General features: G+C 42.1%; 2 protein-coding genes across 2 annotated transcripts; both read left to right on the top strand.

Annotated features, from left to right (window-relative positions):
* Positions 1–6,259: 6,259 nt before the first annotated feature.
* On the top strand, positions 6,260–17,234 carry pxdc1b (PX domain containing 1b). The gene is made up of 5 exons (XM_071915058.2): positions 6,260–6,807; positions 12,561–12,652; positions 12,830–12,947; positions 13,079–13,190; positions 13,774–17,234. The coding sequence occupies exons 1-5, from the start codon at positions 6,552–6,554 to the stop codon at positions 13,895–13,897; spliced, it is 702 nt and encodes a 233-aa protein (XP_071771159.1). The 5' UTR covers positions 6,260–6,551; the 3' UTR covers positions 13,898–17,234.
* A 510-nt stretch (positions 17,235–17,744) lies between these two features.
* Positions 17,745–44,440, top strand: tmx3b (thioredoxin related transmembrane protein 3b). Its single transcript, XM_071915053.2, has 16 exons — positions 17,745–17,824; positions 18,087–18,144; positions 18,839–18,878; positions 19,491–19,614; positions 20,732–20,777; positions 23,469–23,549; positions 24,065–24,164; positions 24,570–24,647; positions 25,079–25,145; positions 29,858–29,956; positions 32,085–32,142; positions 32,361–32,414; positions 34,841–34,897; positions 37,785–37,914; positions 39,296–39,364; positions 42,145–44,440. Exons 1-16 carry the CDS (start codon positions 17,791–17,793, stop codon positions 42,418–42,420), a joined length of 1,371 nt encoding a protein of 456 aa, XP_071771154.1. The 5' UTR covers positions 17,745–17,790; the 3' UTR covers positions 42,421–44,440.
* The last annotated feature ends 20,423 nt before the right edge of the window (positions 44,441–64,863 follow it).

Here is a 64,863-nt window from a genome sequence, read left to right as displayed (position 1 = left end):
GTACAACTAAAGGCAATGAATCAAATGCAAGAGTTTGAACTTGATAGTTTTTCTACTACTCAAGTCTTAATCCTCAAGTCAGCACATTTGCAGTAATTAGCCTATCTTAAAATGATTCTGCTTCTGCCTGGAGATGACACATACCACAGGAACATTAGCTCCTTCTCTCATGCTTGGTCTTGCAGCAGCAGCCAACACAACCTTCAAATTAGCACGTCTTCATTTCACCTGGCTTCGGTGCAGTTTGTGCAGTAAAAGCTGTGATAGTGTTACTGATGGATTTAGAAGAGCAGTATTCACAGAACCATTAAGTCGCATCGTTTGATGGCCCAACAGCCACAGATCTGATTTGTGCCTTATGAAGTTGGATGGCCATAGAGAGGAAATAAAGCAGGCAGACGTTAGGTCTGCCTTGACTCCTGGGGCCTTTATTCTCCGAGCTTCACTGGCAACACAATAAGGATAGGGCCGTAAAACACAAGGTCCAACAGATGCTCAGTGAAGACAACCACAGTCCATTATAGGGCCCGTTAAAAACACTCAAGCATTTTGCTAGCCCACCGTCACCCCGGCCCCTGCACTCTTCATTGGGTTTTGTGTGTCGGTGCGGACGAGGCCAGAGTTGTGGCTCTGGATGACTTCCTCCCGGTGCGGGGCTTAGGTGGAAATGGCCTCAGCCCACAATGCTGCTCATTGAGCTTGGGGAACGCCTGTCCCCATCCACGCAGATGTTCTTTGTTCCCTGACAGATGCACCCATCTTTTTTGTTTTTCTCTCTTTTCTGCTCCCTTCTTGCCAGTTTTGTTTTATGGGCCTCTGATGTTTGGTTTTCTGAGAGAATAGGGGCTGGCATAGGATTTACAAGGGTAAGGAAGCACGTTTGGGCGCACGCCCTAAGCATATGGCCTTGTCGGATGCTGAGATTTATGTTTGCTTCTAGGGAAGAGATGAGAAAGCAGATTTAGATTCTCATGCCCTCTCTGTGTGCTGTGGAGTGTGGGCAACCTGAAGGGAATGACTTTGAAACCGGAGGTCATTTATCTATGGTTATAGCAGGTGATTTAAATGTAGAAATCTGCAGTAATCTTGCAATTTGGGCAGGCTGGGACATCAGTTGGTGCTTCTACCATCGCTTCTACTACCTCATGTCACACACACACACACACACACACACACACACACACACACACACACACACACACACGCACACACAAACAACAAATCCTAGTGGCATTTTAACACTGACAGATCTGGCCAGCATACAGAGACATTTAAAACTGCAATCATCTCGCAACTGAGGAGCACTAGTCTCATAAGTTGGCAGCAAAAATTCAAAAGTATTTAGGTTGCACACATTCAGATTGAAGCTCTGTGCGTACAATCCATGTTTTACTGGAGACATCTGTGTCCTCACCATCCCTGTTCCAGCTGCTGGCTCCAGGGTGTGGCAGTTTAAAAGGCTGGCAGTGAGTGACCGATTAGAGAACAGGAGCTGTAGATGTCTTCATTTTCTCCTTTTAACTGCGTAAATACATGGGTCTGGAGTTTTACGGGAGTCATAAACAAGGCCCCACATGTCAGCCACCTCCCAAAGTGAACATTCACCTTAAACTAGAATTCATGTAATTCCTACACAGCAAAATCATCAATGTTAGTTTAACTCTGAGAGTGTAAAAATCAACGCTATGCCAGTGTTTTTAAAAGTCCACACCCATCAGAGTTAATTTATCACTTTTAGATGGTTGTGAATGGCCAACACTTATTAACACTGGACAATTTTCTGTGTATAGTGTTGTATAGTTTAGTCGAGATCTGTGAACATCAAAAAAAGTCTTTTTCAAAGCTGGAAGCAAGACTGATGTCATCAAAGACACTAAGCTGCTCCATTAGCAACGAGTTAGAGGTTGGTATTCTGGGTGTATGAGCACATTCTCCACCAAACTCAATATGTCCACACAACAGTGCCTGCCATTCATTGACAATCAAGGATACAGAGGAAATCAATATGTTTGGATGCACATCTATATTACATTATGAGTCAGGAAACTCCAAGTATTCCATTTGTGAGATGCCGCTAACATCATACTCTATTTTCCATAAGATAGATAAACTCTTATGCCAATGATGAGAAACAGGATTATGCCTTACACTGACTCACATTAAAAGGCTAGTCACTGGGTTGACAACATTAATTCCCTAACCCTTAACCCTAACCAAAACCTCATTTTACTTTTAATGTTAACCCTACACCCAAGACCTATAGGGCCAGCTGCATAAAAATAGTTTAAGACTAGTCTAAGCCTTAGACTGGACTTAGATTCTCAGGTTGGACTAGACTAATTAAGACTGTCTGTTACTTAAATATTACGACTGACCTATCTTGAGTTAAGAACGTTGTTGTTATGGCAACAAGTCGGCCTAACTGCCAGAGTGGGAGGTTTAAATACTGAAGCTATTTCATAAAAGATGGCAAATCTCTGATTTTTGGAAAGAGCCTGAAGAAGAGAGAGAGTCTTTAGAGACAGAAACAACCCATTAGAGATTTACAACAATCAAGAAGTACTAACTAACTAACCATAGCCTTAACTCTAATTCTAATACTAATCTTAACCCTAAACGCAAGTCTTAATCGTAAATTAGTCCTTTAAAGAAGTGAGGAGCGGCAATATGTCCTCATTTTGGAAAACTTTACCCATCTTTCTATCCTTGTGAGGACATTTGAGGATACAAACACACACACACGCACACACCGCACACACACAAAATTCTCCCTCTATCTGGTGGCAGGACAATCTTTCATCTAACACACCAACCCTGAACCAATTCTCTCGCTCTCATCCACTTTCCCCTACAAAGGTTTGGCATCGGGTTTGTTGTAATGAGAGACAAATGTGTTTAGAATACTGCATGAGAATTGCTTTAAGGATGAGTGGGCAAAAGACTTTTTTCTTTCCACTTGAAGTTTTCTTTTTCAAAGGAATTACACCAGAATGAGGTAGTAGTGAGGCAGAATGTGCTGACTCTGTAAATGTGGCCAAGCCACAGAATGAAGCCTTGCTCAAAACAGACAGATCCTATTATTACATAGGGGGAGACGGGGTTTTCTGATAATACTGGGGCACATTCCGTATGTAATACAATCAGTCTATAATAATTCAGACTTAAAGTGAAATGTGCAGCATTACAGAATCTGTACTCTTGGTGTACTCCCATGGTGTCAGTTTTTAAAAATCAGTCAATGTGTCAGTGAAATAGATACGACTTCACTATCAGACATTTCTTCATTGTGGTCTTTCTGTCCCTCTAGCAGTCTACAGTTTGGGATGTGCATTTTTTTTATTGTTTCTTTTTTTTTTTTTTTAGCTTTTCAAGATGGTAAACATTTCTCGGAGTCTCTAGAAATAATCTCATTGGTGGAGTTAAAGAACCACAGTTTTTCAGAGCGGAAGTTAGCTGACTAGCGAACTTGAATGGCAAAGAAGGAAGTCTGATCAAGATATAAATAAAAAATGGAAATGACCTGGTCATTTTTTTAATTCATTCATGACCAGGGCATTCATGACCTTGCAAAGTCAGCAGGCGAGCTAACTAGCTACCATGACAGCTATAGGCTAGTGGCTAGTTTGAACTTGGAAGGTCAAATGCAGTAACATAGATAAATAAGTAACATAGATAATTTACAGCTAGATTGCATTTTTTAGTAGCTTCATAACTCCTCTCTTAGCCTTTGCCTTTTTCACTTGGCTACAGTTTAATGTTACTTCCCCAGAAAAACTGTGGTTCTTTGGCTCCGCCCATTGAGGTTTAACTCAACCATTAAGATGATTTCTGCCTCCAGAGCAGCTTTGACTCTGAGAAAAGTTTGTCTAAAACTCCAGTGTGCGGAGGTGTCCTGGTGACTCAGTGGTTTAGGGAACATGCCATGTGACCGCAACGTCCTGTGTTTGAATCCGGCCCAGGACCTTTGTCACCTATCTTTGTCACTCCCAGCTTTTCCTGTCTCTCTCCACTTTCAACTGTCCAATAAAAAAAAAAATGCCAAAAAAAACAACAAGCCCTGTCTGCGTCTTGCACCACACACATAATTCAACATGCTGGCCTATACACTACTTTATTATTACAGTAAATCCCAGTTATTTTCTACCCACTGTATAATTCCTACTAATATAGTGTTACAGATTGGCTGGTATAGAGTGAACAGCAAAATCTGAAGGAGCTTTAATAAGATTCAGTTCTTGCGCGACACAACAGGAGTGATCCCTTCATTTTGCGTTCATGCGGTGCTCTATACCATTCTTAATGTTTCACTTTAGCATCACATTTTCTGCTCAGGAAGTCTGAAGGGGATTCAAGTACTAAAAAACGACTTAATGTTGCACCCAAGTGAAATATCACTCACCTCACTCCCATTGCCACTGTAATATACATGAAAAAAGCTAGTGTTATGTGGTTTACAGAAAGAAAACTTGTGAATGAAACGATAAAGCAGGAATACATTTGTGTCACATTTACATCAGGGCAATAACATGAAGATGTCAAGCGCAGAATGAAATTTTATCTGTGGTTGGCAATGTGGAACACTATCATTCACTGAGTCCATAACTTCAGAGCATTTCCTATTTTATAGCAGTTGATATTTCCTATTCAGACAGTTAATATGACAGCATCACCGTTTACGAAGAGAGAACGACAGCAAGACACTCTGAAACATATAAAACTGTCACATGCTAAAGAGACCTCTTTGGGTAGTTTAAATGTGGCAAAATGAAACTGACTATATTCACCTGACTGGCCACACTTCCTAGTTCTGTGCCTCCATTTGCCATGGAAACACTCACAAAGGTGCAACTGAGAGCTCAAAAGGAGGACGTGAGCGTGCAATGGCAGACTTTTGCCTCCATCTGCTCTCTCTCATAAAATACAATGTGCACATTAGAGTGGGATTGCTTTCTCTATTCTCAATGGTGCACTTTTCTATTTTTCTACATGGATTTGCTATGTTCATAACCGTTCCTGTTCACAGCCTAGTAAAATGTGCTGAGCTTCACCAGCGTGTGTCTGTACAGTAAAGATTGTGTTTTACAGCTTGTTTTTACTTGCAATTAACATGCTATTTCCTGGAGTGTATTGTTATGAATAGCGTTTACCAGCAGCACTGCCTGCAGACAGTCCTCTTCAATACAGTAGTTAATTACAGCTGAATCGTCATTACTTGAGCTGGCTATGGTTTCCTGTAAAGCTCTTAAACTGGTCTCAGCCTCTCCTAGAGCACTCAGTGGAACATTATTGTGCCGCTTAATGGGGCAAAGCAGAGAAGATCTACTCCTTTTTTGGTCTGTCTGTGAAGAGATGAATAATAGCTAAGTCTTTTTAGTTTGGCTAAATATTGGCTGAAAATTATTGGTATTTTGTGAACACAAGAGTGAGGCCACAAGTAAAGGTACAGAAGCCCAGAATCCCATATAATGTTAATGATCCTCAGCTGGCAAAAGACCTGATAATTTGAGCTGTTGGACTCCATGACATTATTTCAGCAGTCTCTTTTCTGAACCCATGGTTATTTTTTCCTGTGCTTCTCTCCAAGTGCATTCCATCTTTTTATTTTTTGGAAGATTGAAGAGTCAAAGTTGTGTGTGTCTACTGATTTAAAGGATGACTCGTATACTCCATGGCATCAAATCCAGAATCCAGGGTCACTGCCTATTTGAATACAGTTGCATTTGTAAAACCTTTGAGGAAAACAGGAGAGAGGGAGGGAGAGAGAGAGAGAGAGAGAGAGAGAGAGAGAGAGAGAGAGAGAGAGAGAGTCTACATTTATCTTACTTTTTTCACAATAAATCACATTTGTCTCTCTGTGGCCCTTTGCATTCTTTGCATAATAATACCCTTACTGTTGTCAAGGAGGGAGGAAGGAAGGAGGGAGGAATGAGAGAGGGAGGGAGGGAGGAAGGAAGGAAGGAGGGGAAGAAACTGTTGAAAGAGAGGCAACTGCATTCTATCAGTGTGAAGTGAAATGCTGTGGAGTTAGGAAACTATCAGCAGACTATTTGCAGACAGAGACTATAGGGAGCAGCAGCCTAACATTTTAGTCTCATTTGAGATTTAAATATTTTTGGAATGTCTTACCGAGGATGACGGAGATCTCAAGAAAATCTTATAATCAATAGCCTTTTTTTGACCGCTAAAGCAAAAATATATATATATATATATTTATTTTTGAGGGGGGGTGGCGTCATCTTTGACTCTAACGACAGAGTTGTATAATGTTTTCTTGTCAAATCATGCCACGTTTGAGATTACGCCTGTGATGGGTTGAGCAAACGAAACGAACATCCTCCTCCTGATGACACACACATTGCATTGCTGCTAAATCGCCGAGAGAGGACTGACCAAAAAAAAAAAAAAGTTGTCGAAGTTGCCTTTTCATGTGGAACCCAATGATTTCTGTGGAGCGGGATCAGATTTAGTTTGTAGCCCTCCAGCGCTGCTGTCCCCCGGCCTGTCCCGTCCCGTCCCGTCCCGCCCCAGCATGCTGGACTGACGACCGAGGAATGGCATCGGCTGTGTTTGAAGGGACGTCGCTGGTCAACATGTTTGTCAAGGACTGCTGGGTTAACGGGATCCGGAGACTCATCATCAGCCAGCGGGGAGAGGAAGAGGAGTTTTTCGAGATCAGGACTGAATGGTCCGACAGGAACATTTTATACTTGCACCGGAGTTATTCGGATTTGGGGAGGTTGTTTAAAAGACTGGCTGAATCCTTTCCTGAGGACAGAAGGGAGCTCTCCAAGTCTCCACTGATAGAAGGTTGGTAGGTGGGAAAATGACAGGAGCTGACAGAGGCAGCAACTTATGCCAATGCAATACATGCAGCAATACAGTAATAAAGTATCAGGAATGCTGCTATAACCAGGGGTGTGTTGGTGAGTTTTCCCCACCTTTTCAGGCTAAAATATATCTTTATGGGGTTAATTCGTAGTTATGGCTCATAGTCAGGGGCGTAGCTATGGGCCCTATATGCACAGGAGGTGACCCTGGACCCCCTCCAAAATTGATGTTTTGGGTTTCGGGCACTATCCTCATTACCATACTTTCACCAGCACTCCCTTGTTCAAAATCTGTCTAGGGAGCACAATTTTGTTTTAGTCCACACAGGAAAAAACCTAGCCAAGTTTGAATTCCTGCTCGTTCCAGTTTGTCTCGCATAATAGGCTACAACAGTTGCTGTATCGTAGTTTTGAGAAAGCTTTATTTGTTTGCAGTTTTTGGGATTTCAACCAAACCCTGTTTCAAAACCAGAGCAATGTGAAATACAAGTAGCTATAAAACATTTATAAATATTCACTAGAAGGCATAGAAGGCATTTTAGTCTAGATAATTTAGGGGTCCTGTCTCATAATAATGCTTTTCCGAAAATACAATCCATCTTTATGTATATTGATAGTTGTTTGCCTTATGGTGATCACTGAGTGGGGTTCATAGTTCACCCACCTTTTTATTTACCACTACATCACTGATTTATACTAATATCACTGTAACTTTCAGAATGGCACGACTGGCCTTTCTTGCAGCACATCCGCAACAGAGATAATTACAATCTGCATAATGGGTGAATGAAGGGGATTTGGCTTTATTTGACGGAAACAGCTTCATGACCTAGATTTATATCATCTTGTTTAGACAGTTTAATAATTAACAAAGTCCACTGTAGGATGTCACATTACCTGACCTATCGCATAGCTGTCCTTTGGACCACAGGACCAACACGTTGAGAGTGTGTTTGTCTTTGTTGTCAGTATTTCTATTAGAGCTGTAGTATCTCTAAAGTCTGCTTTCACCTATATCTTGTTTAAAGGTTTGATTCATCATTTCAGTCCCCGGTCCTTCTGTGATGTGTTTTCCCCAGAAAAACATCTAAGGATTTGGCCTTTTTCAAATATTAGGTTACAATGGCTGTTTTTTTTTTTTTCAAGCATTAGTTTCTATTTTATTCTGAGCAGATGACCCATGCATGATCATAAATCACCCATGAAAAATAGCTTTATTTTGTTGACTATTAGTACTTCAGAGGCTTTTCCAGCCTGACAAGGATATACTGTAATTCTGCGGAAAATACAGAATGCTTGTCAGTTTTTGGCATAAAAATGGTCACGTTTAAAGGCATTGAATATTGGCACAAAATATCGGCAACCAGCGGCTTTGATACAAAACTATTGGTATTGTTTACGGCCTTCAAAAACTTATTTTGGCCGAACCCTATGTCACTGTGCCTGAAAACATGTATCACAAGTATAAGGTTATGACAAAACATCACAATAAACCTCTATAAGCCTCAGTGATTTGTCACAGTGACAGAGTATACTGCTACTTTGCTATGAAAGGGACTTCATAAATCACCCATGAAAAATAGCTTTATTTTGTTGGCTATTAATGCAGTTACATTCCCAAAAGGTCACAGTCATTAGGGAAAAGGTGCTATCACCTCTTCTGCTCTGTCTAAAGTTCCATCTGGTTCATTTCTACAGCGATGAGGGCTTTTTAGAGGACAATTTTTTGCCGCCAGTGGCCCAAACCTGTGGCCCGAGGGGTTTGGATCTCTGACACTGTGGTGGCCTGGCATTGGCAGTGGCATTGCCGATGGGTTTGGCAGAACTCCCAGCTTGTGCTGTGTGTATGATCGTCCCGCACAGTCTCTTGGGCACTTCTCTTTTGTCTGTGCCCACTGAGCCTATAAGAATGTTTTGAAAACATCCCTTTAGTGGCGACTGGAAGGCTTCGCTTCCTTTCTGCGCACTGAAATAGCTGTCAGAGTTGTTGACGTTGTGCTCCTTTGCCGCTGCCAGTGCAGTGTGCAGTGCATTTTGGGAAGAGACATGTCAGATCTCATGACTCACTTTGCACTTTTTTTTTTCATGTCTGTCATCCTTCATATCCTGATTGCAACTGAGAGATAAAGGAAGCTGTGAGACCAGCATTGAAGTGGACAGTGTTACTTTAGAAGTGATTCATGTGGGTTTGATAATGCCATCGATGGATCGCAAGCCACAGGTTAATCCCATTCCCCTGATGTGCTTTCTTTAATTCCCACCTCTGTTCAATATTTCATTTACATCTCTTCTAATTGCCACTCAGATTGAAAGTCCTGGTAAGAAAAGAGTAGCTCTGGCCTTCCTCAGTCCACTTTGCTCCAGTTTCTGGCTCTGCTCATGTTTTCCTGTTTCTGTGCTGTACCTAGGCAACAAGGAAGGCGTGCAGCGCTTTCAGACTGATGTCATGATGAGAGAGAGGGTGACTGGGATAGGAGTGGACCTCCCTTATTAAGGCCCTGTCGTCTGTGTATGTGTGTGTGTGTGTGAAGCCCTCATAACACCTCACACGTGACCCTAGACCGGACGCAGACGGGAAGCGATTGCTCAGATTCCATGTTAGCCAGATTCCTTGCAGGAATCTCGACACAGACTGTTACAAGCACACAGGGAGTCAGACAAGCAGATGGGTTTAATGGCAAAGCCTGGCCTTCTGTGGAGTTTAATGCTATCTGGAGCCTCTCTGCCTGTTGACTGAGGGCACCAGACAGAGCGTGTTGATGAAACTGGGGAGAGTTAGCGGTGAGACGATAACACAATGTTGTGCTGCTGACATGTGCTTATCTGATCTGCTGCAGAAGGTAGCTGTGAAATAGCTGCTGATTATAATGTCTGATGACTGTTTAGATAATGTGTTGGAGGATGACTTTGACACAGTCTAGTTCCTGTTGTATACTTACTTCTGCTCTGTTATTTTAGCTAATAGCTGATGTTGCTTCTTTATTCTATGTTGTCAACATGACCTGTCGTTTGAAAAAATAGCAGATGGGTAACTTAAGTGTGCAATTATTTCAAGGAATTATGAACTGGGCAGCCACCCTAAATGCCATATTGTTACTATCTAATTACCGTTATAGTTGGTGCATTTGGTCATCTTGTTGCAAAAGGTAAATACTTAACTTTTGCTTCAGCTGATGTGCCAAAGTGTGCAGAGTAAAGTGTGGAGACTGCCAGCAAACTCCCAAAGCAAGTTACCTGCTAAAGCAGTTTTAGCTGCAGGCAATCCTTTCTGAACACAAGGGAAGAGGTGGTGATAGAGGATAATTTGACCACCCGGGGGTTATATGAATAATCCCACTCAGACAGAAGACAGAGCATGTTGGCATAATTACTCACTGCATGAGGACCAGTGTGGCCAGGATGTCCATGCAGGAAATGGACTCTTTCATAGGAAATTTGAGGAAATACACTTAGGGAGCCTGGTAGGAAAATAAATCCTTTTATGACATTTTTTCAGAGAACAATCATCTCTATAATTTTAGGGCTAAACATCCAAATATAGAAAATAAGAGAAGGAAACACACCCTGAATATCTGGTTGCTTTTTGTTTCTAAAGCCTCTCTGTGATATTCTGTGGCAGAGCTGCTTGTATAGGAATCCTGAACAGTGGACAGACTTCACTAATCTGTTTACAGGGGCAACAACTAGCTAGACTGGGTGGGGGTGAGTTTAGTCTCTGAAGACGAGTTATCTTCATGGCTTTGTTTCCGTTTGAGATGTTATCTGCCGTGTGCGACACTGACTTGCAGCTCCTCGAGGCTCTATCCTTTCTACCGAGTCTCTGAATTGATCATGAGGCCTCCATAACATTGAAGAGTCAAAGACATGGGCTGGTACATTAGGGTTAGAACAGTATATCAGTTTTCTGATATATTGGGCCGATATTGGCATTTTATTGATGATCAAATTGACCACTCATGTTGTCCGCCGCCGATATGATGGAGCTTCCTCCCTGATCACAGCTACAGTCTGTAAAACCTGACCATTATATTTTCTATCCACATTATGTTTATTCATTTAATTGATCAACAATATTTTTGTAAATGAATTCTTCATTTAAAGGCAGTAATGTATCCTAGAGTTTCCCCCCATCATTCAATAGGTGGGGTGGGTCATCCTGACTTAAAGAGCTGCTGCTAACCCTAAAATAATTTCCTTAGTCTGGGTTTCAGTGGAGAGTTTTAGGGCCCCATGGTCTAAATGCAGTTTCTGAGGCTTTTCCACCCTGACAAGAATAAACTGTCATTCTGGGGAAAATACAGAATGCTTGTCAGCTTTTGGTATAAAAATGGTCAAGTTTAAAGATATTTTATATTGGCACAAATATCAGCAACCGGCAGCTTCGATATAAAAATATTGCTATTGTTACCGGCCTTCAAAAACTCAGTCATTTTGGTCTAACCCTATATGTCACACTGCCTGAAAACATGTATCACAAGTGTAAGGTTATGACAGAACATCACAATAAACCTCTATAAGCCTCAATGATTTGTCACAGCGACAGAGGATAGTGCCACTTTGCTCTGAGAGGGACGTCATATCTCCCAAACAGAAGAACATGATCCTGAGGCAGTATGAGGTGCGGCCTGGGTGGGAGTCTCACTGTGTTCCTAGTGATGATTTCATTGCCCAATCACTCTTCACAACCCCGTGGGAATGATGTCATCACTGTGGGCCATTATAAATGGATGAGACTGTGACTTTGCATAGCGTTGCTTCAGGGCCCTCACAGTGCTTCAATGTAATAGCAGCTGCTGCGTGACTACCTTAGTCCGCACCACTTGCATCAGAAAAAACCCCATCAGTGTGGTTTTACAGTCTTCATCATCCTCCTCCTCACCACATCCCTTTGTCAGCATGACACTAAATGATGCTTTGCTGACTACTAGGTCACATGGGCAGCCCTGCATTGTTAAATATGCTGTTTTTACACTCCCACTAACTCTTAAATTGCATTCCCAGTTTTATCCGGGCTTTACTGGTTATCACAAATATTGTTTCTGTGGTTTTCCTCTCTGCAGCTGTTATTACTTTTCTCTGTTATTACCGCTATTATAGAAACTTTTGCAGTGACGCTGGTAATGTTAGTGATTCAGTTTATACTGTGCACTTGTGTGCTTGTTCTTAAGACAATGATAAGTAGTCTATTTTAATCTTCCTGCTACTTGGGGCATATCAGGAGGCATTGTTAATAAAAAGGTTATTGCATTCAACTGACTGCCACCTTTTCACTTGCATTTGCAGCAACCTTTTTTGAGAGCAGGGATTAATTCAACCATGTCTAGCTTTTTGTGTCCTGGCCTATGGATAGATAACACTCTGGTGATTGCAAAGGTCATAGCAGCTGCTCTTTGTTATGGTCCATGCACAGATATAGTTACACTTGTATTCTGCTTGTGAGAAACTTTCTTTGCACGGCTGACTGTAAAGTTCACTGTTATATTTTAGATATGGGTATTCTATCTGCTATTGTATATGTATATGTATTGTATATAAGTCAACACCATTCCTATTTACTAGGAGAATTATTTACATGCAAACATGATTTTTTTAAAGGCCCAGTCCTAAATCCATTGGAGACATGCTTTTCATTTTGAAATTGATTGACAGTAAAATAGATCTATATTTTGAAAAGGTATTTCTGATATCCATCATACTGGAGTTGGTGCTTTAAGGTGTTCATCTTTGTTTCAGGGCTGGTAAAAATCAAAGAGGCAAATGACATTGAGATGAAGCTGAATGAGGTGGAGAGGCTACTGAAGAATGCCATCAACATGCCTGTTAAGGTTGGTCATTTAAAACAAACAATATCTTATATCAACATGTTATCAACATGTTCACTGTGCGTTGAAAGACCTCTTGCCCAGGAGGATCTCTCTTTGTTTGGCTGGTAGATGTTGGGCTTCTTGTGTGGGAAACTCATGGCTTTATAGACTAAATTACTCAAAAACCTCACTCCACAGTATTCCAGGTCAGAGGTGATGTTAACTTTCTTTGAGCGGTCACCACTGGACCAGGTGCTAAGGAATGACAAAGTCCATAGAATCCAGCCATGCTTCCAGAGTCCAATCAAGATATCAGGTAGGTCTATAACACTCTTGTGAAACACAAAAAATGGATCCACCCAGTAATCAATATTAAAGTTCAACAATCACTATTGACCTCCCTTGTGTTACCGTGATTTACGTGATATTACGCTCTGTATCTTTTAGAAATCATGCGGTCAAATGGTTTCTGTCTGGCCAACACAGAGACCATCGTATTTGATGAGAATCTCCCCCAGGAAAAAGAGAGACCTTCATCCACTGACTCTGGGGAACACACGTGAGTATCAGGACGACACGTTCAATCTTATTTTTAACCTGTTGGCTATTATAACTCTCCCCACTATTTCCATCTCTAGCCGCCCCGTTCTAGCCATTATCAAATTGACCTTTTGATATGCATTTTTTTTCCACAAATGTAAGGGTCTCTCTGTTAGCCCTTGAATGTGAGTGCTTTAGTGTGTGAGAAATTCCTTGAATGTGAACCAACCCCAGGACCCTCCACTCCCACATGCACCGCAGGAAGTGTGTCTGTGCACCTCTTCCTTCCCTGGGTGTGTGTAGGAGGCAAAAGAGGAACAAACTGCTCTTGGTATTTTACACAAAAAAAGGCTTTCCAGCACTCTTACATGGAAAAAATTCTGCACTATACCACTTTGTATGGAAGGTTTCTAATAAAATGTTCTTACCCTCTTGTAGCAAATAAAGCCTCCATCAGATTAAACAGAGGTTGAATTAGACATTAGTCCAATTAACACAGGGTCTTTGTATTCAAATCAAATGCATTAAACTTTTGATGACTTGGTTAGACCACACAGATCCGCCCTGTCCGTTGAGTAATATGTCTTTCATTCCTCTGCCAGGTATGAGGATGGAACAGAGTTCTTGCCAATGGAACCAGACTTGTGTGATGAGGACACAGAAGCGTATGTCACCAACCTGTCCTACTACCATCTGGTCCCATTTGAAACTGACATTCTGGAGTGAGGAACGTAGCAGGATACATGCTGGTGAATGGACATTTCATGCTGTCGTTGACGAACACATGCCATTAAATGGAACCATAGCTATGCAATGCTGTGTCGAGTCGTGAAGGGATCGTGCCGCACATAGCTGCTCCAGTGTAATGGTGCTGCTGCTTATTCAAGCTTTTCTCTCGGCCCGTTTTGGATTTGGGTGGATGTGCAGTAGCTACACCAAAAGACTCTGGCAGAAATGCAACAACAGTGGTTTCCTTTGTCTCTTGCCACTTTATGTGATGTCACCAGTGTGCCTCATCCTTAGCCTTACTTCAGTGTCTCAAGTCAAAACAACATGGGATTGTCTTGAGACTGACTATAGAGGGCTTTCAGGTGACGTAACAAACCCGCTGGCGGCCATAGTGGAGGTCCTCAGTTGTTGGGCAATAGCGGCTGAGAACAGCTGGTTGCGTTTCTCAGAAGAATTGCTGCTTTTGACAGGGAAGTGATCATTTCCCCACTTATACATCTGATCGATTTTGGGTTTAATGTCAGCTTGTTAGCTAGCAGCTACCCACTGTCTTAACACATCTGATTTTCACACTAGCTGACGTATCTAGTAGAAGCAATATGTTAGCGTTACTAGTGGCCAGTAGGCACATGTTAACATTAACATTGTTTGCATTGCTTAATTAGCCTGCTGGCTAGTTAGCTAGCTAACAAAGCCAAAACCAACTGTTTGCTTAGGTTAATTGAGCTGAATCTTCTCAAGCTACAACTCAGAGTGTTTTGGACTAGAGACTAGAACCAGAGGGGCAAAGGTTAAAGACAAGAGTTTCCTGTGTCACAGCAAAATAAATTTGGAAACAATCTACCTTATCAGACCATTCACTTTTACTGAATTGACCTATACCCACAGCACAATAATCTTTTTCAGGAATCTCTCTTTTTATAGCCAGGTGTTATATATTTAGCAATTATTTGCGCACAGCCAGTTCTCCACTGGACCTCCATGATGGCACCAGATGTGGTTGCTAGGAGATTTGTGACGCAGCTGCAAGCCTCTATTGTCCCTAAAGAGTCCACACAGTGTTACCACTCTGATGTTTTTTCCTGTGGGAATGCAGTGTCATGAAGCTTTGTGTATGATCATGGTTTATGGTGCAGTTTTAACCAGCATGTTGGAATGTTTGTGTCTGTTATACCAGCCTTAAACTTAAAGGATAATTTCCTGTTTTGTTGCTGTGATATTGAGTTATTTCTTTGATCTGAGAGTATTCTAAGATCCAGGTCAAACTGGAATGCATGGTTTGAGTCTCTGGCAATAGACATGCAAGCATCAGCTAAATTAATGGAATTGAAGCAACTACAACATGCTTCAAATTTTGTCCAAAATCATCCTCATTAGGATAAAGCAAATTGCTGTTAATTTAAGATGATGGGGAGTTAACCTAGAATTAAGAAGCTTTTACACTTATGGACTCCCATTTGTTTAGCATCAGCAGTAGATTAATTTTTGATGGTCAAATGATAATAACCAGTGAACCAAAACCATGTATTTATGTTTCACTTAACTCTTGGACTACTGCCAAATTAAAGAATATCCACATTGAAAAAGAAATGTCCTTTAAGTGTGATTATTATGTTGTTATGAGAGATTATTTTTCCAAAGTGAGGACTTGATGCTGCCTATTTGGGATTTGATGAGAATGTTTTTTGGGGCTTTTGTCTGGATAATAAGTTAGAATGTAAATGTGTTAGACATTAATGTAGCTTGTTTTATTTTTATTTCTTTTAAACAAATAACTTGATGAATGAATTAGAGTCAGAGCCTATTAATGTGTTGGCATTATGGGAATAACTGAATCATCTCAGTTCTGCTGTTGCCATCTGATGAATGATGAAATGGAGAAAAGAAAGCTCTGTTTCTCTGGTCAGTCGAGGCCATATCTGACCCATTATGGAGTAAGCGACGTGTGAGTGGGTTCACTCAGACAGCTGACTGCAGTCTTAGTGAGTGTGGGAGTCTACTGCTTGGCCTGCAGTGGGGGAACAAGTCCTTTCTTTATTTAAAGAAAACAAATAACCATGCTGTGCTAAAAAACTTTCTGTAGGGAAACTGTCTGAAATAAGCAAACACTTTGTTTGATATTCATGTATTTTGTAGGTCTTATGTTTGTACCCACACCGCCTTTTGCCTTCCTTGTACCATCATTTAAGAAACCATGGAACTCAGTGGAGCATCGCCTGTGTTTTGAATGAAAATGAAAGATAGATATTTGTGTTACTGCAAGGACGTCCAACTGGATTCCTGTTTTCTGTCAGTTTCGTCAATGCAGAAGTCAATGTGACCTTTGTTTCTGAAGCTAACAGCCTCTGTCCAGTTTTCTGCCCTTCTAAACACAAAGGCACTCAACTCTCACAAACTTGGCACATGAGGCTTTACCAGGACGGCCCTCTGCATGAGTCTATTTAGTAACACAGTCATGCTCACCATTCACCCCGTGAGAAAGTACAGCTCTTTCTCAGGGTGCAAAACCACCCCACTCTTTTTGTGTTGTTTTCTTCTCTATTTTCTCCAAGTTCTCCAAGTTAGAAAGCTTAAATTGGAGGAAAGGACACATGATATGGATATTCTTTGGACATGAAGTTTACTATAAGTTTACTACTAAGTAGGATACAGTATGTTTGCATTGATTAGTGTGATTGAATTGAACTTACTCCATTCTAAGAAGAGACTGGAATTTATTATTTGAATTTCTTTCTAATTTTGATACCAAGGTCATTTTTTTCTGCATGGAACTGCTTGATGTTTGTGATATCTCATCATATGAGTTTGAATTTAATGGTCAAGGATCTATTGAGAACCTCTCTGTAGCTTATAATAGACACTTTGCAGGCTCAGGCTCATTATAAATATTCTGCCACAGTTTCCATGAAGTTATGACTAAATGGTACTCAATTCTGTGCAGTGTAGGGGAGTGGCTAACTAAGTGCTGGTAGTCCAGTATTAGTGACTTTTTGAAACATATCAGTGTGCTCATCATGCCATGGGTGTTATGATTCAGAGGGATGATAATATTATAAATATAGTATTACAAAAATATTGTATTTATTTTTCAAGCCGCAGTCTCACGGTGTGAAGCTAACCATGCTCTGCCTTGTACTCTTATGTTTATATGCTTATGGCCAGAGTGAGGTGAGTGGGTGTGTATAGATGTGTCAAAAGGGTTGAATGAACATAATCTTCATTATAAACCTTGTAAATGAAGCAGTATTATGTTTTGACAAAAGATATCCAGACAGTATTAGATAAGAGTTATTCTCAATGCTTCTCAAAACAAATAAATATGTTTTCAATAAAAAAAAACAACCAATAATGTTCGTCTGACACAATTTTATGGGAACAATGATGAGAAATACACTGTAAGTCAGAGGATAATAGGTCAACAGGCCTACTACAGTGAAGGTTTTGGCTTGCTGCCCGTCCTTATTATCTTAGAGCGCCCCCTTGCGGCGAGTATCGATATGCCTATCAATATCTATTCAACCTAGTAGACCTAATTTAAATAAATATAGTATAAAGAATAATAAATGAACATTATTAAACATAGAATTGTAAAATAGTTGTGCAAATACAGCTTTTCTACCACTGCACATCACATTATTCCCTATGGTAGTGTGTCAAACTCTGTCCAAATAATGTGAACAGAATGCATCTTTTGCAAAAACAAAACATGCAAAATACACCTTTGTCAGAAAGTTTGTCGAAAATATTATGACTTTGCAACGTTACAACGTAACATCAATGCAGCTGCTGATGCCTCAAGGCTTCAGGATGCTGCGTAACCCCGCGCATGCGCAGAAGAGGAGGATTTAGCCGCTGCCTGTATTTCCTGCTTGCTGTTTCCACTCGAAGCGATGGCAGAAGTGAAAGCTTCCCTCATTTGTGCAGGTACATACACTTTTTCAGATTATATTATTTAATGCAAGACTATGTATGTAACTGCAGCGTGTGTACAGCTGGCGTAAAAAGACCCTGTTACTGTAACTGTGAAGCAAATTCATGCAGAGTTAGCTAGGACGACAGCTTAGCTGGTGATGCTTCAGTCATGAGGTTCCAGGCAGAAGAAGGATTGCAGAATTGTTACTATGCTCTTGTTCATATTATGACAATTTGTACTTTATCTGATTTCATGTTTCTTTTACCGTTGCAGTTGTAGTGGCTTTCCTAAGTTCCACGGTGCTTGCAATTGTTGAAGATCTAGATGACACGTAAGTGATGCTGGTTAAATAATGAAGCTTCCTGATTGTCACATTATAACATAATCATGTAGCAACTTCACATCAAAGGCGCCAAAACAGTTGCAGAGGGGTGGAGATCAGCGTTCACTTCAGTGCATGCTGCTTTACGGTTGCAGCGGACTGAGGGAAAAAAATGCAACCATGCTAGTTGGGCTTTTTTTTTTTTTTCCTAACTTGGGCTTGTGTCATTGAAGGTTTAATAGATTTGAAGTTCACATAACATTTTCTGAGGGCTACATGTTTGCAAAAAACACAGAATATGGTTGTTTAAAGCAGTGGGGGGTAGGGTGATGTTGGTTTTAGATCAGGTTTCTTGTCTATTTGGATGCCTATGGTTGGAAGTCTGTTGAGACTAATTAGGCCTCTAGAATGTGTTTCTGTTTGTGTGTGTGTGTGTGTTTGCGTGTGTGTGTGTTTTGGGAGGTGTCTTTATGCAAATGTATGCACTGTATACAAATAATAATTCAGTTTCCTGAATAGATGTACTTGTTATCAATGTCTGTCTGCCATTTTTTCCCCCAGTGTTCAGCGTGTAACATGTGCATCATGTAATTTGACTTCTTCACTATATAAGGCATATGAGTAACTAGGCGAGGATAAGTTCAGAGCCTAGTATTGGCTAAAATATCCAAACTATCATTCATTGTTTTTTCCTTTTCGACAGATTTAAAGACACCAGAGTGGACGATGTCTGGCTGGTTGATGTGAGTCTGACATTTTGCACACACACACACAAAAATGAGTCTGGGTCCATTCAGCTATGCTTTACTCCACGTCCTTTCCACCACTGTCCGGCTCATCCCTTGCGGAAGCGGCGGCGGTAGGGGTGGGATGAAGGAGGGCGGGGGTCCGAGGGAGTGTGCAGACTGTGCTGTGTGTTTGTTTAGTGAATGAGAAGTCATGCATGTCTGGTAAAGCCAGGGGGCTCGGAGGGGTTTATACCAGAGTTTGTGTCTGGGCCCGCGAGCAAATCTAGCTCCAGCACCAAAAGCTGCTTACACTCCTAGTTTGGATGGGGCGAGCGAGTGTGAGTGCTGGACAGTGATGATTACAGTGAAAGCAGTTATACAGGGGTCACTATTACACACACACACACACACACACACACTTCAGTACATACAGTACAGGGATACAGGTGCAAACATAGGCCTCGGGTTTGGAAAGATTTATGATTATTTATGGTTATTTATTGTTTTTTATATGATTAGAAATGATATTATTCTATGTATGGTTATATATAATGATGAAACATAGATGATATGTTGACATAAAGCACATAACCTAAATATCTTTTCACTTCTGCCGGTTGTTTGCAGTTCTATGCACCATGGTGCGGTTACTGTAAAAAGCTGGAGCCAGTTTGGTACGACGTTGGTGCCGAGTTGAAGAGCTCCGGGTCGCCGGTCCGGGTGGGAAAGATGGACGCCACTGCTTACTCTGGTGAGGAAATGATGAGGCACATCACAGTCTTCCCTTTCAGTATTACCTCATTAGCTTTCTGAATGACATTGCCAGTGATTGATTGACTTATGTGCTTGGGGGAAAAAGACTCACATTGATCCAATCCATTGTTCGTTCCTACAGGATGTGTGTAAGCCTAGTTACAGGGATTGATGGTGTAATGGTAGAAACGGTACACTGGGAAAAATATGGGCAAATTTATAGATTTGTCTCATAATGGTTAAATAGAAACTGAAGAAGAAGACTTGTGTGACTTGTGTAATTTAAACTGCAAATTTAATGTCAACAACAAGTTGTAATAAAAATGCAGATTGGAGTTTTGGATATACAAACATTTCTCAGAGGCAGAGCTGCTCTGGAGGCAGAAATAATCTCATTGGTTGAGTTAAACCTCAATGGGCGGAGCCAAAGAAGTAGAGTTTTTAGCCTGAAACCCAGTGAAAAAGGCAAGGGGTAGGAGAGGAGGAAGCTAATAATACAAAGCCTCGCTACTAACTGAAAAAATGCAATCTAGCCATAGTAAGTTATCTAGGTTGGCTAGTTAGCCTAGCTGACCTTCCGAGTTCAAATTAGCCATATTAGCCTATAGCTAGCTAGATAAGATAGTTAGCTAGCTTGCTGACCTTTCAAGATCATAAATGCTATAGTCATGAAAAAAGAAGTCATTGCCATTTATATTTTGACCAGAGTTCTTTGCCATTCAAGTATACAGTACTTCAGAAGTATTCTGTTGTTACTCCTCTTTTTACCCATTGATTCACAGTGTGAAATCTTGTCAAGCTTATATTCCACCAAGGACAATGTTTTCCTAAAGCCCAAACCCCGAGTCTGCATTACAAGCGTTCTATTCACCTTTTGTTCTCCAGCTGACTTAAAGCTTCTTTCTTTGTTTAATCATGTGAAACCAGATGAAAGTTCCAGCGCCAGTTGCAGGACTTAACCCTCTGACCAAAATTAAGACGTTACTCAAAACCCATAAGCAGGTTGCAACAGAGAAGGATGGCTCTCAAGATTTGGAGTCCAGGCAATTAATGTAAAGTCTCAAACATAGGCTACACTTGTGTCTGGGATAATATTTTTGTTTTCTGTATTGCAGGAATTGCATCAGAGTTTGGTGTTCGTGGCTACCCTACAATAAAACTGTAAGTGTCATTCCTAACTTTCCCTAATAGACTTCTGTTAACCTGCTCTGGGTAATTTATGGAAAGAAATTTGAACCTCTGAAATGCCAAAAGTTATTATTTAAGTTATTATTTTCTGAACAAAACCACATAGTGCAGTTTAAAAGTCACAATGAAACTGCCTTTTGTAATTTATTTTGGGGCATAAATAGTTAAATAAGTGTATGGTATGATACTTAGAATGAGCTAAAAAGGTGAAAAAGTCATTTTTCATTTCAGTGTGACTATAAAAATAAATATATATACATATATATATATATATATATATATATAAAGTCAAAATGAAATGGCATTTTGAGAGCATCTTCCTTAATGTGATGTATTTCCTGTTGAAACAGGATGTTGGGGCGGGACATAACGCAGGGAGAGATCATTCAAAAGTGTAAACCAATGGGATATCAGTTAAGGGGAGAAATGCAGTTTTATTTGATGGGAGGGGTGGAGGGGCGGGATTGTTTAATCTGTGATGCTTTTATTGGTCGGAATTTTTGTCTACGCCTCCTGGTACACGGTGAGGTCACCATTAAAGATGCACTGTTTTCCAGGAAGTAAAAGTAATGGGATTTTGATATAAAAATACCAGAAAATACAATTTTGTTGTATTTCTGTCATTTATTGTTAATTAGGTGTTTATTATGGCATGAAAAATCAGCTCACAAGGTGAAAAAGTCATTTTTCATTTCGTTTGACTTTCGGCTGGTGTTTTTAAATACATTTCTTATTGTCAACAAATCCTATGAAAATAACTAAATCAACAATGCGTTTGCTCTACTCCCATTACTTTCCGACTTCCCACGTACCCTTTTTAGCCTTTCATGCTCTTTTAATTGTAAGCTAAAAACCTTCAAATACAGCTCACAAAGACATAGTTTCAATTTAAAAAATCGCTAACTGTTACCATGAAAAGTCAGGCTGTTGTAGTTATTACCAAATCAAATTCAAATGGGAACAAATTCTTCATTACGATGGGGACTATTTTCGGTGCTATGGAACTACTTTCCTGAGATGGAAAACGTGTTTACGGTCGGCTTATTAAGTTGTTTGAGGAAAAAGTCGGCTGGCCCGGTGCATCGTGATGATGAAATATGTTGCCCAGAGCAACGGCATGGCTCTTTGACGTGTTTTTAATAAGTTTTTTAATACAGTGGGGTTCTGTGGCTGCTGAGACATTTATGCTGGATTTTGTTATTTTCATAGGATTTGTTGACAGTAAGAAATGCATTAAAAAAACACCAGCCTTATCCTTTAATGTTTTGTTTATGCATCTTTCACAAGCCTTGTCCCCACTGTTGTGTATTTTCCCTTGAGGTTTAGCCTATAGAGATGCCCTTAGAGGACTTAGTCAGGAGGGAAGGGAATAAGGTGTTGTTGCTAATACCTTAAGTCATTACTAAATGACAAACTGTGTTAACACCCTTTTGTACTTGCTAGTTTTATTAAATCAGACATTCCTGGATGTCACATAAACTGTTAAAAATCAGGTTGTTCCTTATCTAAGCTTTCACAATACAACTTTTATTGGAATTTTTTGCCCATTATGTGACTTATGTTTTTCAAAATTTCCAAATTTAAATTGAGATCTATTGATTAATTAAGTGTAGACTTGCTACACTTGCTAGCACAAGTTTGGTCTATTTCCATTTGTGAACTCTTTCAACTGATTTCCCCAATGTGCCTCATTACAAATTGTTTCCTGATGTGCAAGTGACTTTTTTTTTTTTTTTTCTTTAACAAAATGAATGAATTTGGGTAGACACCAGCTGCACAACGGCAGAACTCATGGTGCCTTGAGAGAAATGATCATCAGACATGGCAGTGTTTCCTCCATATATTAGAAACAAAATCATTTATCTGCAGACTGTCATAATGGACTCCCTGTTTAGTTTCATCAAGCTCATTTGGGAAACTGCCATAGGATCACGGCAGGGTTCATCGCATTAAACCAAGCAAGTGATGAAACATCCATCGAAGAACACATGATACCTCCCCTGGTGATGGAAAGAGACTGATTTAGAGTTCTGTTTCCCCCTGAGTTCATTAGGCCCTGTGGGCTGATGCAACCTTAGCAATCACTCCTTAATGCATTCTGCTTGTTGCGGGGGTTTGGGTTAAGCAGTATGCTCGGAAGGAACTCCATTAGGGACAGTCCTTTGTTTTCACACCTGAAGATTTGATCATTTCAATTGGAAAGCTGACCTTTACGTTGAAGTACTTTTTTCCTGGTGGATTAGCTTTCCCATCAGAACATCTTCTTCTGAGAACAGGTTGTTGCTGCCATGCTCAGTTGTTAGGCATTGAGTTTTAATTTGCAGAAGAGCAGCGGTGCCTGCTATGACTGGGACATTTCATAGTTTGAGCGTTGCCACTCCTGCCATCTGTTTTTTTTGCGGTTGTTCATCACCGAGTTAAGTTTTTCTGACAAACCAATTTCCTGGATGCAAAGTGTATTGTCACAAAATGCAGTACAAAGTAATTAAAGGGCCGAATTCCTCCCTATCGCCTTCTTATTTCACGCAAATGTCTCATCCTCCCTGTCAGCACTCTTCAGAAAATGAATGGCGTAAAACATTGAATGGTGCTGAATGGTATTGCGATGAAATTATCAGCCTTTCACTCTTTTACTGACCATCTGTCTCTCTCCCTCTCTCTCAGGTTAAAGGGCGATCTCGCCTATAATTACAAGGGGCCAAGGACAAAAGATGATATCATAGAGTTTGCCAACAGGGTGGCAGGGTAAGTCACAGGACTCTCCTTAATGACGCATTTCTCTCAAAAGGGATAGACCTAGTCGACCTTACCTTATTTAACAGGAATAGGCTCTATATTGATATGAACCATGCAAACATGCTCATGAATGCAGGCCATATCTGTTTCATAGCTTATTGAATTTCTGCCACCAATCTTCTAGTTTAAGCCACTGTATCAATTTAGGCTGACAGTTTTTCTCCTCCTTGAGGGAAATCAAACTAGATCCATGACGGAGGAGTTGATCAAAAGCTTGGCTCTGATTTGAGTCGAGGACTGTAAGTCATTGAATCCCCACTGGGTGGAGCCACAAGCACACAAGTCACTACTCAACCAGGGAAAAACTTTATTGAATTATTGGACTTTGTACGCCAGTCTTGTGCTGTATAAACGACTCAAACACAAATGTTGCTTTTGTACTTGTATCTGAACCGATAGGTTTTACTCTGAATCTTGATAATCATGAAACAAAATAACCCGTGTGGGTTTTATTCCCACTCCAGACCAGCAGTGCGGGCACTTCCCAGTAAGCAGATGTTTGAGCACATGATGAAACGACATGATGTGCTCTTTGTGTATGTCGGCGGAGAGTCTCCCCTCAAAGTAGGTACCATCTATCTCACCAGCAGTGAATCAAGCGTCAGTGAAAAGCCATATGAATTTTATTGGCCACTGGGGCCACCATATAAATATTAGTTTGAGGGCAAACATATAAGAAATGTATGGAGTCACAGTACTGTAAGGCACTTTAGATAAAAGCATCCACTATATGACATATGCTATTTTATGTTATTCACTCAAATGTAGCAGAGCTGCCACAACACTGAAGCTGTATATTGATTGAATGATAGAGGCGATGTTCCTGCTGATGTTGCCAAGTATTCTGAATGAAGAGTGGGTTGCCTGTAATACCTGCTAGTCAAACAGCTTTGACAAGTTGTTATACACAGATTTATTGAACGCTATTCTGCGAAGCTGAAATACTGAAAAACCCATTTGTCATTGCAGGAGAAGTACATCGACGTGGCAACAGAGCTCATTGTCTATACTTACTTCTTCTCGGCTTCAGAAGACGTCTTGCCAGAGGTAAGGTGCTGAATACGAGTCCTGTTTGTCTCTTAAAAGTTCTCTTAAAAATAAATATCAGAAAGATACTGGAATAATTTCAGGAGATTTTCAGGTTTCATTCTCCTCAAGATGCCACGTTTAAAATGTTAATGAAGAAATGGATAATTTGCACCCAATAGGTGTTTCAGTCCTCTGAAGTTTTCTCGACAGAAGTGAAACAAAAGAAATGTCATTCTGGTAGCACTACTATCACCCTCTAAATGCCACACACAGACATCAAGCTTGCCTGCTGTCTTTGCAATATTTCTTGGTATGAGGTTCACAGTTTGCTGCAATGGCCTGCTGCCAACAGCCCTGTCCCATATGCTTCAGGTGCACATAAATTAAAAAAGTAAAGGAGGATTTATGGAAGTTGTTTTTGAATTACGCATTTTATGTGTTTTCACCAGTCAGTGACTTTGCCAGAGCTTCCTGCAGTCGTTGTCTTTAAGGACGGGGCTTACTTTACCTATGATGGTGAGTATTGGAGTGTTTTTATTAACCACATAGCCTACATTTCTGGTTTACCCTGTCTATGTGCTGTGTTGTCTTCTTATATTAAACTGACCTGAAAATCTGTTTCCCTGGAAAATGGGCCACTCTAATTCAGTCAAGGGTAGGGTGCCATGTTGTCTACTGTTCGTTGTCTTCTTCTCCCTTTTCTCTCTCTCTCTTCTTCTCTGTGAGCCTTGTTTTCTCTAGACTTGTTCTCCCATTTTCCAGTCAAAACTCCTGTTCTTTTATCTTTCTCACCACAGTGAATTATGGTGTGCCTGGCCCATCATAAAGTACCCCGGGCTCTGCCTACTATTGTATGTGTGGTCAGGCCAGTGATGTTGTGGTGGTTTGTCTCTGGGCGGACACACATAGCGGGCCAGGGTGGATGGATTGGACTGTGTGGGCGTGGGAAACCACACTTCAGGCCAAAGAAACCAGCGCACAGCTGGTAATGTGTATATACTGTACATCTGAGTGGGACGCAGCCAAGTCTTATAGAATCATAGAAGCAGCAGTCAAGTCACAGCAAAGAATCCAATTTTGCCTCAGAGTTTTAGAGGAGCTGCCTTTTCTGTTGCCTTCTAGTAAAGAGCTCCTCAGCGCAGCAGTGTAAGTCCACCACGTTCCTCCATGATGTCTCGCATTTTGCTGCCACTCATGACTTGTTCTGGGAGGCGGAAGCGGAAAGGCAGAGCATCCAGGCACAGCGCCAACACAAATGGGCCCCAGTAGTGGCTGTTAGGGAGGTCTGGTGCACGGTGTAAGGCCCGCAGGACAAAATCCATCTCCGGGCTTTCTCTTGTTTGCCAGTTCACGTCAATCTGCTCCACCTGGCAATTGCGGAAGGGGGGCTTCCTGCACCAGAATCTCAGCAGAAGGGGGTCGCCACAATAGACATTGATAACAAAAACTCCACACTCCAGAGAGTCCTCAAGAACTCGGATACGGAGGATGTTCTGAATGGCTAACATCGCCATGGTGACAGCATATTAAGCTCGTCAAGGATTGAGAAAGCGAGGAGCAATACAAAATGACATGACTGTGTCCTTCCTCACATGGTGGATTTCTCACTTTCCCTTCAATCCATTAGAAACTGTATGAGGGGAAAAAAACACTTTTGTAACATCAGGAATCTCATCTTTTAGGTGAATATAATAGGTGAAAATAAATAATCAGACTTTATTTAGCTCACTGAGCACTTACCTACAGCAGGAAGAATTCTCCAGTGTGCATCAGAGAAGGCGTTTTGGCTGTACCCTGTGTTCAGTCTAGGCATATTTTACCTGTGGTCCACAGTATCTAGTTTCTTGCCAACTGTGCTCTGCCGTGTTGCTCAGAGGATTGGTCTCGCTGAACATCCACTGAAGGCATGTTGGCTCAGAGAATGAGCCGAGAGCAGCTCAGTTAAATAAGGTTGAGGCATCTTATATGGCTTTCTGTGACACTCTGACTTTGCATGATGTTCTCCCCGGAACTTCACATCTGTGGAATTTTGGCTACACTTCTGAGAAACATTTTGCATAGATACCGAATGACACCATGTTATGATACACACTGACATTTATTCATGTCTGGCAGGGTTTGTTTTTCCATCGGCTGTATGGTGTATTCCCATCATAGGAAGCTATTTTTTTTCATTCACCAGCCACAGTGGCTAGTGGGTCCCAGAATTCACTTTAGTCACTTTAATTATATCCTCCCTGTTATTTGTATTTTGTATGTATTTTATCCTCGTGAAGATGCAGCCTCAGAACACTTATTAGAGATTCAGCACACATTCCGTGTTCTCATTCTGCAGGTCTTACTTGTTATGTTTAAAGAATGGATGCCAGCGAGCAAAGCCACACTCTGTCCAAATAAAGCCTCCTGCTTTGTGTAAATGCCATTTGACATATTGTTGTCAAGCTTTGATCGGTTTACTGCACATCGCAAACAGCACCATCCATTCTGGAGAATCCTGTTATAAAATAGTACAGCACAGAGGCTCATGCATATTTAATTGCTCAAATGCTCAGATTCAGACTTCTACAAAGCTGGAGCACAATTTAGTAATGTTACTGTTGCTACAACATGCACACAAGACCAGCAGTAGTGCATTTCAAGAGCCCAGTTTTGACTGTTACACAGGCAAGTCTATGTGCTGTGAAAGCTACTGGACTACATGCTAATTCTGTTATATGGCGTAATGATAACAAAAATAGACAGTTGGGTAGTTTGTTAGCTTGCTTGCTGTTTGCAAATGTTTTATCTGGAAATCCCTCACCAAGCAAGCTGCTGTCAAACATGTTTTATTATGTTAATACACAATAAGCCTATCATAAGGCTTTCTGTAGAGCCATTCAGTGGTTTATGGTTTGGCATTGCCACCAGTTGTATGGAAAGGTGCATAATGCAGCCAGCTGTGAGGCAGAATTAGTTTGCATATGCTAATGGAGGCGCTTTAGTGACAGGCTGATTAACTTTCCATGAATGTGATGACAGGATGAGATCCCACTTCTAAAGGTGATGACACACGGGTGACATTTTGAGGCAATGTAGGTGGACAATATTCACCTCACTGGTGATTTGAATTGGCAAAGAAGACAGAATCAATCTGGATGACATGGTGATGAAATGTGTAATGACTGGTCATAACCGTTGGCCGTATTGCCCTCCCACATTATGTCACCCATGTACCAGCATGTACGACATGCACCCGTAATCCAGCAGTGTTGCACCTTTTGTCTTTTTGGCAGCTAGTCAAAGCATTGTCAGTGTCAATCCTAAAGGTATTCTTTCTTCTATATATTGTTAGAAAGCAACATATGCTGTTGTTGTTTTACTGTGCTCTCTGTCATTGTTAAACACTTGGATCTGGGTGGTACATACTGAATGAACCCAGACCTCTGCTAGTTTCAGACCTCTTACCCGGTTTGAGTTCTCTTTGATGATATAACCTTCCCCCTCTCCGTCTGCTTACCTCCCTCTCTCCTCTGCTGCTCCGCTTTGGTTTTGTTTCCTCACTATTTGCATTGTCTTGGAAGTCTTGTATGCCATTAACCTTCCTCCTTGAAATGTGTCAGAGCTGCCTCTTCCCGCCTCTCAAACTTTGACATTGGATCATTCTCACTCCACCCACTGTCTGTTTGTATTCCCCCTCCTGCCCCTCATCTTTCTACCTGCCTCCCGCTGTGTGAACTCTGGGCTGACAGGCTCCTGTAGGGCAGTATGGAGATTGCGGGGCTGGGCACCCTGGAAGAGAGCAGCTCTAATTTGTTTCAAGGTGAAGGAGGCTCAGTCAGTGTAGAGGTTCATCAGGCTGTGCGATCCCAGCATGGGGGCTTCAACTTTCCCTCCTCTGCTACTGAGGGATAGAGAAGAAAGCCGGGCAGCTGCCTGCTGTCTGTAAAGCCAGAACATCTGTGGAAAGAACTCTCTGGAATGTCTACCAATTTGACTGACTCAGCACCCTTAACAACAAGGCTTTTTTTTTTGCCTTTGCCTCACAATAGCAAGTAGCTCACATTGCATTTAGGTCAGTTGAGCTTTAATGCTATTATATGCTGTGACCTTGGGGTTTTAAAAGCGTGTTCCAGGTTGTCATGTTAAGTATTATGCAGTAGCCTAGCCTCCCAGCTCCTTTGGGACCTGCGGCTTAAGATCTATGTGAAAGTCATCAGCGTTCTTGTAATTCCTGTAATGGTAGCAGAAAGGTCATGATAACTTATTAACATGTCATAATGAGGTCTCGGGCTACGTTTGACATCAATTATGAGCATCCTGTAGCCGCTCTCGGGCAGAGAAAATAGTTTCGTTTAGCCAGCCTCGGTACCCGCTCTTTGTACCTTAAGGGACTGAAACTGTCTTCCATTTGCATTTTGCTTCCAGATGTCAGGGTAGAAACAACATGTGGTTCACACTCAGGAAACAATGCTGATATTTTTTATTTTTTGTGATTGGCTTCCCGTTGCATCTGGGGAATCACGCATTCCCTGCAAAATTGGAAAGATCTGCCAAAACTGTTTCCTGAAAATGAATATTTTTTGTGGAGAATCATTTGTGTGTGTCTCTGTGTTTTTTTTTTTTTTTCTGATTTTTTTTAAGCCACAAATGCAAAATGGTTCTGGGAATGAGGTCAGGTGAGCTTTGGGATATTCCACCAGATAGCATCCCAGACAGAAATGCACTGCATTTATAGGAAAATGGAAAATTACAGCCTATTTTTAATGGTTTTGAAAACCTGCTTTGTATATTGCATAAATAGCAACCATCTCTCACAACACGCTCAATGTGGATGAGTCAGACCGACAAAAATGTTCCTTCATTTATGTCTTGACAACCATTTGTGGAACCATTATGCTTACACCTAGATTGATTCCCAGTCTGCCCGCTCCTATGCGCAGTCCATTGTGTTGAAAGTGTCTCTTTCAGCCCCAAAATAGCCTCCCTGACCACTTTGCCCAGAGGCAGCCCTCTGTCAAAACAATTTTTGACCGGCCTTCCATCTTTAAATGACCTCTGTCAATGAATGCTCAGCTTGTGTCCCGCTCTGTATTCCTTAGAGTGCAAACAGGTAGTAAACACTGTGATCTTCTTACAATCCAGGCATCAATACACCATTCAGCTTCACTTAATATAGACAGGTTGTGTACTGAATGCTGAGGGGCTGTTTTGTGTTTCTCCTCCTGTAAGATAATGTCTTTCTGTTGCAGAGTACGAGGATGGTAGCTTGTCATCCTGGGTGAACAAGGAGCGCTTCCAAGGATACCTTCAGATCGATGGCTTTACGCTGTATGAGCTCGGCGAAACAGGTGCAGTATGCATAAAAGTTGTCATCGCCTCAGGCTCTGTGAAATCTATAGTATACGCTCTCTCTTCTCAAATTGCCTTTCCCCCATTGTTGTTTTTCTTTTCTTTTTCCTGAGTTTTTACTGTTTTGAGCACTGCTATTCTCAAACGTGCCTGTAATAGACAGATCAACGATTACCTATCATACCCATAATAACAATTTTTTGGTAATTGTGAGCATCAACTGCGTGGATTCTAGTGCAGATTTTTATAGGCTGATTACCTATTGCCTAGGCAACCAAACTCCTCAAAAAGGTTGAATGTTGTCTTACACAATCTAAACATAGATAACATTTCAGATATCACATGAGACCAACATATTAAATTTAAGTGCCTAGGTACTATACACATAGCTTCCCACATTCAACCCCATTCATTTTGCTTCATACTGTTTTTTTTAAATAACAAATATTAGTAATATGAATTTTTTTAAATCAATTTTCTTCCACATACCCAATCTACATATACCCAATCCAGAATGCTTTAAAAGACCATAACTCCCACATTGTAAATGTGATTCTCATGAAACTTGGTCCACATATTGAGCTGTCCTGGCTCTACGACTTGGGGACCGTCCGAGTCCGCCATGATAGATTTTCTGCCAATTTGGCTTTTTTGAAAAACTGTTTCTTCGCTAAGGCTTTTTCAGTTCTTGGCCTATCTACACCAAACTGACAGCATAGCATTAGTGGTCCCAGATACACAAATGGTCTATAAAACGGCTCAATCGAATAAACAACATGGCAACTATAAACCAATGAAGTTGAGGTAGATCGTGACCAAACACAAAGCTGTCTGCATTGACATTCTATAATCATCCAATAGTGGCCGCTATAATTAAACATTTATATCCTGTAATTCGGATGATGACATTTCATAAGCTTTGTCATACATGCTCTAGGACTATGTACTAGTCAAAATATAAAGTTTGTTTGTGACTGATTAAAGACGCCGTGGTCTATGACTTAATAATAATATAATGGCATAGTAAAGCTCGTAGATCCAAGTGCATTTGTGAAATCAGTATGAAACTTGGCATTCTTGTGTCTAAAGGCATTTAAAGGGGCGCTGTAGTGATGTTCAAATTTTAAAGGCCATATCTCACACATTGTATGTCAGATTCACACAAAACCTGCTGCCCATATCCAATTAACCATGCTCTACAGATTTTCCTTTTGGACCAACAGAGGACATCATATTTAATTCCCATCATTTTGCATTTTTTTAAAAAGTTTTTTTTTCAGAAGGCTCTCTAAATTTTGGGCCAATCAGCTTCAAACATGCAGCATAGCATTAGTGGAGCAAGATACACAAATGGCTAATAAACAAGGTCAATTAGATAAAGAACATGGTCATGATAAGCCAGTCTATGAATTTGCTTAAACAGTTTTCATGACATTTGATCTATATAGATTATTGGATGGATGTCCATGTGAATTAAATTTGTGAGTGCCAATAGCTCTCTGTTAAGTATTCCCATCCCCATTCCCAGTATTCCCAAGTATTCCCAGCTCTTGAACCCTGCGACCCTTATATCTATAACATTGCATTTATGTGTTGAGCCCCCCCACGCTACTAGCGGCTGTGTTTGTTTTTGAAGTTCTAACTATAACTGTAATTATGATACCAAGCAATACAGTATCTCTTACATGTTGTAACCTTAACCATTCCTGCAGAACCCCCTTGATCTATCCGTGACCACCGGGGGGCAGGCTAGCACTCTCATCACAACAACAAAGGGGGCTCTAGCCTCAAACCACACAAGTCTGAATAACATAGTCCTTTTAAGTTGTGTAACAGTTGTTTTTATATAGACCCATTTGTCATGTTATGGCTTTGGGTTTGGAATTGCACCAAAATAGCCCTTCCACCAGTGAGTGACCACTTGTTTCCTGTTAAACCGAGAAGAAAGCCTTAGCTAGCCTAATGTTTGAGTGATGAATGAATAAAGCTCTGTTGGTGCCTTTTCTTTACTTTACCCTGTTGAGAGGCAATGTGTCTCCGGCGGAGCCTTTTATCTCCCTGCCATTGTCTTCTCTTCCGCTTTTTTGGTGTGTGATTGTGATTTGTAATCCCTGTCTGCCACCACAGGCAAATTGGTGGCGATTGCAGTCATTGATGAGAAGGACCCAACAGAGGAGAGTGGCAGGTACAAAGAAAACTGTAATATTAAAGCGTGGCTCCTATATAAATTACTTCCATACACTCCCATGGTAACCGCCATAGTGACATTTAAGTGCATGGCTTTCAAATAAAGATAAGACTTGATGTTATTGTTTGGATCTTCCCACAAATTGCAGGCATAGGATAAAAAAAGGTTAGGCTCAAACTCGTGTGGCATTTCACTCTCTTCTCATTTGCTTTTAGATTAAAGACCCTGATTCAGAGGGTGGCAAAGGAATACAGAGAACATTTTAACAGGTAAGGCACGGAATATGCGAGGAGGTCAAAGATGAATATCCAATTTATACATTTATTCTAGGATGGTGCACTCACTAGGGAACACCGCCTGTCTACTCACCAGCAAGTTTATACCTTTGTCAGGGCACGTCTGTTTTCATCGAGGTTCAGTAGAAAGGTAATTATGCAAAATGTCAGCTTCCAAATATAGGTGTTCTTTTCAGCTGTCAATCAAAACTCGGTTGGTTCAACTTGTATTAATGCATAATTGTCTGTTTTCCGGGTAGAACTCCAATTGCACAATAACAACGGCAGATGGCTTGCTCATGTTATGTCCTGTCTTGTTCAACCAGGTCTTTCACTGGAGAGGGACTGATTTTAACCAGGCTCAGAGCACAAAAACAAAATGAATTTAAAATGTAGAAACACATATACAATCAATGATAATGATTATTGTTGCTATTAGTAGTAGTAGTAGTATTAAAGCTACTAGACAGTATACAGTAGCAGAGGATGGATGACATGGTTCAACACAGGTCATAAGCTAGATTCAAATCCATGATGTCGCGAGTATACGGTACGCGCCTCAGCACATTGAGTCAGGACACCCAAATAATGTTAAGCATAAACAGAGCAAAGTATGTGTGCAACAGGCTGACCTAATGAGAAGGTAGATGATCTTTTAACTGGAGGGCCCAGGTTCAATCCCCTCTGTCTGCAAGCCGCCCTGCCGGAGTGGCAGATGAATCCCTACAAGCTCCAGCTGAGCCTGACCTCTGACCTCCCTATGCACGGGGGACAAGTGCAAAGATTTCCTTGTGAGGATCAATGAAGAATTTTCATCATTATGTTGTGCACAAGTCCTGTACTATGCCCCAATGCTGACTAGTTCATTCATCAGACCGGGCGCTGCTGTTAAATGAAGAGGTGTATCTGAAATCGCCGCAATCAAAGTGTTTCTCCCTCTCCAGGCAGCCCCATTAGGACTGATTGAATTACACAGATCCCTATCATCAATTAGACTACTATCTGCCATGCTACCTAGTCTTGTTTTTGATGTCAGACTCTCGAGACTCTGAGATCCCGACTGAGATCAGAGCTGCCTGCGGCGTTCTGACACACCTAAGCAGAGGCTGTAATTACGGTCACACCCTCGAGTGGCGCCCCCCGTGGTTGGTGGAGGCAGCGCATGGAGTCAGCAGACCATACATGATGACTGTCATTTGAATGAGTGAGCACAGTTTGATGCAGTAATAAATGCCGTGGCATTCAGCTCGCCCTCCATCTGTAGCATTGTGACAGAACAATAAATGCAATCTCGCAGATCTGAGATGGGACTAGTCATTGAATTATGGGAGGTGTGTGTGTATATGTGAGAGAGAGAGAGAGAGAGAGAGAGAGTCGGTAGGTGGGTGTGTATTTTGTGGCTTAAATTCTGCACCAGTAATTATATCTTTGCGTTTATGCGGCAGTTGCTGCACATAGGGGCGCTGAGAAAAGTGGGACGGGGAAAGGGAAGATGGATATGATGGGAAACATACCTAGACATCTTTAAGGTGCTGAGTGAGCAAAGCAGTGACGGCAAAAGAAATATCGTTACCACTATCATGTTCAAAGCCTTCACACACTTGCCTTAATCTCAGATCCATATATTCCCACAGTACCCTACAGAGATTAGTCTTGGGTATGTAGATCATTTTCCAGCTATGGCAGATGCATAACTTACTGTTTCATTGGACTGTAGCTTTCAGTGCGGAAGTGACAAGCTGACTCTTTGAGGGGCTTTATTCCCAGTCTGGCCCAATATTGTCAGCCAGATTATTACTAACCCAGACTGATATTATATTTCATCCAGTGGATTTATTATATGTTTCCGTCTCTTCATAATCATGTCATTGATATCAGCGCAGGCAGTATTGTTTAGCACCCAGGGGACAAACGTGCTAGATGCGGCAATGATTCAGTATGAATATGATGTATATATGTAAAGGCCCCCATAATCAGTCATTCAGTGGAAGTCACCGGTTTCCCAGGACTTCTGCAACCCCCATTCCCAAGTCTACCCACAATGCACTCTGCTGCTCAAACACAGTGCAGTACAATGAGATACAAATTGAATTCCTCCTCTGCCTTATCGTTTAGATAAATCACCCGAGACTTTTCTGTAGTGAAAAAGAAGATGAGGAGGAGGAGAAGGCATAGGACGGAGCTTTGGGGCTTTTCCAACAGACACAAATGTGATCCCAATTTCCTTTCAGAGAGCACAGTCAGAGCGTGTGATTCCATTCAGTGTTATTTCACATTTCTGCACCATTGTGGAGGAAGGAGGAATTCAAGTTAGTTTTATGCATTCCACTGAGAGAGAAAGACTGGCGTAGTTTATTGTACCGTATGTTTATTTGGACGCACTTGTTTCTCTCACTCATTGATTTGTGTTGCGTCCGCAGAGACTTCCAGTTCGGCCACATGGATGGGAACGACTACATCAACAGCCTGATCATGGGGTGAGTGCCCCATGTCCGGCCTACCTCTCTTTTCTTCCCCACATCATCCTCCTTTTCTGTCCTCCCTCTCTACCTCAGGTTGCCTCCTGCAGGCTACTAGTCCACGTCCGGGCTGACTGACTTCCGCGGCTCTTGCCGTTAAAGATGCTCTCTCATGGAGCCGTCGATTACACAGACGGACTGTCATTTCAGTTTAGCGCTCTTGGCAATTTCCAACGCGCCCACACACACATACGAAAACCACGCAGACACACAAGCTCCTGCACATCATCCTTGTGCGAGGGCAGGACAGTGAGAGGAATATATGAGGAATTTAAGGATAAGGCTGCGCGTGGATTAAAGTTATACTGGTGCTGTGCTGTAATAGCTTGTCGGAGAGCAGTGCTAATGATGCAGCGAGCCGCCCTGCTAGCGTCGCGGCCAGGCTGGGAACGACTGCTGGGGTGTCATGCTCGGAGAGGCCCTGCCACTGACATCCCACACTTTTAATTAGACGGAACCCTGCCGGCGTTACAGGCCAGCAGGACCATAGCAGTGGGTGTGTGAATGTGTGTGTGTTGGTGCGGTTGTGTGTGTGTGAGAATGTCTTCTGTCTACCAACATACAGTATCTAATTATGTGTGTCTGTGTACAATTTGGTGTGTGTGTTATAGGCTGCTGCAGGATATTATTTTAATTTCAGTATGTTATTGTTTGTATAAGGCAGATTATGGCAGACATGCTCTCCTAAACCCTGTGTAATTAAAAGTGTGTCAGTGATTACAGTCGATGTTGTATTGGAAATATGACTACGTTCAACCGACAGACTCCCGGTGCATAGCTGAAATTAGAAAGGCGGTGTTTATATTTAAGGATAAAAGAGGTGATTAGCCTTCCTAATTTTGCATGAGTACATACAATATGTATTTCGCCGGGTTTTACGGGACTGAATTTGGCCGCTGCAGCACAGGATTAATTGCCCTCCTTTGAGGAATGAAATCCTGGCCTGTCAATGTCCACTAATCCTCTCCCTTAGGAAGGCCATGGAAATAAATCTGATGGCTTTTTATCCCTCCCTCCGTCATCACAGAGATTACTGTGTTCTGGCAGCGGTCTATCTGGCGTAAGGCTGCCCGCGCTCTCACCAGAGGCTCATAGACACAGACTCATGAATACGCGCATACACACACCGTAAGCACCACTCCAACTCCGAGGCTGTCTCTGTCTCTGTTTAAACGTGGGATTATCGCTGTAGCAATGTTGCGACCCCTTATATGGAATGCATTGTGGTCTGTAGAAAAACTTAGAGGAAGAGATGCGAGGTGACTGAAAAGTCCGCGAGCGAGGCCAAGACTTGTAATGACAGAGCTTGAATGAATAGCTAGGGCATTACCATACAAATCAATGGTCAATTGACCGGTACACTTAGAAGCTGTGGTAGGTAATGTGGTGGAAATGAGCATTGGTGCTGTAGACTAGACTCTGATAGAAGCTGATGAGTTACAATAGCAACTCTCATGCGCGGTTCACACGAAACAATTCTTATTTCTGTGTAAATATTACATGGCAGACATTTTCGGCGGACCAAAAGAGATTACTAAGATACCGTTTCTGCCAATTCTAATTGTGTACAGCAGGGAGAGGCAACCGTGTGCCATGGAGAGCCGGGAGCCTGCAGGACTTCATTCCAACCAAACAGTACAGCAGGTGATTTCACTGATTAGAACACCTTCAAGCAGAGAGGAGGAACTAATCAATGAAATCGCCTGGTGTAGCGTTTGGTTGGATTGAAATCCCGCAGACTCTCGGCCCGGCATGGCACACGCTCGCCTCTCCCCGGTGTACGCTATATGACCCCCTCGGTATGGACGGAAAACCCCCGGTAGTCTCCTCTCAGAAAGGTGAATAGGCTAATCCATATTAATTTTAAATGGATGCCATCTGTTGGAGTAGGCTGGATGTCAGATGGAATACATGTTCAGTGTGTGTGTGTGTGTGTGTGGCGTGCATGTGCGCGTGCGTGTGCAATTGCAGATCTCAGCTGGGCAGAGTAGTGGGGCGTTGATGACTCTACCGCGCAGGGGTGTGTGTTTGTAGTCCTGATCTCGACTGGGTGGTGGAGTGGGACAGTGATGGATACGTATGCGCGTGTGTGTAATTTGTTGCAGGGTTGAGCAACACCACAGGGATGTGAAGTGGCAGCGCCGTGATGGACTGTTAGTGTGCCTGTGTGTGTTTAAGCACTAGGGTTCCTTATCTGAGCCAGGCTTTGGTGTTGCACTAGACGTGTGAAAGAGGGAATGCATGTTTATATGACCTTGTGCGTTATCTAACCGAGTTGTGTAATTCCTCTGCTGATTTGTGTATGTGAGTGGGCTCAAGTGTGTACTGTATGTATATGTGTGTGTGTGTCTTTGTTCCTTCGTTTTCTGCTGAAATGCAGCATGCTGGACTGCTGTGTTTCTTGGTATATGTTGTGTGTGTGTGTGTGTGTGTGTGTGCCTCTGTGTGTGTGTGTGTCTCAGCATGGATGCAGAGTTGCTCTCCTCTGGACTCCATGTGATTCACTTGTCAGCTGTAATTTGTAAAGGTCTCTTTAACTGTGACCACAAAGCCCCTGAGTTGCACACTGTTTGCATAAAAGATAGAAATGACACTCCAAAATAGGCCAAGCTGCATTTGCCTTTTTTTTCCTTGGAAAAATCCTTTTGAAAGAATGCCCATGGGAAAACTTAGGTTGCACTGAGTACAAAGGATTTGTTTATCTCACTATTGTATTCTCTCTGTGTTACAATTTGTTCTTTAAGACTCTACAATTTGTTCCCATCTAATGATGCACTTTGATAATGGCTGTGTCTGAGGTGCTGAGGTTAACAAGGTTAAAAGCTGTGTGTGTGCTCTTCCTCAGCGAGGTGTCGGTGCCCTCCGTTATCATCCTCAACACATCCAACGAGCAGTACTTCCTGCCCAGCGAGCCGACTGAGACCATGGAGCAGCTGGTCCAATTCATCAACAGTGTTCTGAACGGATCCGCACAGGTCTGAGTCTTCTCCCGTTCCTTTTCATGCTCCCTGTTTATGCATTCTGTTCAGTGTATCCTCTCCCCCCTTTCCCTTGTGTTGTACCATTGTAATCACACCAGTAGTCTCCATTAATCAAGCGTGTTGCCTTGCATTTTAAGTCCTTCCCAGAAAATATTCTTGTGAGATGAGATATATTTTTGCAATCTCTTTTTGCAGGTTGAGATATTGCATGTTTCATATTCTTGTCCCTTTTGAATAGATTATCTGCAATAATTCTGTCTTCTAAATCAGTGTGAGATTATTACATGACTTGGTATTGTCGTGTGTGCACTAATCTGTGCGCCATCTGGAAAAAAAAATGTCATCACTTTTCCTGCATTTACAGTAAAGTCACCAGATGTATGAAACCATAAGCCAAACAACCAGAGGTCCCCTCCGTTTTCCAAGAATCTTCTGGGTTATTTTTTGCTTAGCAAAACAAACCGGGTCCCACCAAATAAACAGCAGTAGAAACCTCCACGCTCCTCTAGTCCAATTCCAGCCACTGTCAGCCTGTTCACCCCAAGCTGGCCGTGGCTGGCATAGGGTGTCTTCAGGGTTCAGGGTTCACGCTTCATGTGGAAATGCACATGACGGTCAAATTTACGTATTTGCGGCCAAAGTGACGTAGCTGCGGCCAAAACAACCGGGCGCACTGGAGTCGCGTGTGAAGTCGTTCACCACCTGAAATTTGAAACGACGCAGATGGTGCCGCAGTGCCTCCGTCCAGGATTGGCTGTACAGAGAGGAACATGAACTACTGACCGATTCCAGTGCAGAGTCTACCAGGGTTTCACACGTAAGCGAGAAACCTGTTGAATGGGTGGAGAAAGCAAAGGAAACGGATGACCAATCAGAATCATTTTCCGTAGCCTGTTGGCAGACATGCTAACACATCTGTCCCTTGAACTAACTCCTGTAAACACAGCTTCTGTAAAGGCTTCATCTCTGTAATATGATGAACTCAACTGGTATTTTCTTCTCTCTACTGGGAAATTTAATATAGCAGCACAAAACAAAAGTGGCGCTAGTGGTGATGTAGTCTCCCCATGACATGCATAGAGTGTCAATCAATGACGCTCTATGTAGCCAATGAAAATACTATCACCAGAGCCTTGTGGTCAACCAGGAAGCACCGATAGTATAATAGCATGCAATACTAAAGTGCTGGGGTTTTGTGCACGGCCGTCATGAGAAGGGCGAGAAGCACCAGCACCAAGGCACACTGACGGCACGTCTAGCCACGTATGAACCATGAGCCACCCATAAGAAGACAGAGTTAGCAGGCTGTGGCATCTCTCCAGCAGGCTTTAACACCAACTCCTCTGTCTCCACCACTCTGTCTGTCTCCCTGCAGGCGTACGGAGGTGATGGCGTCGTTCAGAGGGTCAAACGCGTGGCCTTTGATGCCCGGTCCACCATTATGGTAAGTTGGTGAGAGCTCAGTTTTGGCTGCAGAACATAGACAGATATTATTTCCCAAGCAGGGTTATCATAATTTTAGTTTTCATTTTTATGTAGTTTAAATTTGTATTTCAATTTCAGTATAGGTTTTAGTTCAGTGTTCAGTGTGGGTTTGGTCGTTTTTTTTTGTTTTTTTTGTTTTTTTTAAAGTGTAGTTTTTATTTAGTTTCAGTACTAGCTAGTACTATTTGTGGTACTGGCAGTATTTTTGAATGCCATAATTCTAGAAGGTTCAGAATAGGTATTTTATATGTGTTCGCAACACATATTGTGTAATAGAAACAATAAATCACAATGTATTAGATTTTTCAATACCTCCTCATCTAACTTAAAGTTAGGACTACTTGGTTTGATGCTGCACAAATGAAATGCACCAGTGGATCTGAACAGCAATCTGAATTAAGACCATTTAGCTCAAAATAATCCCAGATGGCGTCGGCAGCGCTGGCACGTCCTCCAAGAACAAGAGGTGCTCATGTGGCCGAACAAGTCTAAATTATATCGCTTCCCTATGGCGTAGTTAACGTTCAGTAAAAATAGCCAAACACTCTCCGCCCAAAATTCATTCTTTTTTACCATGTGCATTAACAAAAAGACAAAAACTAAAAACATTTCATGTCTGTTTTTATTTTAGTTAGTTAGTGTTTGTTCAGTTTAAGTTTTTTCAGTCTCGTTTTATTACTATTTTTATTACTTTTATGACTGTTTTTTAACACCTAGTTTTTGTGTTTGTTTAGTTTTACGATAATAACCTTGTTCCCAAGCCAAGATACACAAATCTGTTTTAGCCCCGCTGCACTAATTGTCTTTTTCTATCTACATTCACACCACGTATGCTCACCATACTACTAACAGGGTAATAACATGTCACAGATTGTTACGGTTAACTGTTATTGGTAAGCTTCACACCATACCTCGTCACCTTGACTCTGTTTGCCAATTTAACAGCATATGTATCCTACCCGCTCCCAGCTCAGCAACACTGTGAAGCACATGCCCCAACGCCCTGCACTTTCCCTCTGGGAGCAACCAACATTCAAAATAGAAGACTGTGTGTACAACGGAGAATATAGGGAGTAAACACAAAGTATGGGGAGAGAGAGAAAAAGGGAGGAGGTGGAATGAGGAGGGAGGAGAGAGGGTCAGGAGGCTGCTGTGCCTTCTCCTCCCACTCTTTTACCCTGAGCAGTTGGTTCTGTGGGAGGACTGGTGTTAATTTGACCAAGGGTGTGATAGGAATGTAAATACGGCCGTGTTGTCGTGCCATCCGGTTGGCGCAGTTGTACTGTAACCAGGAGTGAGCTAAAGGCTGTCCTAGAAAGGGACGCGAAGGGCTTCAAAGGAAAATTATACATTAGATTGTGAAAACTGCTGAACTAACAGGAATAGCAACTTGTGGAGCGTCACCTCGAGGCAGGAAGGAAAGGCTTTTAGGAATACTTTTTATTGAAGTTTTTTGCCAAGTAAAATCTTTTGCTATCGACATGGAATCAATGGAAGAATGACACCTGTAAGAGAAAGAAAATGCTATTCTCTTTTGTTTTATTCCTTCCCCTTTTTTAGCGGGCTGCAAGCTTCCATCTCTGTCTCCGCGGCTAGTCTTGCTCACAGTGACAATGATATGATATGAGGCAGATAGGCAGCAGCCATCACCTTGCCCCTGGAGAGCCCATCTAAATGCACGGCTGACAGGAGCATGAGGAAGCAGCCACATTAGGCCCAATGACTCATGGCCGGCTGTGTTAGCATAGCACACCCATCTTTGCCTCATCTAGCATCGCAGAGCACCAGCAATTACCATCCTTCTTCCAGTGGCAGTGACTGGAGGGAACATGAATATTTCTCTTCCTCTCAGCTCAGTGGCTGACAGCAGTGGTGACCGAATATCCCCTTGTAGGCACATTGTCTCTGCTGCACCCTGCTATATTAAGGCCAAATGACTCCGTCAATGACTTGAGCTTAGTTGTGCCCACAGGAGATGAGGGGCAGTGTATTCTGCAGGAGTGTAATGCTACACGTCGAAAAAACCTCCCATGTGGTATGTGATCGTCGGACACGCGTGTGAATGGGACGTGTTTCACTTTAATCACGGCTACGGAATTTGAATAACTCCAGCCTGATAGCTAAGCCACTTGTTGGCTTTGTGCAGTTATTTCGTATAAAGAATCAGAATTTTCCTCAGGGATAAACACACTGACACTTTTTCCTTTACCGACAGTTTGCTGTCCCAAAAATGTAGAGACTTCTTGCTGTACCGAAAGCATACAGTGAAGCCATTATTATTATGTGTACTGAACTGTGACTTTTGTGGTTTGTTCCAACTCTAGTATTTTGTCAAATTGCAGGTTGCTTTTTGTTAAAAGGGAACTGTGATAGAGAGGGCGTCCTTGAGCAAGACAAGCCCAGAATATGCCTGGTGCAGGTTTATGAGAATGTTTTTGGCAAATGAACTTGCGGTCAGCACTGAGGTGCTTGCTGCACTGGGAAAGAATGTGTTTATACATTGTGCTTACAGCATGCATAAATCTCCTCTGTCCTTTCCTGCTATCCTCTTTCTTTCTTTCTTTTTGTTTTTTTCATTCGTTCTTTCTTTCCATCCCTCCCTCTCTCCCTCCTATGGCCTTCCCTCATACCACCTCTTCTCTCTCAAACTTTCCTCTCCTCTCTGTACTCCGTGCCCTTTTGTATTACTTTTTTTTTTTTTTTTTACCTCCTCCTACGTTGTCTCTCCTCCTCCTCCAGTCGGTGTTTCGCAGCTCTCCGGTGCTCGGCTGCTTCCTGTTCGGCCTACCGCTGGGCGTAATTAGTCTGATGTGCTACGGCATCTGCACCGCCGAATCGGATGACGGCTCCGACGACATCGATCTGCTGAAGAGGGAGGGCCTTACCGACGAAGAGGAGGAGGAGGAGGAGGAGCGGCGGCGCGCTGTCGAGCTGGAGGGCCCCGAAGACGGAGAGAACGAGGAAGAGGAGCCGGATCTGGAAGAGAAGGCTCCCGAAGAGAAGAAAATGGATTAACACAGGGGGTCCCACCGGTTGGAGGATGATAGGCCTAGTCAAATACAGTGACATGAAACTCAAAGACATATCAACGTATTCTTGTTTTGCTTCTTTGTTTTTCATCTCACTTCCCCCTCATGCCCCCCTAGCACAGACTGTTCTCTCTTTGAGTCCTGTGTGTCATATGTGAAGGTAAGCTGCTCGGTGAAGCCATCCAAATCACGTTTAAAACTATTAGCCTTTTTAATGCGGGAGCGTAAACACATAATGTTACAGAGAAGAAGGGATGGCTTAAAACCAAACCGTTTATTTATTATCATGATTCAACCAAATGCTTGCTGGTTTATCACATATGGTGTGTGACGTACCGTCTTTCTACCATTGTTACATAGTTGTTCTGAAACAAATTAAATGCCCACATCATATTTTTTTGTTTTGTCAGGACCTAGTCGAGTTTTTTCTTTTGTTTTCCTCTTACCACAGTTTGATTTCCATTTGTGATAATGCAGAAAAACAGAACCAGATGGTCTTGCCTTCAAGTTGAATAGAAAATGAATACGCCGAGACCCTTTGTTTACCTCCACCCCGCAACCCCAATAAATCTCCCAAGTGTAGGCCTATCATGTACAGTAATTGACTTGTGTAGACAGCAAAGGAAGTGAAGTGCCCAAGAAGGAAAAATCTGCCATAAATGAATAATGCTTTTTGTATTGTATGTTTTTGCCTGAAACGATGACTTCTTCTGGGGATGCAAAGTGCCGGACAGTCATGCATTTCAAGTTATTTCTCATGCTAGACACCTATTAATGTCCACTAAGGTAGAGAACCGATGGAAAAGCTGGAGGAGTCGTTGGTGTCTCTGGAGATGATATCGGGGTATGGCAAATGCACAATGATTTTCTTTTTACCCATTTAACACGACCACATAGTGAAAAGCCTGTGTGACTGGTGTCTTACCCCTATAGCAGACACTCATGACGCGCATCAATAACTCCTGTGGCTTTTAACACCTCATATGGTTAGGCGGGAGTGATATCACTGCAGACTGGCTCTGTTTCCATGTTTCAATCTGTCCTCCATCACTGGTTGCTGCATTGAATTCTGCGGGCAGGTTGACGTTTACATCCAGATGCACTGAGACAAACGCTGGGCGTACAAAATATTTGGACCACCTTCGTAATATTGATTTGCACCCCTGCTTGACACGATCCATTGTCTCGACTGTCTCAAGGCTTAAAAATCTGTCTTTATCTTGTTTTCCTGTCCTTGTCACTGAAGTGTGTAATGGGTGAAATCATTTAGGGGTTATGGCTTTCTCCTGGATTCACCTGGTCAGCCTGTTTCATGAAAAGAGCAAGCGCTGCTAATATTTGCTACACCCAGTGTAATGTCATTCTTCTGAAAAATGCACTGAATAGAACCTGTTGGATCTGAATAGTGCTTTTCCTGCAGCAGTGGCAAGTTGTTTTAAAGGGTACACTGGATTATTATTTAGTCTGCATTAGCTTTGCAATCCTCATCAAAAACATCAATGCATTGTATGTAATGTGCAGGGCTGGGAACAAATTCTAAGTTTGAAATGAGCAAGCAATGCTTCCATAATAGGCTTTCTCTCAAGTAAACTATTAAGACATTGTAATGAATGTTTTGAGGCGTTATGCTATTATTGTGTAGGTAATGGGAAATGCGATCCTTACCCCACTTTATAACCCTTTTTAAAAAGTGTAGCCGCATATTGAGATGGCTTCCAGTTTGTTTTTCCTCCATTGCTCATTTCATCGTGCTTTTGTAGCCCAGTAAATCTTGTTACTTGGTTGACTTAGGCACCTCAACCTAAGCACACCTGTTGTTGTTTTTTTATACAGAGGCTATCTGTATCTTTACTGTGAAACTGCACTATGGAAACCATGCCCTCGCCTTGCCTTCTGGTCTTTGTAGTTGCCTACCATTCTCTGCCAAACTTCCTCATTGGGTTTGAATTGAGATTGTCACACTTTATTACTGGTTTGAAAGATTGAAATAAAGATTGTCCTCTTTTTCTTGTTGACTGGCGTCTTTTTACTACTGATATACACAGGCTTTGTTTTTCTCTCTCAAATACCAGCCTATGTTCCATTTAGACATCTATTTCACCCTCTGTCTTCAATCATCGCACGTATCCTCTCCAATGTGCCATTTCTTTCTCCAATGTAATTCTAGGTAGAGGTGTCTACTCAATTATGGCAGATATAATCAATTTTTTGGAGATCTAGGTTTAACAGAGGCTGATTACATTACTTGACGTGAAACTCATTTATTTCTTCTCTTTGGGGAATGACAATGCGCAAGAGTCAGGCATGGAGACGTGACTTTACATAATGAAAAAGCACCTTATACAAAGTCACAGCGGACTTTCTGGAGCCTGACCCTCAAATAGTTTCAGAGGCGAATTGAGAAAAAAAAAAAGTGTTTTGCTATTGGGAAGTTTGATTAGTTTGTTTTTCAGGTCTGATAAAGGAGGAGAATTTTCATTTTCCATTGGATGTCATTGTGGGGATAAATTACCACAAAGGGGGAGATAATATATTACTACATCAGAATCAGTGTCATTGAGTGGTGCTGATGCAAAAAGTAATTCATCGCTCAATTACCTCGCTATATATTCTGAGAATGAGTTTCATCGTGTGGCAAATGAAGGAGGCTCGCTGTCTCTTTTCTTTCAGAGAACCAACAATCTCAAGCGCTGGACAAGGGTAATTACACTTCGCTGCTCATTCTGACTTCTATCTTATGTTGAAATGGCAAATTAGGGATAGATAGTAATCATCTCATTTCTGACTCGCCGGGGAGGTGTTAAATGGTTTAGGGGCGCATGTAAGGTCAAGGTAGAGAGATACATTGTTATTTCAGGTAATGCTTTGAACCTGCTTTTCAAGGGTATTCTAAACTGAGATTACGTCACTCAACCAGATGAGAAACGGCAGATTAGCTTCGCTCACCATGGAAACCAACCCACACTTGTTCTCTCTCAGTCTTGGCAGATCCTATTAGGAACACCGAGTATTTTCTCCATTACGGCTGATAGATGGCTACAGCTGCTAATGTCCATCTGTTTCCTGACACACACAAAAAAAATACCTCAAGGCCTAATTACACAAACACTGTTGGCAAATTTAGGCTTTTGAGATATTGCCCTCCCTCAGTAGATAAGGCTGTTACCTATGTGTTTTTTGATTTTTTTCCCCCTGTCTCCATCATCAGCAGTAAGATCATTTCTCACAGCCCTATTCAACCCACTTTTTCTGCTGCGACTTCACGTCAACAGTTCAGTCGGGTTTAATAGCTGCTTGTCAACTTGTCAGTTCATAGATGGTGCTTGTTGCTGTTGTTTTGTTCTGAACGGCTTGACATTTTGGGAAACTTTCTTCGGGGCTGTGTGAAATGAGCGTGTGAGGAAATGCGAAGCTGTCTGCTGTCCGTCAAAGATGTTACGACTTCTCCTGCATCAAGAATCATCAAACGCGCGCGACACGCACGCGCACGCTGCCGCAGAGGATTGTAACCGCCGATGGAATTGAAAATAGAAAAACAAAAACACTGCAGCAGGGTCACAAATTCACCCTCTTCCAATAATACTATAGAGCGGGGTAAACAAACCAAAAAAAATGCTTGCCTGAATTAAACATAAAATTGAGATTATTCTCATCAGTAAAACAGTCACAACAACCCTCTGCTAATATGATCAAATTTTGGCTACAGATTAGTAATTTGAATTGTAATGTGTGTTTTGATGCAGTGTTTTGTAAACCTGAACTCTCCATTAGCAGTAGCCTGTGATTATGCATCATTATGGGGTGCCACAACACATACGCGCACATCTGCAGATAGCTTTTTATTCCAAACCTTATTGTTAATTAGATCTCATCAGATTCAGGACGATTCCAGCTCAGCGCCTTATCCAATGCCCATATCTGTGCTTGCCATAAATCTTTATTTAGAGCCGAAGCGTATAAATGATGCGCGGCTCTGCGGAGGATAACAAGTGCACGGCCCATATTATCCCTGTCACCTCTGAGTGCACTGTAAGCGTTTCCCACTGGAGTGTTTCTGCTTATCACTCTGCCATGGAGCAGCCGCACAGCAGTCGCCTAATGATGTTGCCCCGGTCGTGATCATTTACTGAAGGGACCTGTCCCCTCGGGGTGGTCAGGGTGCCTTACCTGAAACACGCAGTCTCTGGAGGAGGTGACATGCGCCCGAGCATCGCTGCTGATGCTGTCACTCCTGCCGCTGTCACTCCTGCCGCTGCCACAGGCTATTTTCATCCTCCAACCTGATTATTCAAAGAGCCTGAAAATCAGCTCTCACAGCGAAGGAACAGGACAGGTTCATCAACACATGGATGATGATTTTCCGTGTGTGTGTGTGTTGCAGCCTTTGTGGCCCGTGTTTAATCTGATCCTTAGTCCCTTCACACAGATGTTCAGGGACGTGACTTGCCTGCTGGGTCCAGAGCTTAACGTTACTTCCAAGCCCCCTTATAGTCACTGTAGCCAGCTGGGTTTTAATGATGGCGCAGTCACAACACTTATGCACTCTAATACACACACACACACACACACACACACACACACACACACACACACGCACACTGAGTTGATGTGAGCACCTTGTGCCACTGAGGCGGCAAACTGCAGTAATGGGAAGGCTTTTGGGAACAGTCTCTGAATCCCTTAACCCCTAAAAACTGGATAACTCAGGAAATACTCTGAGGGCATGTGGGACTGAGCACCATGCTACTCTTTGTGAAGAAAGCTGGATTTCTTCAAGTTAAGAGCTTTTGCACAATAATCCTTTTCCTCTAACAACACCAGAGGGAAAAATGGCTTTTAAAATCTGCCAGATGCCTTTGAGAATCCAAGTGAAGTTGAGCAGAGACTGCTGCTTATGATATGCTGTGCTTTGGAATAGCAGAGCCTTGTGCTGTTAGTGGTCATCATACTGTGACCCCACTCTGCCCCTCCAGCACCCGCCCCCACCAGGAATAACAACACTGTGTTTGCAGAGAGTAATAACATCTTAGCAATCCTGCAGTCACATCTTGCTCAAGCCACTGGTTAACTTTGCAATCTAATAGGAAATGTTTTCTTTTCAGCTCCCCCTGATAGCTTTTTAATTGCTTTCAGTGACTCTGTCACCTCTCTCCTTGAATAGCCTGGAGACCATGTTGTGTTTGCCATGGCAAGGGAGCTCTGTAATGTAATCATGAAATAATCATAATTAGGAAAACATAATTGTGGACAGTTATTCGGTTTAAAATGACCCGGAGGTGCGAACTAATCTCTTAAAATACATTCTTGTTGAGAGTAGATGGCTTAGGGACACATTTAAAAAACAACCTTTAATGAGGCTCGAGGCCTGTTAAAGTGAGGGATTGTAACAACCAAATCTACCACACTCCTCTGGGCTTTTTAGTTAATATCTCCCAGAGAAACATTCTGGGTTGTGTGATATTACTCCTGTAATCACTTTTGTATTCAGAACTTCTTTCCAAGTTTGGATTGGAAATGTTGTAACTTGGCAAAAACAATTGTAAAAAGCACAAACTGTACTTAACAGAACTTCCTCAAAACCGCTCCAGTGACTCCACTAAACAAAGAGTGTACCATATAAAAACAACCCTATAATGTCATTGTCAACCAACAGTGCTTTTAAGGCAGCGACATGTGCTCTCTATGGGGACCCGAGCAGCCTGGATGAGTAGTGCAGGAGTTGTCAACTATCCAGATAAATCTTCTCTGCGCTCCACGCTGCGTAGACCACCCAGGAGGATCCAGCCCGGAGGTTCCTCAAGGACAGCCAGAGGCGCTTCCACAACTGGCCCTCAGCCCTGTTTTTTCTCAGGGTGGGATGTTTTCTGTGGCCTTCATACTATGTGTCTGTATGATCTGTGTGCCGTGTGGTGTAGCTGCATATAGGGCAGAGCTTTTCTCTTCTGTCACGAGTTTCCGCCTGTGTGGAATGGGTTTAAACAGAGCGGAAAGCGAAAGCACAGCTTGGCGCGGGCCGTGCAGCTCCGGCCGGCGATGACAGAGGGGGAAAGACGGGACGGCGCACCTGGAGTTAATGAAAAAAATCTACCGCTCATATCCAACATGAAGGGTCCTGCAGGATCACAGCCTGCCACAGCCACTTAGAGGCTACATTTGTCACCGGCGAAGAATGGGGGGCAGGCAGGCGCCAACGCCTGTTAGAAAGTCCTTTGCTGCACCAGTTTGTATCAATCAGCTTGCTCTGACAGCAACATGAGAGAGAAAGAGAGACAGATGCCCACTGTCCTTGCCTTAAAAAACTGAACACGTGATGCCAGCAATCATCAAAGATAAATAGCAGTTGCAATCTACTTTCATATGAAGGGTTTCATCCCAAAACTCTTTCCCATTTGGGAATATTTTCTACCTGAAATTCATCTGTAAATATTTCAAAAACAGAAACGATTCTGATTCAAAAACATATTCATGTATTAAGTGAAGGCCTTAACGATGATTCATAACTCCACTAGCAACCAGTAATGTGTTTTACTTCCATGGCAGCAATTGTATTGTCAGAGTAGGTGACAGTTTTTTCAAATGGCAGACATTTCACTCTGGAATGAAAATGTTTGGTGTTTTAAAGCAGCTATAAAAGATCCACTCAGACATGTGCGATAGGCTATTGAGTGTGTGGTTTTTTAGAATACGCACTTTAGAATTTCATTTTATTCTTCCCACGGAGAACAGCACTGAGAGAGGCAGGCACCGCATGAGCTGCAAATGTCACATCTCTGTGTTATATGGACCTTCTATAAAACGGAATAAAGCATTATGCAATTAAGAGAAAAATCTACCAAAGTGATGAATGCTTCTGCTCTTGCGCCACTGCGTTAGCCATTCATCTTTCTTTGTTAAATTACACCTTTTTTGTTCTGATGTTCTCACCCCTCTCCATCAAATGGAACTAGAGGACATGGAGGCCATTTGTTCCTTCCTGTCTTTTCTGTATTTTATTTCTGTTGTGCTTTAAACCACCCAGCTACTGTTGATGGAAATCAGCTGGCATCAGAGCAATGTGTCATATACTAATATGGTGAAATGCTGATTAATGCCCCTTGAAAAGCCATTCAGGCTCAGAAGCAACTAGCAGACCTCTAAGTGATTATTTAATTTCCAAAATACAAAATCCATACATATAGATCCACTTTGAAAAAGCAAACAAAACAATACATGTTTTTCACATTTTCAAGTGATTAATATCTGATTTTGGAACAAAACTCAAATATTTCTCTTAGTTATAATCTTTAACCAGGTATTCCCACCTCTTATTGTTTTTGGCATTTCTGCTTTATTGGACAGTTAACCGTATAGAGAGCCAGGAAAGATGGGAGAGAGAGGGGGAGATGACACATGACAAACATGACATCGTGATTATGCAACATGCGCCTTAGCCAGGATGACCCCATTCCCACTCTTTATGAGAGAAATCCACTATGTTTTGTGTCTTGACTATGCGCAGCAATGTGGCTGACGTGGGTGGAAGGTGGAAGTGAAACAGCAACACTGTCCATTGTCTACAGGGTACAGAGTGAATCTTTATGTATTTCTCATACCGAACATCTCACCAATAAACATGATTTATGGCTTCCTAAAGTGAATGTGACACAAACAAAATTGTCCATTTTCATGGTCTCTGTAGGTATCAAAAAGCACCTTAACATGGCCCATTGCTTATTCACATGGGGACAACCAACCTGAGCAGCTGAGATTACTCTTTGGTTTGGTTTGGTTTGCTGTGGAAAATTGGTAAATTGTTGTGTTCGTTTGTTTAATCATTAATATTCCCCATGACTGTATAGTGTATATACCTTTTAAACCCCCCCACCCCCCACCTACACACACATACACACACAAACACACACACACACGCATACAATGTGATTGATAGGTCTTCAACTCCCAGCCACCCAATATGTCTAGACATCCTTGTCTACTTTAACTGTAAAAGTGCCTATCAGAAATTGTATTTAAATTACACTACACCCACTCTAGGTGCACACGTGCAGATACATGCACACACACACACACACACACACACACACACACACACACACACACACACACACACACACACACACACACACACACTCACACTCACATGGACCTGCTCTCTTTCTCTCTATCATTCGTTTTCTTTCTCTCTTTTGCTTCTGATGACCTTCTGTCAGCATTGTCTGCTGTCTGAATGAATATGCAAAGTTGTTATTCTTTATCCATTAGCATGCAGGAGAGAAACCAGCTTTTTGCATGTGAATAAACAGTCATTAAAATGACATTCTGAATCTCAAGAGGATCAAAGCTTAAATGGTTACACAGACTGACACATACTGATCCCATTTTAAAGTGAGGGAACACACTTACATTCATTTAAATATCCCAATGTTTATTCTAATCTCATCACATTAGGCACATTGGGCAGCAGGGTGACACAGTGATTAGGGAGACCGCCCTTCATCTGGAGGACCTGGGTTCAAGTCCCCACGTTGGCAAGCATCTGTGCTGCTAAAGTGTGTGTGAGCAAAACACTGAATCCCTGACAGCTCCAGGTTTGTTGTTCTGTAACTGAACCTGACCTGCCAATAAATTATTCCACATTAAGGAAGAATCCCAATTATTATTGTTACATTCACTTAAAATGATGTTGGACTTTGGTAGTACCTTGGGTTGTGTAGCTTCCATGATATAACCCCGAAACCGGCAATTCTGTTATCTGTTGCTCCGGGGCTCCGGTAGAAACAGTTGGAGAATTGCACTTTTTTCTCTCTCCATTCACTGCCATTATTATATTACAATATTAAAGCAGATTCTGACAAAGTATTAAAAAATATATATATAAAATTAAAAAAATGCTTTCTTGTAACACTGAAATTCTTCTGACTGGATTTCAATGTTACACTTAATAACATAAAGAAAATGATTCACTTTAATAAAATGAGCAGAATGAGTAGTTTTTATATATATTGTCAGAATCTGCTTTGTTTGTGTTTGTTTATGTGCTACAAGTGTTATTTTCAGATCAGTTTTGCTTTATAATGGTAGTGAATGGATAGAGAAAAAAGTGCAACAGATACCAGAGCAACAGATAACAGAGAATTGCTGATTTGGGGGTTATATCATGTCCAGGAAGCTACACAACCCAAGGTACTACCAATGTTCAACATCACTTTAACCTCCTTCATGCCTTAATCCGTCATCTATCATGGATTAGCAGTGCAAAATCCCTTTTTGAACATTTTTCAGTAGAACCAAATAAGTATACTATAAAACAAAACTCCAGATTTCTCTCAACCAATTAGTTACCAGGCATTTCCTTGTCACACTCAGCGGCTAAAATGAGAACAAAACTCAATTTTTCCAAACAGTTCCTCTTGGGGATGGAGCAAAAGTGCAGCATTAATTCAGCAAGCATGCACCAAAAAGTCAACAAGTGGGACTCCTAGATTCGTCTGGAGATTCGTTGTTTTATTTTGAACTGAAGCTTAGCAAGTGATGTGCTGCGTGTCTATGCCACATTAAATTTAGTTGAAGAATTGCAATGACTTAGAAATTTTAAAATTGTCTTTACATTGCTCTGTGAGATGGGAAACTGCTACTAATCATAACTCACCTGTCGTAGAAGTGCAGCTATAGTCAAGCTTTTGTCTGGTTTTAGACTGGGTCTTGTCAAAAACTGAAGAAATCCTGATAATGGAATGACTTGAAGCAACAACCCTGGTAAATTGGCCAATTTTTAATGCTGTCAAATATGAGATGGAGAGATCTTCACTCCCAGTATGTCTGCTCCTCTGAAGTCAGACATCAGTATGACTGTGAGAGATAAACAGGATGATGACTGCTTCCCCGGTGTCAAATGCTGGAGTGTCTGGGCCGAGGTCTTAGCCTGTGCTAATGAAGTGTTGTTGTCTTGGCTAACAAGCTCTCTCTAAGCAGTGCTGCACGACCTCACACTGAAATCCTTAATAGCACATGATCAGAGGCCCTTTACCTTACCTCGTTCTGTGAATAATGAGTTATCGGCAACTCTAGCTGTTCCATGACTCTTCTGTGATCGTGATGAAAAACAACACAGACACTCTCCCTCCCCCTCTCTCTCTCTCTCTCTCTCTCTCTCTCTCTTACCCACACAGACACACACACACACACACAGGACATTACTATACTGGAGCTACTACTTTGCCTGCTACACTGATGTCGGATTGTGTGCCTCAGCAGGAATTTTATTGGCAGTGCTGCTGTGAACAAGCTGCAATACCGTAGCATTATTCACTGGACCAAATGAATCTATGAGCTGTGAAATCATTCAAGGGGTGTAATGATGAGCTATCACAGATCTGTTCTAGCTTTTGTAGCAATAAAATACACTGATGGACTTCGGAGCATGAATATGCTGACATTTTCAAATGTGAAAAGCTGCAATAGCAGTGTTACGGTGTACTTCGTCCTCTTGTCACATTCATCTTAAAGCGTAACTCTCCAATACAGTCTTATTGGGCCAATGGATTCAAAGTCAACCCCAAAAGCATCCAAAGCATGCCTACGCTCACTCTGTAATGAGACATGTACTGTATATATTTAATTTTCAGTTCATGCATGACCTGGCAACTTTCACTATTTATTTTACACTACTTTACACAGCGGACAGACGGACAGCTGCAGCCAGCCGGCAAAGAGTAAACAAGGAAGTGCAAAAAATGCATGACTTTAAATAATTTTCATTTACATTTCTTTACTGACGTGTCTCATTACACAGCGAGACATCAAAGTGTTGAAAATGCTTTGGGTGCTTTTGGGGTCGACTTTCGGAGGGTCCATTTGCCCCATAGGATTGTATTGGAAAGCGACACAATCCTAGACAGAAGCAGCTCTACAGTGAAGCAAGTGACGACATTTTGGTCAGATTTGATCAGTATCATGGAAAATGATGGGAAAATAGGGTGCAAGTGCAAAAATAGCTTCAATTTGGAGCTGTTGTTCCAGTCCAGAATACTCATGTCATCACACACTTCTCCATTGGCAGGGTCTCTCATCCGCAGCTTCTGTCTGTTTGACTTATGGGAACGACACCACTGTGTGATTCACAAGCCTGTTGCCTAGTGCTGTATCCCCAACCCATCATTCTTCCTTCACACGCCCCTCCCTCTTCTCCTCCCCCTCTCCTCCCCGCCTCGTAGGTGGCTCATTGCTGTCACCGGACGAGGGTCTGCGGGGAAAGCAACTGCCACAGGTCGCTGGTATCTCGGGGTCCATCTGTCAGTGCTGGTCAGCCCGTTTCCACACTGTGTCCAGGGAACATCAGGCGTGGGCTGGCCGCCCCGCTGGGTGGTTTGATGACTTCAGTGTAGACTCACAGTTACAGAGATGCCCAGAGACCGGATTTGTGTCAAGTCAACCGGTAGCTTTTGCAGCTATAGAGAGTTACTGCTGCCATCAGCTGTAATTTTTATGTCTGTGTGGAGCCAACACTGATGGTTTTCACAGTCTCAGCAGTTGTCACATATTGCATGACACTCGGTGACTGAAGACTTCCATTCCCCTGACACAACAAAATATGATGTCCTCATGGCAAGATGACTGACTACTCCCTGACCACACTTGTACACTGAATCTAAAAAAAGGTTAGGGACACTTTTTCATTTCTTGTAGTACACTGATGAGGTGAATCCAGGTAAAAGCCATTATAACTTATTGATTTCCCTTATTAAATCTATAATAATCACAAAGGAGGAGATGTAGGTAAAGAGAAGCAGGCAGGTTTCTAAGCACAATTGAGATGTGGATTGTGCAAAAGAGGCTGCAACTCAGAATCAGGAAGCTGTCCCTAATGTTTTGTACATTTAGTATATATACTTAGGATATAGTCCATATGTACTACAAAATATAAATCTGTTTCTTTTGTAGTGGTACACAATTTCACACTCAAATACATTTATTATTGTCAGAGAGTAGTTGTTTCACCGTGAAGCCATTATATTTTGTTGTGCCACTAAGTGTCACGCTGTCATATGGAGCAAATGAAAACAATGAAACACAGATTTTAGCAAGACTTTATGGCAAGACAGTGTAGCCCAGTTTCACAAATGCTGAACATGTGATGTTACCAAAGGCCCATTTGCAATGGTTTCAGCATTTTTAAATCACTTGCTAACCCAGTTTGGGTCTCTGCTGAATCCCAACCCAGATCTGGTCTCTTGGCTAACCACTCCACAGAGCTGCGAATGGGTGATTTATCAGTTCTTGGGGTGGTGGAAAACTAAATGATTTATGGCCCAGCTCTTTTTTCCAAATCGTATTTATGTCACTGCTTCTGCTACCGTCACTGTCATTGTCACTGTCTCCGTTTCTGAGTCTCTCTCTCTCTCTCTCTCTCTCTCTCTCTCTGTGTCTCTCTCTCCTTGTCTCTTTTGCTTTCTGTCTCTTTCCCTTTAGAGGTCAGGCTACTGAGGTGCAACTTAACGCTTGATGGATAATCCTAATAAATGTTGAAGTTCTGGGAAGTCCTGTGTGATCCCAAGTAGCACTTATGATTGATCAGAAGGTTGAACTACATGACATTTACTCACTCACAATACTGACACATGTCAATCCATGCACGTTTCATGGAGGCATACATGCAAACACACACACCCACACCCACACACACACACACACACACACACACACACACACACACACGCAATAGTGGCATACTGAAAATGCACAAGGCTAGGAATTAATGCATGGGCCAAAGCACTGCAAATTCAAGTTATTGCTTATTCTCTCTTCCGTAGAGAATGTGCCCGATGAATAAAACATTTGTGAATAAACACATATATTGATTTAAATATAACTCCATGAATACACTATAGATTGCTCTTGAGATTTGGTCCCCATCCTTTCCCAATACCCATTATTCCGTGATCACTGACGTAAGCATATTTCTCAATTTCTCTTCTTTTCCCATTTCATCCCTTTACTATCTGTGGAAATGAATTAGACTATTACCATCATGCATTCAGGAAACACAGCCTGAGGATACAAATTGGCCAAATGCAAACAAGTGGGATCTGCTGATCCTAAATGTGAGTCACTAAGTTGGGGATTTTGGGCCATGAAATGTCTGACAGCTTAAATCACTGTCACTCTGGTCAATGACGCAGAGAGAAATAGTAAGGGAGGGAGTCAGGGCATGAGATGGAAAGAGAGAGAGAGAAACAGCAGAATGAATAAAGAGTTTTTCCATTGTTGTGCGTCTCCAGGGCCACAGGGGCCGCACTAAATATTAACAGCGTTTTTAAAGTTAGTCATCCATGGCTCTTTGCTAGATGGCCACTGTATGGCTTCATGGCTCTTTCATGAACCCCTGTTGATAAAAATTCATAATGCTGATATGCATTTTCTGATCAAAAGCCTCCCTGAGATGCGCTAGCAGATTGTCACCCCGTCTAAAACAGAGATGTTCCACAATGAAGAGTACGAGAAAAACCACTGCGGGACACAGACACTCTTTCGGTATGAAAATGATACTTGAAAGGCAAGATAAAATATTCACCAGAGAGGAATATGGGGAGATAGCGCATAGCCTTGAGCAAGCAGTGCTCCTGCTGCGAGATGTAGGGTTTTTTTTTTTTAAGGGAGAGAGGGAAAAAGAGATAGAGGAGGAGAAAGAGAGCGAGGAAGCTTGGGAGAAAGGGCAAGTGAGAGGAAATGTAAATAGAGATATCATATGAAGGATCAGATAAAGAAAAACAGATGAAAGAATGAACAATAAGCAATTAAACCCTTAAAATAGGATACTCAATGCCTATCAAATTTGCCTGGAAAGGTCACATTTATTTGTTAATTTGTTACAGAGTTGAAAAAGGAGGCAAGTGTTTCCTCGAGCCCTTCAACACTTGACAACACCATTCCATATGTCTCTATTTCTCTATCAGCTCTATCACTATCTTCACCAGTATATAGGCTATATATGGCTTCAAGAGCAGCCTATATCTGCTGAAATCCAACCAATTTCCCCCCACATACAGTACAGTAAAACCCCAAGACGAAATAGCACTCATTTTCCACCTGACATTTTCTCTCTGCGCTCCTCAAGAGTGTCAGAGACAGACACATCCCAGAGATCATTAGATCATGGGAGAAAAGCGTGGCGTATTGATTCGGGACAGAAAATTCTAGGTCACCATTGATTAGCAGACATGGGCTTTTTGCTTGCCTCTCTGTCATTGCCGGGCCCGTGGCTTTATTTTTAGGTGCAGCCTGATCGATAGGAGGCCTCTTCTGTGGGTCTCAGTGGCATTGTGCTTCCCCATGGAGCCCATGTAGGTCAGACCAAAGTACTCCAAAAGGTTGCACCAATGATGGAAATCAATGGGTGGGAAATGTCAACTAACATGGCTGTTTACCTCACAGCAGACTGCAGGACATGTTCTGGCTACATATTGTTTCATGTGAAGTGATGTCTCAACCCCACTCATAGTTTTCATCGCTTCAAACTTCCGCTAGGTATACATGTGACAAAAAGGCCGGGAAGCTTTCTCCCGCACACGAGGCAGAATGATAGCAAAAACCCAGCAATCTGCAAATAGTTTTGACATTTTCCATGTATAATCCCCTCTGACATTTTATATATCGACTTAACTGGCACAAGGTTGCCCAGATCCTTATATTACGGCCACCTGCTATAAATCGCTGCAACGTGCATATTATCTCTCATATTCCCTTCACCGTTAATAGCTCCCGAATCAACATTATGATGCTTTTGAACATTCAGGGAAAATAAAGGATTTGTTGCTAGGAGGCACAGCAATTAATACATTTTGCTGCACATACATGAATTGTATGGTGTCTACAATACAAGCTATAGCTGCTCTGTAGATTTAAATATGAATAATGTGTTTATAAGCAAGAGCAAGCATTCATTTTGAACATTTAAATTGTATACTATGGGGCCTGAGGACAGCTATTTTGGTATTTTCAATGTGAAAATGTGTGCTGTATGTATGCTTAACTGCTATCTACTATCTACTGCTATCTAATTTCCATTATGATCTTTGCTCTGAGTAATATATCTGACTAATGCAGTCATGAGATGTTAAAGAAGGACAAATTATACAAATTGTTCCAATTAAACAAATGTTTTTAACAAAGGCGACCTAACAACTCAAATATCACTGTTTCAAGCTTCACTTTGCTCTTACATCTCCATCCGAGAGTCCACTCATGGGGCGTACATCCACCCACTCGTGAGTCGCTTGAACTGCTCAATGACTCAGCAGCATTATACAGTGAAATCACAACCCGTTTTTGAGAGGTACTTACAGATCCTTGAAAAATCCATTCTGAAAATGGCCTGAATACAAGGAACTGTTTTTAATTTGTGGTGTAACAGGGGAAGGGCTTTGTTCAAATACTGTTCAAAGACAGCAAATGATGGATCCACCATCCAACGGCTCCTGTGGAAGCTTCAGTGGCAAGGCTTCAACAAAAGGCCTTCCTGAACCTAATGTTTAAGAAATGCAGTTGCCAGGAGCGTCTGAAAAGTTTGCTAAATAAAGACATTTATTGTAATGCTGTATATGCATACTGGAAACAGTAAATAGCTTTTCTGCATCATTCAGTGGTTTGACTCCCCACCGTTATTTTTATTTTTCTCTGCCTCATTGGGAACGCTATACCTTCCACTACTTTGTGTATAATGAATGTGAAGCACCACATTGCTAAAAAAGAGCATACGTGCTTAGCTAAATAAAGGTAAAATAAATAAATCAATAAAAAACAAGTGAAACTTGTCGTCTCCCACAAATGATGCAGGCACCCCTTGGGCCAACATGATGCATCATCCCTCCAAGTTTCATCAAAATCAGATTGGTGGTGTAGCAGTTATGGCTTTTCAAGGTTTGAAATTTTGACTTTTAATTATATCACCTCTATCAGGCCAATCAATGTGTTTTTAAACGTCAGAACACAGTGCCAAGATGCATCATCCCTCCAGGTTTTATCAAAGTTGGAGCAGTGATGTCTGGCATATCACATTTCAGTTACACATTTTGACCTTTTAATTATAGCGCCCCCATTAGGCCAATCAGTGTAAATTGTAAGGATAGCTGGATTTGTGTAGCAAAGTTTGTGTCAATTAGACTTGCAGTGTAGGAGTTAAAATTTTGAACTTTAATTATAGCACCCTCACTGGGCCAATCAGTATAATTTGTAAGGATAGCTGGTTGCACCTAGCAAGTTTCGTGTCAGTCAGCCTTGACAGTGTGGGAGTTAGAAATTAAGAAGTGAGAAATTTCAACCTTTATAGCACCCCATCAAACCAATTAGTGTAATTTTTAAATGGCAGAACATCATGCCAAAATGCATCATCCCTCCAAGTTTTGTCAAAATTGGACCAGTGGTGTCTGAGATATCATGTTTGAGATAAACATTTTGGCCTTTAATTATAGCGCCCCCATTAGGCCAATCAGTGTAATTTGTAAGGGCAGTTGGAATTGTGTAGCAAGTTTTGTGTCAATCGGTTATATAGCGCCATCATTATTAATTATAGCGCCCCCAATTAGTGTCATTTTTCAAACACTGGACACATTGTGAAGATGCAATCTTCCCTCCAGGTTTCGTCAAAATAAGACCATGGTGTCTGAGTAAATGAGGTGAAAATGAGATCCACTATACCACCTGTATAGTAGCCATCAGTGGAGTCAGTGGCTCAGGTGCTGGTGTGTGAGTGATAATGGGTGATTATAGAGACATCCACACCCGTAGGCCTGGTGTCACCTGGGAGGTGTCAGCACTGCTGGTGTCAGCATGGGTTTTAGTGTGTGTGGTGCAGGTCAGCAGCCGGGCGGGCCGGGGCAGCCGGGCGGGCCGGGGCAGCCGGCTCTCCCATACACAGCTCACAACATTGATCCCTGCTACCAAGCCTCTCCTCACTCATTAGTATCATTACTTGGAGCACTGTAGGGCCCAGGGATCTGGCTCCAATTGGACTGCAGAGCTAGTCAGCGGTCTGAGGAGAAATGATAACATACCCAGTTTCCAGGCCAAGGAGCACATACAAGGGCCGGGTGGATTAGAATGACGCACAGTCTTGTTTGGCCAAAAAAAAAAAAAAAATCGAGTTTAGCAACCTTGAGGCCGGGTGGTCAACTGGAGTGTCTCTGTTTGTGTGCACTGTGGCTTCTGTGCCTGAAGACACGACGACAGACAGCATGCACGGCAGTAGTGGAGATAAAGACTGAGAAACTTTGAGTTGAAAGTGTGGTGGAACAGAATAGCAGAAGCTTTTTATAGACTTTTCTTTCTGTGTTCGCAAAGTGTTTACTCTACCTTCTCCCGTGTTTATGGTAAAGTGTCACATTCACGCCAAACAGCACTTGAAAAGTCAGCTATTTCTGGGTTTGCATACTGTGAGAAGCAGCTTCAAAATCCTCTTTCCCCATGTGTTCATCCGCTGATAGACCTACAGCATGCAGGGAGAATTTGATACACATACCTTGGGCAGATGAAATATAAGATCTGTGGTAGTGGTTTTTGTGTAAATATGCACATTTACATATTTTCCAGAAGGAAAATGTTATCTGCAGCAAGTGCAACTGACAGCATGCCAGTGCACAAGGTTTTTGTATGTGAGAGAGGTTTTCACATTTCTGAACACGCCCACATAACTCTCCCTCTCCCAACACTGGAGCTTCACTTGTAATTTGAACAAGTGTCTCTCTTGTCCTTTGATCTTTGATGATCAGTGATCAGTGAGAAGATACATGAAGAACGTGGAGTGATGCATTTATTCACAGCCTCTTATTGATGGTGAGATGTAAACAAGCTTGTAGGTGTATTTTGGTCATTGTTACAGGCTGTACTTTAACCTTACATCGTGTTACATATGTGTTTATTGTTAGAGTTTCCAATTGACACGGCCGCTAATTAAATTCTCGCTGTTATACGGGTGACTCCAATTAAAAGTTTGAAAATGTACTGCAACAAAGCATTGTCTTTATTTGTGATACTGTGATGCATTTTGCGTTTGCTCAAGATTGTTCAGTTTGTTCACAAACGGCAGCACTATTGTAGCTGACTTTTAAATTATGCATTTTAACCCAACCAAGAAAGACAGTCGCGACAATTCACACATATATAAAGAGTTGAAATAATTCTTCAGGTAGAACATACACTTGAGGAAAAAGTTCGTGAGAGTGTCAAGTTGATAGGTATCAGCCTGTCTTTTTCATCTCAGGTGTGTGTGTGTGATCACAAAGTGTCAGTAATATGCCTTTCACAATGCATATGTTAAAAAGGGTTTCATTTGATCCCAGCAGTACAGCGGCGCTCCCAGAGTACCAACACAAAAATACTGCAATGAAAGGAGCGAAAGAGCACTGATGTTCCTCTACTTTTCTCATACACAGACCTCTGAGATTTGCCGTCTTACACATTGAACATTGCACCTTGCATCTCTGTCAAATGCTACCTTTGACTTTCACAAGTAATTCTTGTTTGAGGGCATGTGAAACGATGATGTGAGGAAGAGGGCCTCCAAAAATAGGCTGCTTATTTATATCATATGTTGAAAGCTTCAGATATTGCTCTCTTCATCTAAATATATATTTTTTTTCCTGTGCGGATTGATTGAAACAAGATGTGACATTGCCTTGGATAATAACAGCATATTGTAAGAATATTTTAGTGCCAAAACAATCTGACACGTGTAATATCATGATGTGACATCAATGAAGGATAAATGTACTGAGTAGGTCGTTGTGAAGGATAACTGCAGTACGCTTAAAACTTACAAAAGTGCTGCGTCAGTTGATCTGAATACACTATTTTAGATCAACTGTTTGTGTGATAATGCATGGAAAATAAGACTTGGCCTCCTCCAGGGAGGTCAGAGGTCATGGTCAGCTGCAGAACAGCACCCTGGAGCTGGTAGTGAGAGTGTCTTGCTCAAGGACACTTCAGCAGGGTGGATGCTTGCCAAAATGGGGCTTGAATCCAGGTCTTCTTCTCTCAGCACTAGGTCGCCCTGCTGTCCTGTTTTAATTCAGGACATCCAGATACAGACCCATTATGTTGTCCAACCAATCCCCTTTCCTGCCCTCTCAGCACTGTTCAAACCCTCTGGGACCGTACATTGTTGTGTGTGTGGGAGTGAAGAACATGCCGGCAGAGTGTTTAAAGATTTAAAGCTCTAATTTGGTAATTACTCTTCTTTGATGACACTCTGACATAATTTCATCCAGCTGTTTTTCAACCAGAGGTCTCTCCCCTCAGCCTCTCTGTGTGCGTCGGAAATAGCAACCAACAGCGTTTCCTCCAATCAGCCTGAATTAGAGACATGCTATGGAGCCAGCAGGGGAAGAGGGGCAGAATGCACCTCATTCTTGACTAAATGGAATGATTAAAGCACTTAGCAGCCCACGTTTCCATACCCTAGATTCAGTAAACTCATGACAGCTCTCATTACTGTCCCAGCAAAGGCACGTTGTCCCAGACATGTTACTCAACTGCCCAAATTAGCATGCCTACAACACGCTGTGTGTTTATACATTCAAACCACAGAGGCCAGGGTGTAGAAGTATATCATGTTGGAGAAGAAGCAGACTTTTACCATAAACACATTGCAAACTAGTCTCTTTGCATCTGCTCCTCCCTGCTCTTAGAATATTTCTAAAATGGTAGCAATATATATTTCAGATATTTCATTGTTAGCTCTGAAAACAGGGTTCCCTCTCCTTTTATCCCCTGCTAGCAACAGCTAGCTAGCTAACAATCCTCCACCTATTGTGTGTTTTCAGAGAGAGAATATGAAGTTGGCAGGTAACGAGCAGGCCTGATTGGTGTCTTGCATCATTAAGAATGGACCACCACACTGGTGTGTGTGTCTGACATTTCAGAGCGACACGAGCTGTAAGCCAGGCCTGTCACACTGATAACGTCCCTAGGGGTGAGGTTGCGAGCGAAACACCAACTTTATTTATTTATTTCTCATTAATCCCACGCAGTCAAGGTGGCAGCTGTGTATGGAGATTGTCACGTTTGCAGTATCTTCGTTTCCTTCCCTTTGCTATCACAATGTTACACCTGGTATCAAAAGTATGGCAGTTAGCGCGATGCATTTTTATTCTAACGCTGGCACTTTACTTTTGAAGTGTGAATGTTGCGGTAATGTATGCATGTGCAGTATTGTACAGCATAGCCTCGTGGAGCGAAATCCTCTTCCCTGTTGCCCAACTGGGAGCCAGGGGTTCAGAGAGTTGACCCTAACTGAGGAGAAACAGGAGTGCCGGCCAGCGAGCGGCGGACCCTAGAGTAATAGCTCATGCTATGCCTCCACTGCCACCTCTAAAAGTAGCATCCTCCTTGTTTATGGTTCTGGAACTTGCCGTTTTAAAATTCCAATGAGGCTCCACTCACCGCCGTCTTTATCAGGCTGGCTGATTTAAGTGCACACAGGGACCAGGAGACAGCCATCACAGCCTCCTTCATGGGGCCCGTACAGTATGCAGCAGGGGGCCAGTATCAAGAGGAAGTGTGCTTGATCTTCAAGCCTCTTCACCGGCCTTTGTGAAAATGCACAGCCTCCAAAGACCAAGGTCATGATGAAACCATTCATTCATACTTTTCAATCCATAATTTATCATTCAGTAGGAGATCCTTCTGACAGCCTTGTTCAAGGACACTCACACTGCAATGGCAATACTTAACAAAAAATGGTTGTAACTTCCCTTAACAAAGACATTTCATTCTATCTCTGCCACTGTCCATTTCTTCATTTATTAGAATTCAATTTAGGCATACGTAATGTCCATCTGGCTACTGGCCACAATACAACTAGAAGAAGATTTAACAGCTAAGTCTGAATACTAATGCTGTCCTGTAACAGTTGTGGTCAGAGTCTATTTGAGGCATGCAGACAGGTTTTGAAGTGAGATGAGAGATTAATGGTCCTCATCACCGGCATGAGCTGTGCAGAAATGCTTGTTGGCTGAGAAAGGGTGATTTCATTAATTAAGCATAAAGAATCATTGAAATATATTAAATGAGGAGAATTGGTACACTTGTCACATTATTTTGACAATTATTTGGATCTAGTTACTCTATTTACATCATAATAGTACAGTGGTCCCTATAAAATAACTGAACATATCACATCAACCAGTAGAGTTAGATGATGTACTCTTAACTTGCACTATACATCATGAATTTGTAATACAGGATGTTGTTTATCTGGTACATGGAATTAAGTGGATCAGCCTCACTGCTCAAAGTAAAGCAACACTAAAAAGCCCAAACAGTTTTTTAAATATAGTATTTATTTCATGCAACTCTCAGTTAGCATGCAGGCTGCCTACAGAATGAGGCTCATCATGATGTGCAGCAGCAAATGATAGTGGGAGCTGAAGTCATTTAGGAGCAGCATCTCTCCTCTGGAAGACTTCACCTGCAGCTCAGTAAGTAGCACCGTATTTATAGGTAACCTTTCTAAGAACTGAGGTTCAGACCAACCATACAATGGTCATAACAGAGGACATCTATCTCGATGCCGTTATGCACACAGACACAGGCACAGTTGGAGACTCCTTGTTAAAGCCGTAAATTTAAAGGGTCAGATGTGCTGCGGGACGGTAGCTGCTGGATTATTAATTTGAATTTTCGTTCTCACGGATCCAACATTTATGAGCAGTCCTTGTTTTCCTAACATATGGCGCTCCACTGGGGCTCTTCATCCCATATGCCACGGTGCCCAGGAGAACATGTAGTTTAAGCAGTTAACATTGTTGGGCTGTTGTAGGCGATGGGGTATTTTCAGTTTATTATCCACAAACCAAGCGTGAATTGCTAAAATGGGCATGCACTACAGCTCGTATTCAGAATTGAGATAAGCACATGTAGTGAGGATTTATCCACAAAACTGTGCAGGTCTGCATACAGACTTCAGCCTTGTCTGTGCACTGAAGCTCTCGCTAGGTGCCTCTCAAGCAGCCAGGGATGGACTGGGGCAAAAAAACAGCCCTGGACTTTGACCCAGACCAGCCCACCACAATACTGGTGCGGATACTCCGCAGTCCCTGGTAGGGGTTGTCACGGTACCTTAATCTTACCTCACGATACTATATCAGCCAAGGTATCACGATACCAAGTAGTATCATAATAATATGATATTATTCTAGTTTACTCGAATTACTAGAATACTCACTGAGAGATTGAGGGCATACCCATGGGCACTCTCCAATTACATCAGCTTTTTATCACATATTTTTTCAGCACCCTTTTCTTTGCGTTTTTTGCTCTATACGTTGGCTTTGGCACAATCCCAACCCAACCAGCCCCTACCACCACCACTTCACCACCAAGTCACTACAAATCAAGTTACACTGGCAGCTGTGGAGGGCCTTCTAATGAAGGGGGAGGG

The sequence above is a fragment of the Centroberyx gerrardi genome, chromosome 22 (assembly GCF_048128805.1).
Source record: "Centroberyx gerrardi isolate f3 chromosome 22, fCenGer3.hap1.cur.20231027, whole genome shotgun sequence".
NCBI classification, from domain to species: Eukaryota; Metazoa; Chordata; class Actinopteri; order Beryciformes; family Berycidae; genus Centroberyx; species Centroberyx gerrardi.
Note: the sequence above shows the minus strand (reverse complement) of the source record. Positions and strands in the feature narration are given on the sequence as shown.

Coding starts and splice junctions, on each gene's coding strand:
- tmx3b (XM_071915053.2), top strand. CDS start 17,791: ATGGCAGAAGTGAAAGCTTCCCTCATTTGTGCAG. Junction 20,778..23,468: donor GGCTACCCTACAATAAAACT/GTAAGTGTCATT, acceptor CCTCTCTCTCAG/GTTAAAGGGCGATCTCGCCT. Junction 37,915..39,295: donor TTCTGAACGGATCCGCACAG/GTCTGAGTCTTC, acceptor GTCTCCCTGCAG/GCGTACGGAGGTGATGGCGT.
- pxdc1b (XM_071915058.2), top strand. CDS start 6,552: ATGGCATCGGCTGTGTTTGAAGGGACGTCGCTGGTCAACATGTTTGTC. Junction 12,948..13,078: donor GAGTCCAATCAAGATATCAG/GTAGGTCTATAA, acceptor TGTATCTTTTAG/AAATCATGCGGTCAAATGGT. Junction 13,191..13,773: donor ACTGACTCTGGGGAACACAC/GTGAGTATCAGG, acceptor TTCCTCTGCCAG/GTATGAGGATGGAACAGAGT.